This window comes from Pinus tabuliformis, chromosome 7 (assembly GCF_031772625.1).
Source record: "Pinus tabuliformis cultivar Carrire ecotype Pingquan chromosome 7, CPIR1, whole genome shotgun sequence".
NCBI lineage: Eukaryota > Viridiplantae > Streptophyta > Pinopsida > Pinales > Pinaceae > Pinus > Pinus tabuliformis.
Genome location: NC_142293.1, coordinates 932,780,619 through 932,852,707, shown reverse-complemented (window position 1 = coordinate 932,852,707; position 72,089 = coordinate 932,780,619).

Here is a 72,089-nt window from a genome sequence, read left to right as displayed (position 1 = left end):
ATAAGGAGGGAGTGACAAGATATTCTAGATAGTTCCAAGGCATGCTAAATAAGAGTGTATGATAGGGAGTGTTAGAAAGTTTTGGATGTGCTAAGAAGGGAGTGACAAGGTATGATATGTAGTGTCAAGGCTTGATAGAGTGTTATGAAAGCATTTCAAGATGTGCCAAGTGCTAAGGTGTGCCAATGTGTTCCAAGGAGTGTTAAGGAGTGATATGGAAACACAAGGGAGAACTAGGTCATAATGCATGGAAATGAATGAATAAGAGTGTGTGAAAGGGAGTGTCAACGAGCTCCAAATGTGCTAAGGAGGAGTGACAAGATATGTTTAGTAGTGCTACGAAATGCTGGAGTACTAGAATGGCATGCGACTAAGATGTGCCAAAGCCTGCAAGGAAGTGTTAGATGGGAATGCCATGGAAACACAAGGGAGCACTATGTCAAAATGCATGGAAACGAACAAATAAGAGTTTGTGATTGGAAGTGTTAGTGAGTTCCAAGTGTGTTAAGGAGGGAGTGACAAGGTATGCTAGGTCGTGTTAAGGCATGCTAGAGGCTAGGGTGACATGCCAAGATGTCCTAGGTGCTAGGGTGTACCAACACGTGCCAAGGAGTGTTAAGGAGTGCTAGGGAAACACAAGGGAGCACTAGGTCAAAATGCATGGAAATGAATGAATAAGAGTTTGTGACTAGGAGTGTCAACAAGCTCTAAGTGTGCTAAGGAGAGAGTGTCAAGGTATGCTAGGTAGTGCCAAGGAATGCTAGAGTGCTAGGGTGACATGCCAAGATGTGTCAAGTGCTAGGGTGTGCCAATGCGTGCTAGGGAGTGTTAAGGAGTGTTAGGGAAACACAAGGAAGCACTAGGTCAAAATTCATGGAAATGAATGAATAAGAGTGTGTGACAAGGAGTGTCAATGAGTTCTAGGTGTGTTAAGGAGGGAGTGACAAGGTTATATGCTAGGTAGTGACAAGGTATGCTAAACTACCAAGGTGTGTCAAGAAGTGTTAGGGTGTGCTAGGGAGTGTCAAAGCATGCCAAGGAATGTAGGGAATGCTAACACATGCCACATAGTTCTAAGGCATTCTAAGACATGTCAGGTGCTATGGAATGTCAAGATGTAAACTGTGTTGCTTAGTTGTTTTATGGCCATGGTTGGATGTGATGAGCCTTGTCTTGGTAACTTGTTAAGTGGGATGAGTTGAGATTGGACATGAGTAGCCTAAGATGAGTTATATGTAGTTCTTAGGTGAAAAAGGCGTATGTTGAATTTCCATGGCATGTGAGAATTTGTGTTTGGTCTTAGAATCTTTGATGCAAACACACTCAAATGCCACAACACATCTACTTTGAAAAACAAAATCTACACACATAAGGGAATCAACTAGTGCACATGACAATTTTTAACTTTTTCAAACCCTTCTTCATTATATTACAAACTATAATAAAATAGGCTAAAGCTCCCATACCAGGGATCATGGCCCTTTAAAATCACATTGATACAAGGAATACAATTAAGGCTTGGTGTTAGTCCTTTGACAAGCAGTCTACCTTGAACAAGACAACACTTGACCTACTTGATGATGGTGGCCACACAAAACCATTTTAGTCCACATGTCTTGAACACATATGGCAGGTCCTCTTGCCTCTCATTTTGCAACTCCTCAATTTTTCTCTATCAATGGACTCAACTCATTTAGGTTGCTAAACTCGATTCAACAAAATTTTCCCTCTAGATACCTCCTTTTTCCTTCAAGGTCTACAACACTTAGGGTCTTTGATCAACTGTTCACAACTCTGTTTGTGAAAAACTCTTTGGTTTGCCCATTTTTGCCATATTGTTGCTCCAAGATGACAAGTCTAGGGCTATGGAGGTCACCCTTCTTCTCATTGACTCAATCCTCTACAATATAGTGAACTAGGGCTAGTTGGCTAGCCCACTTGACTGCTACTTTAGTCCTTAAAATTTTGCACATCCTTAGGCCCAATACACCTACCCTTCTACTAGTCTTGTTGTCCTTCACAAGTACAGGACTTAGGGCTCTTCTTTGACAGTCACCTAACAACCCTCCAACTGTACTAGGACTTCCATCTATTTTCCCAACCACAATCAATTATTTTACCGATCTAGGGCACACAACACTTCCCTCATTTAGGGGTCTTCAAATCTGCCACCTAATAGTGATTTGAGTCCTCTCAAAATCACTATTCTTGTGTACCAATTTATTTATTGTCCAATCTATGAAAAAATCTAAACTACTCCTCTTATCATACTTCTAACAATTTGTAGATGAATGAACTAGGGTCACAAATCATCCACTAACAATCCATTGACTAATTGTTTATAAGTTGCTTTAGATCCCTATCCAAAACTCTATGGAAAATCCACCAAAATCAACTCCTCTTCATGTCAATACATTCCTCATATGGAACATTTCTTCTGTTCAATCCTCTACCCAGGTTCCACCCTGCTTTGGAGCTGCTATCTCCAGACATACTTCTGTAAACCATCTTCCATATTTGTTGTCTATATTATAGAGATAAACCTTACTCTAAGGGTCACAACCCCTCTTCTTCTACACATATTTGTCACAGCCTTAAGGGCATACCTTATGGACTGAACATGCTAGGAAAATTCCGTAACTAGGGCATTATACTTATATTCTAATTTCTTTAGAAAAAATCCTATCCACACATAGCAAAAAAACTACTCTTTCTTCCATAATAGACTTGACCTAGCTCATATGGATCCATAGATTTTGGGCATTTCTTTTACTGAATCTTGACTTGAACTTTAGATCTCTATGACCCTCAAACTACAATTACCTCAATCAATATTACACATGTGGCTACTTTTGTTCTAGACCTAAATTCTAGTGCAGGCCCTCCTCCATTTGTGTTGGTCTTTATCACAGACCTTGCAACCTACTAACCACCACAAGATAGGGTCTCAACCCTCTCTACTATTTCATAATTTGATGCAACCTTCACACAAAAACACCACTGAAATCACATGCCAAGATTCTCATGAGCTGCCTCCCTTGAGCTTGATCTACTATAAGAGAACCAACAATATGCCATCCTACTTCCTATCTTGAACCCAATAAGATATGCGACATTCTTGTGAACCCTCACATGATGATCTCTCTCTTAGTGGATGATCATGGATTCCCTTTAGAAACCCTTACTCAACCCTCTAACTCATACTACTTTAGGACTACATCTCTCCTAGCCTCTTTGATCAAATCAACTCCTTCTCACTTGATGTTCTTGCCTTCATACTAATGCCTCCTTAAATATATTTTCCTAGATAGACTTCTTAGGAACCCTCTAGAACTTATGATTTTTATCCACTTAGACCTTAGAAAATATTTATTTTTATTTTAGATTTTAAACCCCATCTTAGGTCCAAAACCCCTTCACTTGGGTTATTTTCGCACAAATCATTTTGTGGCCAAACTCACACAAACCCATCTCACTAGGCTTGTGGAGCACCTCCTAAGCTACACAATTCAACAACATAGTCTAGTTGTAGTAATCTTAACTTGTTCAATATTTTGTAGTCAAGCGAGGACTTGGTTGGGTTCCCATGTTGCAAATTAAGTAAGGGTAGTTGTGATGGCACGATAACTAGGGAGGGTCAGGGCATGACAAAGAATTAAAAGTCATGCTAACACACGTAGGATGATATCAATGTGTGTTGAGGAGTGTTAGGGGGTGTCAAGGCATCACAAAGGAGAACTACGTCAAAATGCATGAAAATGAACAAATAAGAGTGTGTGACAGGGAATGTTAGTGAATTCAAGTGTGCCAAGGACGAAGTGTGTTAGGAGAAGTTCATAAAAGGATTTGCAAGAGGTAAGACTATGGTTGTGATAAGGGGCCTGGCAGAGTAATTTTAGACAAAGGGAGACTTTGTGCTAAGCACACCATGGTTTTTCCTTTATCTATTGTTTTTATATGACATGTGGCAAATTTTGGCCAAATGCTCATGTTTTAAACTATTTTATATAATTGCATATTGTACATTCTTGTGTATAATTTTTTGGGCAGCACTTGAATTATATCATGTGTGTCTTTTGCATCTTGTGGTTCTTGCAAACTCTTAGTTAATTCTCTATTGTTTATATGAACTGGACATAGATGTGAATTATTGTCTATGTAAGCTATGTTACTTAGTTGTTTTATGGCCATGTATAGATGTCATCCCTGTCTTGGTAAGTTCTTAAGTGGGACAAGTTGAGCTTGGAAATGAGTGGCCTAGGATGAGTTACAGGAAGTTCTTAGGGGAACAAGGCACAATCTAATTGTACTAGATTCAATTGGTCAAGTTATTGTGGCTGAAGCATGCCAATGTCACATGAACTGTAGTAGTTAAGGACTTGATTGGGTTCCCAAGTCGTGAAAAAACGTAAGGCTAGTTGTGAGGGTGTGAGTGCTAAGGCGTGCTAGGGAATGCTAACATGTGCTAGATAGTGTGAAGGTATGTCAAATATGCTAAGATGTGCCAAGCGTTAAGGCATGCCAAGATGTGCAAGGGTGTCACAATACATGCCAGGGACTGTCAAGGCAACAAAAAAGAGAAACAAGTTAAAAAAAAGGAAATGGACGCACAAGAGGGTTAATAAGTCATCAATTTACCTTTTCCAAGAGGGTCATGTTAGGCACACCAACACCAGGTGCCAATAGGTTCCAAGTGCCAAGATTTAGTGCATTCTAAGTGCCAAATATTCCTTTGTTACTTCTCATCTACTTTCCAATAGTTGATCTCAAATAGCTTTAATATTAAACCATGCCAAAGCATACCAATGCATCTCAATGGATGCTAAACATGCTAGGACTTGCCAAGCACCAACACGTGCCAAGTTCCAATGTGTGTTAGGGAGTGATACACATGTTATGAAGTGGCAGGGCATGTCAAAGAGTGCTGACGTGTGCCAAAGAGTGCTAATGCATGCTGAGGAGTGTTAGGGAGTGATAAGGAATCATAAGGGAGAACTAGGTCAAAATGCATGGGAGTGAATGAATATGAGGGTGTTCTAGGGAGTGTTAATGAGTGCTAGTTGGAATGACAAGGAGGGAGTGACAAGGTATGCTAAGCATTGGTAAGGCATGCTAGGGAATATCAAGGCATGTCAAGAAGTGTCAAAGTGTACTAGGGAGTTCTAGTGTGTGTTAACATGTGCCAAATAGTGCAAAAGCATGCTAATAAATGATAGATGCTAAGTCATGCTAGGATGTGTAGGGTCTCAGGGTATGCCAATATGTGTCAAGGAGTGTCAAGGAAACATAAGGAAGAACCAAGCTAAAATGCAAGGAAATGAACACATAAGAGGGTCAATAATTCAGGAATTTATCTTTTTCAAAAGGGGCATGATAGGCACACTAATAATAGGTTCCAATACATGCCAAGTACCGATGTGTTCCAAGTGCTAATGCATGCCAAAGTGTTGTAGGGCATGCAAGGGGCTACAAGGAATTCCAACACATGCTAGGAGAGTGTTATGCTATGCTAGGGCTTGCCAAAATGTTTTTGGGTGTCCTTGTCATGGAAAGATGTTCTAGGTACAAATATGCTCCAAGACATGCGAGGTGCGAAGGAATGTTAGTGTGTGCCAAAACATGTTAAGATGTGCCAAGAGTGTTGAGGAGTGGTAGGATATCTCATTAATAGAATTGACAGAGATTGATTATGTATTAAATAATATAGTTCCTACACACACTAGTGGAACTTTATCTAAAGGGAATTTGTTAGATAATAAACCTAATAGATATGAATCATGCGTTGCCTCATAGGAATTATATTCTCATTACTTGAGGGAAATGATACACACTATTTACTGCTTAACAAATTGACTGACTCTAACCACTATGGTCTTGGACACATAATGAAAAAGATTCCACAACAATGGTCTTAAATCATTATCTTTTGACAAAAAATATAGTAACATGCACATCGTGTGATCAAAAGCTCATTGGAATGATCAATGACGACGAACATTTTTTGACTGTCATCAAAAGTAACCAAAAAGAGAATTGGCGAGGGTCAATAAAAGATTGTCACTAGAAGATTCACCAAAGAGATAATTAGTGATGAGCCCTTAACAACCCTCACCAAAAGTGTCACTAAAAATGGCTTTGGTGACAAACCTTAAAGGACTATCACCATATGCACATACAACAATGTTTTTTTAAGAATCGTCACCATATGTAACATTGGTAACAAACCTTAAAGGTTCGTCACAGTCATGACCCTCACCAATGACCTTTTTTGTTGTAGTGCGAGTTAGCTCAAAAAACAACCATCATAGATCAAAATCATAAATCACATGTAACCATCATAAACCAGAATCATAGATGACATGTAATCATCGTATACCAGAATCATAAATCACATGTAACCATCATAAACCAGAATCATAGATCACATGTAATCATCATAGACTAGAGTCATAAATCACATCTAACCATCATAAACCAGAATCATAAATCACATGTAATAATCATAGACCAGAATTGTAAATCACATGTAACCATCATAAACTGGAATCATAGATCACATGTAATCATCATGGACCAGAAACATAAATCACATGCATAATAAAACTGAAATAAAATATTGATACCTATCCTTTAATCAATCCTTAGCTTCTACCTTTGTCCTTATTCTGTACACACACTGGATTAGTTGCCCTACTAAAAAAACACCTAGTTCCTTCTCTTCAACCATGTACACATACACATAGTGTACATCCCACACATACAACCACAAAATACATACACAACCATGTAATACATGCACCTACGCTTGACATACAACTCATACACCTACACCCAATGTACAACACAACACATACATACACCTACACATGTTGTACGACACAACACAATACAAATATACAACTACACCTGGTGTACGACACAACACATATACATACATAGAGTACAACACAATGAATACAAATGTCAAAGTTGTTAGAATGGTGTGGAGCCTAAATGACAGCGTCGTGCTCGTCATCCTGAATTTGGTGCAACTCGTTCACTGTATGCTCCCATAAACGCGATTTGTTCGTTTTCCCAAACAGGAAAATTTGGTGCAAGAGCTGAAAGGGATGTTGACTGGGCATCCGTACAACCTAGTCAACAAAAATAATATTCCTTGGAATATTCCTTACAGGTGGCAAATCAGAAGGTGACAAGTGTCAGTATTTCATTGGTCACATGTTTTAGGTTTGGACCAATAAGGAGGTGACACATGGCTAAGATGGAAACCGCCACATGTCTTCCTAACGGTCGATCAAAATTTTATGGGAAAGACAGGTCGGAGGCTAGGCTCGACCCTGCGACCTCCCACACAACAGACCAAAGGGATAACCAATCTGCCTACACATTATTTCTTAACTAACATATCATAGGCGGGTCAATGATTAAGGAATCGGGCATAGAGAAAAGCTAGGGTGCGATGCGATAATCACAATCACACATCACAAGAGGGAAAGGTCATAGAATAGGCCTCGACAGGATCAGGTTGCGATTGCGATATTGCAATCACATATCACACAATGCAAGTTCTATTATATGAATTACCCTAGCTTTGTCGATTGCGATATATCCCAGATGCAATACAGATTATAATGCAGTTAATAGTTCTACCGGGTTCACCGCTTATCGCAATCAAACATCGCTTGTGACCGCATTCACAAACCATAAGACAAACAATTCTCACCAATTGCGATTTGCGATGGAGCTTCTAGAACTATTGCCTTAACCGCCAGACCTAACCACCTTGCATGTGACCACTCGGCCTTAACTGTGAGATAGGAGTGGAAGTTGGTGGGACTGCCAATTTCAGAGGAACTGCCATAATTAACTCCAGATAATGAATTTAATTGGCAGTTAGCCAGATTTGGAGGAGGAAATTGTGGAAAGACTGGCATAAGTCATAACTAAAGCATTTTTCGACCAAATGAGGAGCAGAAAGAGGCTGGGGTACCATTTTTGAGTATTCTGGACTAAATGGAGTAATTTTCAGAAGCATTTGAGCTTTGTAAGCACATATTTTTACACGTTTGAGCATAATAGAGAGGCCCAAGTCATTGGAAGCTAGACCAAGGAGACGTAACCCAGGAGGGGTGAACTCCTTTATCATGTTCCTATAGTAATGTGTTTTTGATGATGTTTTGTACATGTTTATGCTACTATTCAGTCTCTTATTTATATTAAATTTCTCATAAAATTAACATAAAAGAACTCATCATTTCAATTGCAAAAAAATTCATGAATCCCTAAGTACAATGAAAGCAGTTTTTTTCTAATCTGAGGAGGATCTTAGCACATCAATTTAATATTCTAAATCAGATCAATAGTACCACATGCCTGCAACACAAAATGTATGACATGCACACAATACCACATGTACACCAGTACTATATGTACAACATGTACACATTACCATCTTTACACCGCACCGCTTGCACAATATGTTCACATCATCATAGGTACACGGAACCACCTACACAACATGTACATAGTGCCATATGTACATTGTATCACCTGTACAATGTGTGCAAAATACCACATGTGCACAATACCACATGCACGACATGTAAACAAAACCACATGTACACAACGCCACATGCATGACATGCACACAACACCACCTGCACATAACACCAAATGTATAACATGTATGGAACACCACGTGCACACAACACCACATGTATAGTCATGCACACAACACCATATGTACATAGTACCATATGTACAACATGAACACAACACCATATGTACATAGCATTGCATATACAACATGTACATAGCATCATATGCACAAAACACCACATATCCAAAATGCGCACAACACCATTTGCACACAACACTGCATATCCAACATGCACACAGTATGATATGTACACAACACCACATATCGAACATGTACATATCACTATCTATACTGAGCACTGCATATGTAATATACACACAACACGATATATAAAACAAGCATACATCATCACATGTACACAATACTACATATACAACGTATGCACAACAGTAGTATCACACATCCAAAACCACACTATCTCTACCAAGCAACCTTGCTTCTAGTGTCTTGTTCATGCTTGTCTCAACATGCCGCAAACCACACTACTTTCATTTTGCTGATTTATCCCTCGGTATAACCTGTCCATAACATAGACATAATATAATCGCATAATATCAAATCATAACCACATGATACTGACCTCGTAGATTTTTCAGGACTACTCTCCCACTTGATTCCTCATAAACTAGGAACATCTTCATGTCATTCACTTGCGTAAGAAATCATTCCTACACAATGATGATTCATAATTACCCTATTAGACAATGGTATGCATACATACATACATATATATATATATACATATAAACATCAACATAAAACAATCATGATCTTGTTTGAAAAAGACATATATACATGCATATATATAAACATTAGCATAAACATGATCACAACATAATTACCAAATATCATAAGGCCAAGATTAAGAGAACTTTCATTATTCATGCACAACATGCACAATATTGAGAACGCAGTTCCCAACATTTCCAAGGCATATGAAACCTCAAATCCATTTACTTTACTCTTTATGTTATCTTTCTCATGATTGTCCTATCACCGTCCATTTACCTCAATGGACCCAACCAATCTAGCTAGCTATCATACGCTTACCTTCGGCTACCCTTATACATGCACTGAGCTTCATCTAGGCCTTACATCACTTGTTGGGTACCACAAAACTCTTCTTGAACTCCATTAAAATTCCTCTTTCCCAAACCAATTCCCAAGACTCATAACATAAAAGGAAAGAAAAGAAACAAACAAGAAGAAAACCATGAAAATCAATAACAATATGACATTGCAAACAAAGTGGAAAAGCCTTGAACCAGACATAAAAAGGTGCAATCAAGCACAACCAAATCATGAATAACGAAAGCAAAAAAATAGCAACATACACCATGACTCCATCCCCTTGGTTCCCAGTGCCTCCAAGTGACAACTCAACTCGAGCCTTCTTTAAGATTTCATGGAAATCACTTTTTCCATGAAATCGCCTACATCATACTTCGATAAACACATAACTTTCAATGCATAAGTAAACATAACAACATATTAGTTACCTTAGCTTTTCATACTAATGAAAAACATGTTACCTTTCAACTACTCACACATGTCAACTACATGTTCCAAATATCAGGACAACATGTTTACTAATTTGAAATCAACCTTTACCGAGACTAACAATCATGTCATAATCCATAGTCAACTCATAGTCATTAGACATGCTACAAATATCACCTACTTACACTCAAGCACATGTTAGCTATCTCAAGACATATGTGTGAGTAAAACCATCTTAAAACAATATCATTTCTTTATGCAATCTTATAGACACATACTCATATCATGTGATTAATCAAACATTCAACAACATATAGATGACATAATAGACACCAACACTCAAACACCAAATGGACGACAAAATCAAACATTCAAGCACAAAGTATACGACATAAGCACAATCAATCTATTTAGCATGATATAACTTCACAACACATCAGCTCAAACACAAATAAGATCATGATATCTATAATAGTAACTAACTAACATGTTCACATCATAATCTCATAAACAATTGTCATTTATGCATAACAATCACATATGTATGATCAGTCTATATTAGTACGACACACTATCACAAATAAGTTGACTCATACCTGAATGTCATAACCCTAACCATTTGCATAGACCAATCCAGATTAGTATGATATATATAACATCAATATATTAATGTTATAACCCTAATGATCAAGTTAACTAACATATAACAACAATAAGCTAACATATAACATGCTCATCAACAACATATAACATAATCATTGAGCTAAATACAAGTTAACATATAACATATTCATCAATGACATATAACATAATAATCAAGTTAACTAACAACAACAACAATGCATACAACCACAACTTACTATCATTCACGATGTTAGGTTCCTATACCAATAGGTTTCATTTTTCATGATTGACCTGGGAAGTGCCAAATATGTTCATATTTTCATGCTGCAAAGGTTCCATATTTTGTAAAAGAATTAGAGAGAGTTAAAAAATGTAAAGAGGGTATGCCCTAAAAGAAAAATCAAAGGGCAAGAAAGATCAATTGGTCAGAAAAAATGACAAAAATGAACCCCAAAGAAAGACTAGGAAAGTGGCTAGCCAAAATGCTACTGCTAGCTTGGTGGATGGCCCAACGGTTCAATCTGGACTATGCCATGGTTTAAATTTCTTGTTCTAGACTAGAGAATGAATATCTGTCCAAACAGTTCAAGCTTGGCAGATCAGTAGCTAGGTAGAGAAATTGAGGAGCCCAACCGCTTAACCTGGACCCTTGGAAGAGATAAGGGTAGATTTAGATAGGAGGGCAGTCAAAAGAAAAGAGGATAATTAGGGTCTGCAAGTCTAAGTGCACCCATTCAAAAGGAAGAAAAAATGTTAGGTGTATTACGCTGGGTAGGTAGTTTGAGGTTGCAGAAAGCAAGGTTTTGATCACCTGATGTATTGTCAATTACAGCTTGTCTCATCAATGAAAGAAATGCCAAAGCAATTTTTTGATGGCAGAATTATGGAAGCATGTCTAACTCCCTTTCACCCCCCCTCAAAGTTTCTTACTAACACCCCTGAAGGAACTTGGGATCTGCCCAACCAGTCCTGTTATCACTTCATTTTTGTAAAAATACTAAGTCAAGCTTTGACTTTCTTCAATGAAAAGAAGCCACATTTCTTGTGTAAAAATCATTCTATACTCCTTTCATCTTCCTATATCTAAGTTTTCATACTATGGACTTAGCATTCATCCATTCAGTTTCATTCCATATGTTGAAAAGTGTGCAACAAGAAATGCTTGTTGAGAGTGCAACAAGATGATGGAGCTTAGTGAAAAGAGTCGCCTTCACTAAGTGGGCTCGCAGGCTACTTTTGGCGCAAGTCTATTTTTAGACTATGTCTATTTTTAGACATATGGATCATGTCTATGGATGATTGATCAAGTTGGGAAAAATAGATGGACTTCTATTTTTGATGAAAGTGTGAGTGATCATAGTGTGAGTGATTACAGTGTGAGTGATCAAAGTCAAAAATAGAAAAGTCAAATATTATTATCTCACAATAATATTTGGACTATAAACTTAATCTTATTCTCTTGGAGCACTTCAGTTTGAGCTACGGAAGTGGCACATGCAGCTTTCAGAAGGAAATTCATTTTTCTTATGAGTCAGTTGAGTTGTTGCATGCATGACTTCAGTTAGAACTCAAGTGAGTTGAGTTTAGTGGACTGGAGGTACAGTTGATGGAGTTGTGTTCAGTTTAGCTTTGTTAAACTGGTTGTATTTAGTCTAACTGATCAATAGACTAAAGATGAGTTGGGTGAATTAGTTATTAATTAATTCACAAGTTATTAACTCATAATGCAACTATAGAATACATCAGTTAACTCAGTTGCATGTCAGTGCATGTTCAGTTCAGCAGGGACAGGTGTTAGAGGATCAGATTGCTATCAGTTGTGACTATAGCTGTGCATGATGATTTGCACAATCAAAGGATTGAGTATGCCAATGAGTTTGCTCACGTATCTTCATGATATTATAGCTATTGCTCACGTCCAACATAGTGTGGGTGACTATTTTGCAGTGTAAAATCGAGTTTGGGAAGCTATTCTCATTAGTTCTCGAGCAGGTTTGAGCAGTGGAGGCAGGCAAGCAGCGGGAGAGATTTGGAGATCAAATCTGAGCTGTATTGTGTGTAACAGGTGGAGATACTTGTGAGAAGTATTATGCTTTGTATTGTTACATGATTCAATCAATATAATATACAGATAGTGTGGGGTTTTTAGCGAGATGCTTTCCCCGGGATACATACTGTGTTTATGAGTTTGATTGATGCTTCTATGTGTGCCTGTGGATGTTTCTGCTTCTGTAATTTGATGATCAACGTAGAGGAGATTATGTATTATACATGTTCCGCTTAAATTGTATGATCAGGATAATCTCTGTTGAATATGTGTTAAATTATTCAAAATTTCTACATGGTATCGGAGCTAGATGATTTGTAGAAAAAGTTTCTACATGGTATCGGAGCTAGATAATTGTAGAAAAAGTTTCTACATGGTATCGGAGCAGCTTGATTTGTAGAAGAGATTTTTACAGGATATCAAGCGAGGATTGATCATCAGATCTACTATTCAGGAAGTGGTTACATTCTATTTCTTCAGGCAGAGTCTGTAATCGGGCCAGGTAGCCTCTGGATTCATCCTTCTTTTGGAAGGTGAGGTATCCGGTGAATGCCCATACAGTCGATCTCTGTACAAGAAATACTTTGTTCTCACGAATTCTAGATCGGAAGCGATTGAGTTTTGAGCTGGTGGAATTCGAATTTAATTCCAAAGTAAGAGATAAAACTCAGAAACATTCAGTTCGAGAATGGAGATAGTATGCCCCAGTATCTCACGAGGTTCACTCAGTGTCGAGATGAGCTGGGAAGTGTGGGGGTTACTGTTGATGATGAGGATGGTGAGTCTAGGACTCCTTGACCTTCCTAAGAGTTGGCATAGATACCAGGACTCGGTCAATGGAAGGGAGAAACTGCCAAATTGGGAACGACCATGGTCGGATTTGGTGCAGGAGGAGATTAGACGGAGCACCAGAGACAGTTCTTCATCTATGCATGATGAGGAGAACTGTGCCTTAGCGAGTAAGGCGAAGAAGGGGAAGGAGAAGGTTTCTCTTTTCGAATCTTGTTCTTCCAGTGATGGGAAGAAAGTTGACAAGTCAAAGGTGCGATGCTTTCGTTGTCATGAGATTGGTTCATGGGTCAGGAACCTGTATGCTCTTGAGGTTCAAGATGCATGCAAAGCCTTGAGCAGCAAGGCAACTGATGGAGACTTGGTGGTTGAGAGGGAGCGTATATTACCTCTCAACATGCAGAGCCAGAAGAAGTCTCAGACGATTGTGGAGGAGCCACGATTGGTGCAGCAGCTTCAGGAGATTATGGAGGAGCCACAACAGGGGAAGCTGAGAGGAGATCGAGTAGAGACATCTACTCATCCAGAGACCTCCAGTAGGGGGAAACTTCAAGCCAGGTGGGCTGAGGGATCGCATGCAGCCATACCTCCAGGTAGGAGGTGGGGTGATGTGGATTGATTGTCCCAAGGAGGAGGGGCAAGATCCTTGAGGTACCCAACCTCTTGGATGAGACCTTGCTACGGGAGCCCCGATGCGTAGTAGCAGGAACTGACTGATTGGGTAGAGACAGATGCGGATGGAGCGGCAGAGAGAGCGACAGTGCAGGGAATCCCAGGACAGCGCATAGCTAGCAGGCTGTAGCAATGCGAGAGGCACAAGTGTTTTGCACAGTGTTAGGTGGCACAGAGAGGTGTGCAATGGTGCGAGATGCATGGAGATGTTGCAGTAGCGCAGATGTCAGAGAGGGAGCACTTGTCAGCAGCAGGTAGAGCTTCAGCATCAGAGGATGTTTCTATCCCAACAGGGAGGTCAGTTGGGAGGTGCAGTGCGGATGCAATGCTGGGAGATAGAACCAGCAGCAGCACGGATGCAGTCAGAGATCAAAGTGACAGAGGCTAGAGCAGTCAGATACTGAAGAGCACAGAGATGCAGAGTTTCAGTTGACAGAGGCAATAGCAGTCAGAGACTTTGATGACAGAGCAAGTGGACCGGCCAAATGTGTTGCATGGAGAACATTCCAGAGTTACAGGATCGGGTTTGAGAGGAAGCCTTTCTTGTTGAGAGGGAGTGTTGAAAAGTGTGCAACAAGAAATGCTTGTTGAGAGTGCAACAAGATGATGGAGCTTAGTGAAAAGAGTCGCCTTCACTAAGTGGGCCCGCAGGCTACTTTTGGCGCAAGTCTATTTTTAGACTATGTCTATTTTTAGACATATGGATCATGTCTATGGATGATTGATCAAGTTGGGAAAAATAGATGGACTTCTATTTTTGATGAAAGTGTGAGTGATCACAGTGTGAGTGATTACAGTGTGAGTGATCACAGTGTGAGTGATCAAAGTCAAAAATAGAAAAGTCAAATATTATTATCTCACAATAATATTTGGACTATAAACTTAATCTTATTCTCTTGGAGCACTTCAGTTTGAGCTACGGAAGTGGCACATGCAGCTGTCAGAAGGAAATTCGTTTTTCTTATGAGTCAGTTGAGTTGTTGCATGCATGACTTCAGTTAGAACTCAAGTGAGTTGAGTTTAGTGGACTGGAGGTACAGTTGATGGAGTTGTGTTCAGTTTAGCTTTGTTAAACTAGTTGTATTTAGTCTAACTGATCAATAGACTAAAGATGAGTTGGGTGAATTAGTTATTAATTAATTCACAAGTTATTAACTCATAATGCAACTATAGAATACATCAGTTAACTCAGTTGCATGTCAGTGCATGTTCAGTTCAGCAGGGACAGGTGTTAGAGGATCAGATTGCTATCAGTTGTGACTATAGCTGTGCATGATGATTTGCACAATCAAAGGATTGAGTATGCCAATGAGTTTGCTCACGTATCTTCATGATATTATAGCTGTTGCTCACGTCCAACATAGTGTGGGTGACTATTTTGCAGTGTAAAATCGAGTTTGGGAAGCTATTCTCATCAGTTCTCGAGCAGGTTTGAGCAGTGGAGGCAGGCAAGCAGCGGGAGAATTTGGAGATCAAATTTGAGCTGTATTGTGTGTAACAGGTGGAGATACTTGTGAGAAGTATTATGCTTTGTATTGTTACATGATTCAATCAATATAATATACAGATAGTGTGGGGTTTTTAGCGAGATGCTTTCCCCGGGATACATACTGTGTTTATGAGTTTGATTGATGCTTCTATGTGTGCCTGTGGATGTTTCTGCTTCTGTAATTTGATGATCAACGTAGAGGAGATTATGTATTATACATGTTCCGCTTAAATTGTATGATCAGGATAATCTCTGTTGAATATGTGTTAAATTATTCAAAATTTCTACACCATAAACTCATATTAACCCCTAAGTCTATTATATAACTCCCTGAAACTACTTCCCCGTCCCTATTTCTACAAAAGTCATATTAAAAACCCAAAAATAGTAAGTATTCCCACCCCTTGGCACTATAGCCATATAATATAAGTCTTGGGAAATAATAGTCCATTTGGGACTACTATTAGCCCTTCTGAGTCCAAACCTGGGGTTAATTTAAACATTCGGTCAAATTAAACCCCCCCCCTCTCACACATAAACCTTATAGCAATATCCTCCGCGCATACATGTTATTTGGGATTAATTTGATATTCGGTCAAATTAATAACCACCGGCGCATAAACCATATAAAACCCATATAACCCACAAACCCAAAGTTTTTGAACCCCCGCCGCATAAATAAATCAATATAATATAGCGGGCCCCCGTACATTATCATACCTGCAGCTCACAGTTCCGTCCACCGTCGGATTGGGCCCTCCCCATCCGACGACTCTCACCGATTTCGGAGCCGCCCCGACGTCTGACAGTTAGCTTCTGATAGCCTAGCGGTTTCTTCGCCGTAAAAAAGACGCGTGTCTCCACACGATTGTATCGTAGCCCCTCTGACAAATACTGCCCCCGTACAGAAGGCGGTTTGATAAAACCACAAACCGCCTTCTGTCTCTCTGCCCCTGACGTCAGCGCCACGTTGCCTCTTACGTCACTTTTGTGTCGACCCATTGTCGCCCCGTGTCATTGCCACCTCATCCCCGGGCATCCCCACCCTGCCATTGTGTCCTGTGCCATGTCGTCGGCCCAGTCAACTGCCACGTCACCGTGCCGTACCCGGGACCCGCCGATGACGTCATGCTGACATCATAACAAAAAAGCGCCAAAATGCCGCAAAAGCCCAAATTTGTGTTAAAAATCGTGAAAAACGTCGTTTTCGTTTGTTTTTTATGCAAATGAACGGTGCAAGCGATTGCATGCAACTCACGTCCAGTTCGCATTCGACGTGCCCGTCAGCCACCAAGGCCTATTCAACCTGCAACCCGACCTCTTCGGCCTCCGCCTGCAGCTATCCACCACAACAATCTCTCAATATAACAGGTATTTACCCGAAGAAGCACCCCTTACCCTGTTTTTTATAGTTTCTCTGCAAAAATCGCCAATAATCCTAAAAATTCACTTGAAAAACGTCGGAACTCACGAGCTTCTCCTCTCTGCCTCACTGTGTAACCCAATTTATGGCCAAAACCCGGCATCTCTGCCCCCCTGATAAAATTGCCATTTCTATCTCGAATTCCAGCTCCAATTTTCCCGCGGAACCACTAAGGACAGTTTGCTAAAACCCTCTATTTTTCTCCCTTTCCAGTGTACTAATTGCAGAGCCTTGCACAGTCTTCATTTCATTAAGTTTTACTCCTCAAAAACAGCTCTGCACAGAACTTGAAACTGTGAGTTCCTTGCCCAGAAAACCATTATCAGAACTCTGTTTTCTGCTGAAATACAGGCCTAATCCAACTGTAATCATTGTCAAAACATGGAGGCCCCAGTTGCCCTTAACATTGCTCCACTAAATGCACCCCATAGACAGCTAGAATGGCTTCCACTGGCAGATAGAGATTATCAAATTGATGATATGGAAGGAGTGAAGCCTCATCTTCAAGCCTTTTGTGAGATAAGGAATAAATTCAAAAACAAAACTGATCCATTGAGAATATGGGAGTCCAACATGCCCATGTACTACTTGCCTTCAGTAAATGTTTTTCCTGACCTCATCCATCAGTGTTGTTCCAATTATGATCCTTCTCAGAGGGCAGTAATGGGCCCTGCTGGTAAAGTCCTCTTCTACATTACTCCGCAGTCTATCAATGAGATGTTGCAATTCAAACGAACATAGCCATGGGTTCCCCTTTCCATGAAGAATCTGCTAGATCAAGCATCAAAATTCCCCCCTGCAGAGATTGACCAAATTGCTAAATTGTTTATGCCACCAGACTGTTACTCCAGATTCACAATCCCTTATCTCCATGTTGCATTTACTGAGGAGGGAAAAATGCTTATAGATATGATCTCCTACATCCTGGGATTCAGAACAAGTGAGATTGTGGACAACACTGTCTTTGCCTTGATGTCTATCTTCACTCCAGGACAACCCCCTACTGTCCAGTATGATTATGCTACCTTCATTGCTGACAAGATTCATGAGCAATTCATGAGCCTAGAAAGGGAAAGGGTATTTAAATACACCTCATACATCTATCATTTGCTGCTATATTATCAGCCTGAAAGTTTCCCAGTTGTCCTCAAAAAATTGGATGCTAGGGGGGAGAGGAGGTCAGTCATATTTTGGTCATCAGTATTCCATCATATTAGTTACTCCCCATACACATATTGTGAGTTCATTGACCTTTTTGTCTATCCAGCTACCTGCTTGTTGTCAACAGATCCTCCCCCCAGACTCACTGATGAGATGCAGAAGATTCTACAGCTTTCCAAAAGCTACAGCATTGGTGACTGGTATTTCTACCAAAACCACACAATAATCAGGGTCTATGGCTGTGAATTAGCCCCCTACAGACTGCCCAAATATGTCCCCATGAGACTATTTGCCTTAGAATACTTTCGGCAATTTGGTAATGCAGATATGATTCATTTCTTTGGCAAAAGCAAAAAGGCACAGCTAAAAATCAGACATCAATTGGGTCCCTTTATTTTCAATAAGAGGGAAGAAGCATGGAAGGATGCTGACCAGATTCTAAGGGAGAAACTCAAGCTAAAAACAAGCTTTTATTGGGCACCATATGACCCCAATCACTTTATAAGCCTTAGAAGAATCAAATACAGGCTTGCAGCATATGAACACTGCACTATCCCTCAAATTGAGCAATTTGCTAATCAACAAGAGTGGGTAAAGGGCACTCTAGTTGAAGAATTCACTGAAGAAGAAATAACAGAAAAAGCAATCAAGAATCTGGAAAAATCTGTTGACTTGGAATCTTGTGGACAGGTGTTTTTTACAGCTCCTCGGCACCTTGGAGAAGGCACCTCATCTACCACAGCTCCCCAGCAACCTGCCCAAGTAAGCACCTCACCTGCAGCAACAGATAAAGGAAAAGAGGTGCAGCATTCAGAAGAACAAGTGCACAATTTGGGACAACAAGAAACAATGGAAGATCAACCGGTTTCTATATATGAACAGAGTCAAGGGCAAGAACCCTTAACTCAAGCAAAAGTGACTGAAATTCCTGTACTGCAGACACCTCTTAATGAGGAAAGGGAAAAGAAGAGAGATAGGCAGGAAGAGACCCCTCCAGGGACATCTACAGAGCAGCAAGGAGAGAAGAGACAAAGGTTAAATCCTTTTTTAGAGGAAGAAATTCCAGAGGGGCCCACAGAACAACAAATTCCCCCAAGCATGGAGACATCGGCCAGCTCCTTCCAGCAGGAGCAAGAGAGACAACAGGGGGTGGAAGTAACATCCACAAGGCAACAGGGCAGACAAGCCTCTGATATTAAAAAAGCATTCACTGATATCAAGGCTAGGAATGAGCCAGTGAGACTACAACTGTACAACCAGCTAATAAGGATGGCCCCTACCAATCAACAAAGGCTAATGGTAGCCTATGCCATCCAAGAAGGAAGAATGACCCTCGGTCACTTCAGACCTACAACTTAGCAACCCCAATCAGCTACTGATTACATTAGAACTAATCTGGAAGTGTTTGCCAAGGATATCCATCTGATGGACCAGATTGAATTGCACAAGCAGACTGGGGAGATGGTATATTCTACTCTAGCAGATAAGACATTGTTAGCCCACAGATTGCAAAACTCTTTGCACAACACTGCTACCCAACTTGAGTTGGAGAAAGCTTCGTCACAGGCCAAGGACAATAGAATCAAGTCCTTGGAGGAGATTATCATAGAGCTGGGACATGATCCCTCTGATCCCAAGGGTGTACAAGCTTTGATAAAAAAGAAGGATGAAGACATAGCTGCCCTAAGAAGACAAATCAGGCTGTCACCCACATTGCATCCTCAAGCTACAGAGGTGGCACAACAAAAAGAGGAGCAGGATGTGGTAGCTTTGCTTACAACCTTACATAAAAGGTTGGTAGAGACAGAGAGTGCCTTGGAGGCATCATTACAGGGAAGACAGGGAGAGTTGGCCTCTCAGCCAATTCAAACAGCTCATATTCTTACAGCTGCTCCTCCCACGGCCACCACAACAGTCCCTCCCACTGTTACAACATCAGAAGCAGGCGCTTCAAGCTCAGCACCAATTTCAGCCACTACTTCAGCACCTACAGAGCAAGGCACCAGCTTGAAAATGGACAATATGATGAAGGAAATAGAAGCTCTAGAATTGCAAATGGCAGAATTGAAAGAAACCAAGGAAAAGCTGGCTACAATTGAGGGAAAATATGACAAATCAAAGCAGGATGTAGCTGAGAAGACAAGAGAAGTCAAAGCCTTGGAAAAAAGAATAAAGGAGCTGGAGAAAGAGCTTACCTTCGATAAAACTCTAGCAGATATCAAGAAAATTTTGTGGGCCAAAATTGGCCAATCCATTACAGACCAATGGCAATCCATTGAAACCATTCATGAGCAAATGGATTTGATAAACTTGGCTCAGTTTGAAAACCAAAAGGCTAGAGCATCTTTAGGAAATATGCCCGAGCAAGCAAATAGAATGATCCAATTTTTGAATACTCGCACCAAAGGGCAGCTGGCAGCATTAGGAATCAGGAACAGGACTGAAACTATCTTGCTAATAAAAAGGGTGTTAACCCTTAGGAATTTTGTGCAGACATTGGACAGAAAATGCCAAGAAATGCAAACAGAGGTGGATGAGTTCAAGACAAAGATCATGGCATTACATAGCAGAGGGCTACCAAGTTTATTAACCAGTGCTGGAAGACTGCTGTCACATGACCATTATGCCAACAGGGTGAACAATTATGCTGCTAATCAAATCACAGCTTCCTCAAGCGCATCAGAAGAGACAGGGCCTCCATCAGGACAGAGTGTCTTTGATAAATTAGAAAATCTATTCTACATTGCACATGAGATAAACCACCTGTTCGAATTCCAGCCCACTTTTCATAGATACACAGAAGCTGATGAAACACTGATAAAGATACAAAGGCATCAACTACCTACAGAGGATTGGTGGAAAGGGATGATAGAGACATTGCTCAGGTGATTTTGTTTATTAATTCTTTTTGATCAAGCTACAATTCAGCATATACAGATGGCACGATACACCTGTCAAAGGTAAATCAGCATAAAGCAGAATTGAAATGATAACTACAGCTCATCAAAATGCTAAGAAGCCAAGCACACAGGATGAAGACCCAGACAGCAATAGGTAGCGTACCAGCATCAGGGCAACACACGCGAAATAAATGCACAGCAGGTAGCCGACTCATTCAGCCCAGAAAGTCAAAGTTTTCTGACAAAATAGACAACTAGCAAGCCAATATTAACTGCAGTGTTTAATTCTTCATTTACTCCCTCGCAATAGTTGGTGATGTAATTTATTGCTTGAAGACTCATCACCTAGATATTTTGTAGCTTGTTTTTGTATATGTACCTCCCCATAGAACGTATTTGGGGTTGGGTGATAATCCTCATTCTAGACTTGCGTTGTATACTTTGAGAGCTCTATAATCAAAGGCTGCTGGAATGCTTTGGATGTAGAACTGTCCGTTGTGTTATTTAATGGCCAAAGAGTGACTGTGGAATTCCTGTGCTACTACATGGCTCAATAAATGTTTTCTTAACTCTGTTTACAGTTTATATATGTTTACGCCACCATTGTGTTACCATCTAAATAGCAAGAAAGAAGAATAGCTTAGGCTTTGCTTGATTGCACTCTATGCTCAGTTCTTGTTATTTCTATATGTTTTCTTCAGAAATGGTTATGAATATGCATACTTAAATGATCATGTTTACCCTGTTTCTTTCACATATGACTGTTATTTAGGAATTCTTGACTGCTCCTAGACAAACTTTCATTCACCTTCCCTCTCGGTTAGCTAATGAAAGATTCTTAGTTTCCTTTCATCTCTGACCTTCATTCCATCTTTATTCTAGCCTGATATTGTTCTATGTGTAGCTATCCTACTCTGTATTCCTCTTGTGACTACGAAAACGCAACAACAAGCCCTAATCCATGACTCCATGCCCAATGGTTTGAACTTCTCACACTATGCATCCCAACTCTTCTTGAAAACATCATCCTTCCCACCAAATTTAGAACAAAACCCTGCGCTTCATATCTAGCCTAACACAACAAAAACAAAGTTAAATCATAAAGAGAGAGACCTCTCTGGTTGCAGGTAGGCTAGTACCTGCAGCTAAAAGATTGGTTAGTGGTTACCTCGGCCGTATCCCTTAGGAGCCAAGGGACAACCTGAGTGATAACACACGACTATTCGACAGATGTGCATATGATTACACTAATCAACTAGCATTTATCATACATGTAACCATACTAATAATAGAATGAGAAGCATATTAGTAACCCTAATGCTTATAAAAAACACTAACCAACATACCTACATACTCACCTTACAAACCTGTATGATGATCTTCTCTTACCCCAAATTCCATTGTTGCAACTTCATTTTAATGATCTGCATCTCCTGCTCTATCTCAGCCAACACATTAGCATCATAACATACCAATATCATCATGATTACCTAATTTCATATAATGACCTTATGCACACAACCTTCACCATGCAAATGCATGCATAACAACATATAGATACCGACATGCATAACAAGTCCATATACAACCATACACTCATGACGACACATTCCACAACAACACCATCAACCTTCACATGGTGACATCACTACAAACATGATCAACACCATGCAAATCAAAAAAGAACATGGACTACAAGCATAAGGAACACATATGCAACTGACATGAATATGTGACCAACACACCGCCCATCCAGTCCGAGAGGTGAACTTGTATCTGATACCACTCTATGGTATCATATATCACCCAAAAAGAACGAAAACTAGACACCACCCAAAGAGAACAAAACCCACTTCGATACCACTCTGTAGTATCAAATATGACCCAAAGAGAGTGCAACCTTCTTTGATACCACTCTGTAACACCCTCCTCCCACATCTACCCAAGTAATTGGTCAACCAGGGTAAACATGTGATGAGAAGTTATTATGATATGATTTGAATCCCTATGTGTCAATTAAGGAAGTGGAACTAGTGGATCACATGACATAGACCTTCCACATCAGTAATAGAACTCCCATGAGCCATACTAACAACTCAGGTAACCAACCCCTGATAGCAAATGATGTTTTAGTAAATTGAACCCCTAGACACTCCCTTGATATGGACTAGGGTGCATCTAGGAGGTTCTAGATGCTCCCACAACAAGGGAAAGGGAGCATATGGGGACTTTTTTCCCCATTGTTGTGCCTTCGACTCTAGGATTTGTGCTACTTTTTTAGGCCCAAAGTCCAGGTCACTACCCAGAACCCAATGATAGGTTCATAAATGAAATTTCATAGTGGAACAAAGATACGTTTGCAAAAACATCAATAAGGACTAGACTGGATCCCTACTAGCCATGATAGGAATTTCATCAAACATGTCACAAACATGAAAGCTACAGGTCTGAACAACAAAAATGAGCACAGGGGTCTCATACTTATCTGAAAATCGCTAAGAAGCGTTGATGCCTCAACACATTAGCTGTAATTTCATCTATTAGGCCATATATATATTATTCGTTCATTTATAAGTAAAAACATGATATGAGCCAAACATCATGACAATCATAAAACTCATTCATAACCAACATATAAACATCAAAGATGCTAAGCATAGAAAAACCATATAAGACACATAAAAATAAGCATATTTACCCATCAATACCATAGGAAAGAGCTTTTATTGTCACAAGAAAAATGCAACCAAGTCTGGAACTTCCACGTACCACCCAACCATAGGCATGAATGAGCCAAATCTCTCTTTAGCCAGTCACCCCCGTGCCATATTCCAAGCATGAATGTGGGATCTCATGAGACAAATCCATGAAAATTGAACAAGGGCTTCTAGTGGCCAAACCACCTCAACCCTCAACCAATGATTCCACCTCACAGTTGAACATCAATAACCATCACTAGATTGGTATATACCCAAGATATCCAGAGCTATAGAGCGTTTATCTGAACTTTACTTCTAGGACTAGTAACTCAACCCACGGGTGTTGCTGGGCTCCAAAGTGTTTGTCTAACCAAGGCGCCAGGACTAGTAACTCAACCCACAACTGCTGCCAGGCTCCAGAGTGTTTTTCCAACCAAGGCTCCAAGACTAGTAATCCAACCCACCAAGGGCTTCAGAGAATTTGTCCAACCAAGGCTCTAGGGCTAATTACTTAACCCAAGCTATTACAGGGCCATAGAGAATTTGTCCAACCAAGGCTCCAAGACTAGTAACTCAACCCAAGCCGTTACAGGGCTTCCATAGTGTTTTTCCAACCAAGGCTCTAGGAACTAATAACTCAACCCAAGCTAAAGGAAACATGAGAACCAACCAGAAAAATAAATAAATGAACCCACAACACCACGACTATCCTAAAAATGGAAAGGCCACTGTCAATTTAGGAAATCCTCCATGCCAATGATACCAAGAGGTATGTACTTAAACCAATCCTTACCCTGTGCTATTGGGAATTGATTAGGCCTTCGACATGGATGTCGTAATTAACTTGAAGAAGAGAAGGATGACATTTGGGAGGAAGGCACTGCAAGTTATTATACCACTAGATCCTATGGAGGGAGTGCAATGTTATGAACATAAATTATGTAAAAATAAATAAAAATAGATAATAAATAATAATCATAATAATAAATAAAAGTAAATTAACTAATGGTTAGTTAGTTAATAATGAAAAGGCATGTCTTAGAGACATCCCTGTTTATGATAGGGTACTTACCTGGCTATATATACAGGACCCTCATTCTCATTTGTACTCATCCTATGTCAATTCTTTTATTCAATATACAATTACAATTATTGTTCTACGATGCATGTCTTTGTTTACGAAGTATTTTAAATATTTCCACTGCATATATGACTTTTGGTCGTTACAGGCTCCCAATAATGTAAAGAAGTTGCGCACAACGCTGGGCTACACTGGATGCTATAGGAAGTTTATCAAAGCGCATATGAAGATAACTGCACCAATGGAGAAATTACTAAAGAAGGACGTGACTTTCTACTGGGATGAGGAGTGTCAACACAATATGGATGTGTTAAAGGAAAAGATGGTGATTGTGCCGATTTTTGTGTTCCCAGACTGGAAGAAGGAATTTCATGTTCATATGGATGCCTCCTGTATTGCGTTGGGTGTGGTATTGACCCGGCCAGTCGAAGGTGGGATTGATCATCCTATAGCCTTTGCGAGCAGGAAACTATCAAAGGCCGAGAAGAACTACTCAACTACAGAGTGCGAAGGATTGGCGATGGTATTCACACTACATAAGTTTTGATATTACCTATTGGGCATGCACTTTAAGATGTATACATATCAATCTTCTCTCAAGTACCTGGTCAACAAGCCTATGTTGGGGAGGAAGATCTGTAGGTGGTTATTTCTCTTTCAAGAATATTATTTTGAGGTGATTTTGAAGCATGGTAGATTGAATGCGGGAACAGATCATCTATACCGAATTGAGACAGGTGAATAACCCACTAGTTTGGAAGAAGGGTTGCCAGATGTGCAGCTCTTTATTGTACGAGTTATAGATGATCACTTTGCTGACATAATCCAGTTTTTAACCACAGTTACAACCCTAGAGGGATATTCTACACAACAGAAAAAGGAATTGGTGGTTCGCTCAGCTGATTTTTCTGTAATAGCTAGACACTTGTATAAAATGGGCAATGATGAAATACTCTGACGCTATGTTTTGGAGTTTGAACGATTTGGAATCTTCATAGAAGCATATGGAGGAGTGGCCGGAGGACACTATGCAGGAAGAGCAACCACGCAGAAGATTTTGTGTGCAGGATTGTAGTGGCTGATGTTGCATAAGGATTCTAAGGGGGATGGGGAAGTCATTGCGGAGGGAAAAACTACCCTTAAATTTGGAGATCTCATTGCAGGTGTTTGAAAAATAGGTGATTGATTTTGTGGGTCCGATACAACAACCAGGGGGGAATACGGGAGAACGGTCCATTATTACTACGACTAAGTACTTGAAAAGATGGGCGGAAGCACAACCATTCAAAGATTGTAGTGCTGCGACAACTATGAAGTTCCTATTTCAGTATGCCTTGACTCGATTTGGATGTCCTTAGATACTGATGAGCGATAGGGGTACACATTTCTTAAATGAAACAATTGTCATGATGCTTGAAGAATTCCATGTTTATCATGAAAAGAGTAAGCATTCAATAAAATCCTGGAGAACACGTTGACAAAGGTATGCAACGCGCAGAGGAAGGATTGGGATGTACGCATATCAGCGGTCCTATGGGCATAAAGGATGACATGTAAAAAATTAATAGGCCAAACTTCATTCAAGTTGGTTTATGGGATAGAGGTTGTGATGCCCATGGAGTATATTGTGTCGATTTTGTGGATTGAAACATTGATTGATATGGTGGATTGCGAGCCTATGGAGGAGTGCCTTGCATAGTTGCTGGAACTTGAAGAAGACCGGTTTTTAGCAGGATTTCACCAATAGGTGCAAAAGGAGCGCGAGAAGGCTTGGCATGACTGACATATTAAGATTCACACCTTTCCAGTGAATGATTTGGTCCTACTTTATGTTAGAAAATTCACGAAGTTCCCTCGGAAGTTTCAAATGCATTGGCTAGGACCCTATGTAGTCAAGGAAATTACACATGGTGGCGCAATTCAGCTCGTGAAGCTGAATGGGGAATTATTTCCAAGTGGAGTTAATGTAAGTTGCTTGAACTTGTATAAAGGGGACCCTCCCCTTCAGCAATGACTACATGATGGTGAGATAGTCTTAGTACTCCAGGCACCTGCAAGGAAGTACGAGACTATAAAATAAGCTGCCCAAGAAATGGAAAAATGAAGTAAGGGCGTTGCGTGATGGAAACAAGCAGTGCACTAGGAGGAGTTGTGCAAGGAGGGTTGCACCATGGAGGTTGGTGCCGTGGAGCAAAGTTGAAAAATAGTCGTTGGGTGCATTGTAGATGATTGGATGGTGAAATTTCCAATAAGTGGAGCAGGTAGGCTGCATTTAGGGCACAAATATTTGGTAATATGCTACCAAAGATGCATTTATGGTAGATATTTGAAGGAAACAGTCGGATTTGAATTTGAAATCACCTATGAATCCGACATGCTTCCCTACATTAGAACACTTTTCTCTCTAAAAATTGCTTGTGAGCTTTCTTGCCTTAAGTCTATGAACCTATCTGATTGGATATTTTCTTACATCCAGCGTTAGCTAATGTGCCTGAAGCATTCTGTGAGGCTTTGTTGGAGAGAATGACTGCCACTAACCCTGTAGAAGCCGCTATTTCTGAAGCCGCTTCTCCTGAATTCGCACAACAAATGGAAGCAACATCTTCTATACCTATGACACCTAGGTCATCTAGGCCTAAGCCATCTACTGCTAAGAAGAAACAGAAGAAACTGTAGCAAGTTCTAGTGTGCCAATCACCGAGGAAAAACCCCCAAGATATTCGCCAAAAGGGGAAAATGGACAAGTCAAAACAACCGCATGAACCCCTTGATTTGGATGAAGATGAGCTCCGAGGAGGCCTTGAGGAGTTGGACACTGAAGAGGGTGAGCCTATAACTCGGCTCCCAAAGTATATCCCTTTGTGAAAAGGCAAAACAAAGGTACCAAAAGATCCATATACCGCTAAGTTTATAATTTCTACACCCTTGTTGTTGGAGAAGGTGGTATTTGAAGGTTTGCTCTTAGGGTGCATTCCTATGTTAAATATGGAAGATTGGGATTTGGAAGATCATGAGAAATTCCCCAGATGGCTCCAAACAAGTATTTGGAAAAGATTTATTATGAGGAGACCAGAGTCACGTGATTGGAGCCAATGAAATGGGTCGCAGGGGTTGAGGAGGCAGGCTTGCTGAACATGTTGTAGGTGCCACATTTCAGCAGGACGAATATTAATAAGGTTCGAATTAAGAAATTTCTTACCTTGGTACACGATGGGTGTTTCTAGTTGGGAGAACCCATCCCCATTATGGATATGCTAATCCACCACATCACAAGGTTTCCATACCATGGGGTGGATCATTGAGGAGTTTGGAGGAAAGACCAAGGAAAACCAACTCATAGACAAAATGAAGAGTGATTTCAACTTAGTAAAGAAGTCGTGCAGATATTCCATCCACTCTATTACAGATAAGGTGGTGCAGTTTTCCATGTAGATATTGGCTTGCAAGATCATGAGGAATTGTCACGCTGATGAGGTTTCGGCACTGGTAATTTCACTAGCTGTGCAATGTGCTAAGGGGGTGTAGTAAAACTAGGCATAGTACCTCTGCAAGGAGTTTTTGGAAAACTTCCAGAAGGCCCAAGATGACGGAAAGGCATTCCATTATGCCTGGCTATTGTTATTGATTACCTTAGTCACATGGACGCTACCCAAAGATAGCCAATTCCTTCCACAGGAGGTTGACCTACCAGAAGCCGTGAAGTTCACTTCACTATGGGCGATAAAGGACCCTGCGAGGATCTTGGAGATGAAGATGTTTTGGGTATTAGTTGAGATGGATCTCCGCATGGTGATCAACCAGAGGCTGAGGCTATCACCAACTCTATTTGAGAAACTGGAGGCCTATGCAGAGTTCAAGGTGGATTTTCACAATGTGTCTATCCGTGCGAGGAAGGTTCCAAAGAAAACATGATACAAGTTTCCGTACCTGGTGAGCAAGGTAGATGCACAGGATATTGTGGGGAAATGGGTAGGAGAGTGGTTGTAACCATCAGATCTCAGAGCAGGTACCAACGAGGTCGGGGAAAGTTCCTCCGCGTAGGCCACAATAGTGCAGAAGTAGAAGGAAGCTAAGAAAGCTTCACAGTAGAATAAGGAAGTTACTGCCCAAGTAGCTACTGCTAAGGAAACTACTGAGAAAGACTAGGTGGCTAAGGAGACCACTATTGAAGTTGAGGATTTCGCCTCCAAGCACATTTAGGAAAAAGGGGATTCTGATGTTGAAGGAGGTGGGGGCGAGGAGTAGAGAACTCCCTTTAAACTATAGAAGCGAACCAAGGAGATGACTTCTAGACCTCGAAAGAAGACGAAATCTGATAAGCACTCACATGTTGATCTAATGGTCCTCACGGAGGGGGACTTGGATGAAATCCGAGATAAGTTATGCGACACCATGATGGAACTATGGCAACAGTTCGAACAACAGTACTTTCAGACACTGGCAAATGTGCAGAAGGATCTGTGTGACGTGTAGATTCAAACAAGACAATTAGAAGTGAGCATTGGACATGTGAGTGGGATTCAAGCGAGCCTGCAACAAGAGAGTGCGATTGTGATGGAAACAAATCAAACTCTGGATCTCAGAGTCATACCATTACTAGAAGGATCCTAGTGCGCACAGAAAAACGAAGAGAACACCCAGATCACATAGATCAAGGATGTGGGTGTCAACCTCACAGCGCTCCTTATCCAGACCCTCCATGAATTACATTAGGGAGTATCTGATGAGCTCAGGGTTAGGGAGTAGCGTGCGCTATTAGTAATCAGTGAAGTGAAGACCAAAAATGAACAAATCTTCATAGAAAGGTACAGGTGCTGAAATAAAAGGAAGAGCTTGCCATGCGCAGCCAGAACTTGGAGGCAACCATTACACAAGCATGTATTGCACTACCAGAACTCAACATTCCCAAAGACACAAAATCAACAACAAAGATTCAGAAGTCGGCTGCAGTATTTAGGGAATCAAAGGAGGAAATCAGCTGAGTCCGATTTGAGTTACAGATACAGATCTCATAGTTGGGGTTGAAGTTGTAGCTGACCACTCTGCCAGAGGTTCGGGAGCAGTGTAGAGGAGCCATTAAAGAGGGAATGGCCACTTTAGATGCAATAGTTATGGACTTCACAGATCTCTTTGAGTAGGCAATGGAACTATGGATGTCTCTGCAGGAGGACCCAACTTTGCAGAAAATTGGTATAGATATCAGGGAGAAGCAACAACAATTTGACGAACTCAGGGTGACTGTGTGCACTTTGGCGCCATTCTAGCACTTCACTCAATTAACAGAAGGAAAAAAGTTGCAAACATAGATTGAGGAGATGTAAAGAAAACATGCCATCTTGAAGGCTAGGACACAACGATGGACAGAGGAAGCAAGTCAACTCACTATGTCATTTCAAGAAAAATTGAAGACCATCTAGCATACACAAAGGACGATGGGCCTCATAGTGGAAGGCCCTACTACAATGAAGCTGGTAGAGGAAATACAACAGGTCGCGATGTAGGGTATTGTTGATTTGCAGGTACTGAAGGTGGAGTTCTGTGAACTCCAGGTGAAGATTGTTGTGCCAATCAAGTGACTCGAGGGTGATTCACCCAATTTGTGTTAGGGGCCTATTGGGATAGGGTCCCTAGGGTCATTTTGGTCAAGTTTTGGTAAATTTTGTAATATCTTTTTGTAACGAATGTAAAGTCTCTGTGAAATGTGGAAGCGGAGCGCGAAGCTAGTATGAGTCAAAGGGGCTTTAGTCCCTTAGGTGGGTAAGTGATAGAGTGGTTTTGAGACCTACCAATGGTTCGTGGACCATGGTATTGTAAAGAAAATTATCTATATAGATGAGTCATAGTGAGTCTAGGGAAGTAAATTTTTGAAAAGAACCATTGTAAGGGCAAGGTGCTAAGGAAAAAAGGTTTGTTTCCTGTACTTAGGCGAAAGGGGAATTCTCCTGTAGTTGAGTGCGCAATGACCTTGGTAAGTACATAGGCTAAGTGCACAGGGAAGAGAAGTCTGTATTTGAAAGATTATACTTCATAGAGACTGCTTTGAGCCAATTCTGATGCATTTGTGCCTTATTTATTACTTCTGTAAAGTTTATGTATCTTCACTCCGTGTTATGATTTATACGAATTAATTCTTATTTACTATGCAAAACTAGTAGATCTGTAATATTTATGCATGATAAGTATAATTAGGAACCTTCGCGAAGATCTGGGTGCGCGAAGGTAGATCTAAGCCATAAGGACTGCAGGAACCAATCACACATGCCTCTGGATGTAGAAACTTGGTTCTATCATCCCTCAATACTGCTTCAGGTGAGACTGTAGCTTGCGCTACGTAGGTTATTACCGAAAGGGCCAACAATTAGGGTTTTTTTTCTTGACACAAATAATGCTGAACCTAGGTCAGGCCCCATCAAGCCAAAAGAGGGGTCCTCGGTTCTCTCTTGTGCAAGAAATTCCCCTATAAATGGTTTAATCCTCACACCCTCAAGAATTGTTTTAGCGAAATGTTATGAGGTTCTAGGGTCATGGGGTCTATTAGCCCTGAGGTGTAGCGTTGCTATTTTTGAAGGCTAAAGGAAGGAAATGGTCTGTTTTGCTATCGTTGAGAGGTTCCCACACGGTCCATCACCCCACTTTTCTCACTCATCCACTCCCATCCTAACAAAACCCACTTTCACCTTGGCCCTATGTGAATTAACCCATTTTTTCCCCAAACCTTACCTTTATGCCCATATGCACACTTTGCACATTTCTCGAGGACATCCCGTACCTCCGTGTTCCCCCGCCATTGATCTTCCCACCGATCGGACGGTCCGCACTTCACCTGAACGATGTGATATGCTCGATCAATCATCGTCATTAGAGCATTCCCGCTAGATCTAACAGATATCACACATATCTCTTGGGCAACAAGCGAGAGGGATACTTGCCTGATTAAGGTGGTTTCCACTCTCTCCTCTGCTGCTACATGGTGCCCGGTGAATGAAATCAGGCGGGCTCCGACCTTTACTACTTACTTCCTAATTGACTGCCCGATGGAAACCATTTCCACTCAAATGAAACCGCTCCCAGGCATTATCTTTCGAGCACCTCCTCCGCCCGATAACTGTTCGATCTACCCATCCAAGATCTAACGGCTCAAACTTATTCCACTTCCGCCATGACTTCAGAGCTCCGGTGATTTTTCTCCTCCATCCATCTCTCTCGATCCAACGAACTTCATTCATGATCACCTCAGTTCATCCTCCGCTGCCCAACCAGCATCCCGATCGTCGATTCACGCCATCCAATGGCCCATATGCCCCGTACCCCACTTCCCATCAGTCACCCGGGGAGGCAAGTTGTTGGCTCTGTTAGTGTTTGTGACAGTCAGAAAGTTGAACTGAAATAACAGAATACATGGCCAAAAGGGGAAAAATAATAGCACGATGCATCCGAACCAACAGAAATGGTCATGGAACATCGCTGGCATGAGTGAGCCACCTGATAGCATGGAAAAATTACCAGAATTTGATTACCGTGTTTTTTAGAAGTAGATCCCTCTGAGCTCATGTTTGTCTAGTTATGGCATCAAGTAGTTAGAAGCCAAAGGGGATAGATTAAGACATCTCGAGCCCTAGAGAGCCTGAGAGCATTGTAAAAAGCCTATAAATGACTGAAAGTTAGAAGGAACAAAGGTTCAACTATTGGAGACTGTGGATACTCTATTCCTCCCAACGTTTCATCTTCATTCTAGTAATACAAGCTTCTTTTTCTGTTATATGTTCAATTGCCATCTTCTCCTCTATTCTAAGCTTGCACATGAATAGGTTATTCATATTTTCTTCTATGTCTAATGCCAGATAACTGTCATCTTATCTTTGCATTGATAAATTAGAACTGCAGGCTTCATTTACTCTTTGTAGCTAGCCATTCATATGTGTTTATGTATGTATCTGCTGGTATAGTTAGGATTCTCCACCTATTCATTGAATCTAAAACTATTGAGTATTAGTGGTCTAAAGCTTGAGGGTGTTCATGCATGTCTTGAGTGAAAACAGAGTTGAAACAATCATCTGACTTGATCCAAACCCTAATCCATTCCAATAATTCAGTGAACGATATTGAAGATTTATATGTTACTAGGCATCTCTGAGCTACAACCTAGGAGAGTTTCCTGGAGTGATAACATAATTGGCGCCGTTGCCGAGGAGAGGAGACTGAAGCTCAGCTTCCCTGGGGGATGACACAAATCCAGCTTTGATGATAGACAAATTCTGGACGCTATTTGGGTTGTAATCATCTATCTGGTGACTCTACTGAAGGATGGACCTCTTGGCAACTCCACTGCATAGTGCTGGCTTAGTTTGTGAGGCATACTCAGAGAAATCCTTAGAAGCCACAGGCTGAACCAGTGCATAACCCTAAAATAATAATCAAAGAAAGAAAGGCATTGCAGAAAGGAGCATCAGGTTCAGGTAGCTCTAAACAATATTCTATATCTCTTCAAGAAAATCCTGTAATAGAACAAATATAGGTTGAGAGTATAACATCTACTACTAGCAGTGAAGAAAAAATCTCAGAGATTCATAAAGCTCCTTATTCTTTAGGTTCTCCTTTCATTGTAAGCCCAAAGGAAGCCTCTCCTCCTATCCATCATACTCCTTTAGTCCTATCAGTCACTCCTCAACCCTCTGTCATTTAGACTTCCAGTACCCTTATAGCCACCATAACTATGACATCACCTACCAAAATGGAAAGAATCATAGCTGCTAGGTATGGACCTCTAGTACTGCTCACTCCTTTGAATGCCATGCCTACTAGAGAATATCAGAAGTATATGCCTAAGTTCACTGGGACTGAAGGTGTTACAACCGAGGAACATCTTGAATCATTTTATAGCTATGTTGATAAACTGGACATTAGTGAAGATGATGTGTGGATGAGAGTCTTTGTCCAAAGCCTAGATGGAGAGGCTAGAAAATGGTTGAGAGAACTGACCCCAAGGTCTATAGCCAATATTGAGGCTCTAGATGATGCATTCCTAACGCATTGGGGGGATAAGAAGGATCTACTCTACTACCACATCGAGTTTGGGAACTTAAAGAGGGAAAATGGTGAGTTGTTGTCTGATTTTAATAAAAGGTTTAACCGCATGTACAACAAGATACCAGATGAAGTAAAACCTACCACTACCTCTGCTAAAATCACCTATGCCAGTGCTTTTGATTTTGACTTCTGTCTATTATTGAGGGAGCGATGATGTGTTACCTTGGCTGATATGCAGGATGCAACCTTGGAAGTAGAATCAAACATCATGGCTGCAGAGAAGCTCAAGGGGAATGTTGATAGGAGGAGACATAGGGCGAATCTTCATCATCTTTAGATCCCAAGATAGATAAAATGACCAAGATGATAGAGTCATTGGCCTCTGAAATCTCCAAATTAATGGTTGAGCAGCACCCTGGGAAAGGGAGAGTTCCTAATACCTTTGCTCCTAGAAACCAAAATCCATATAGAAGAGCTAATGAGCAGTTGCAGATTTTGCAAAGAAGCAAAGATGCCAATGAAGACCAAAGGGTGAAGACCCCTTTCCAGAATGTAGTCATGAATGAAAAGAAGTATGAAGAAGATGATGAGATCCATTGTCTAGAAGACAAAGGCAATGCTTCATTTTTGACCTTAGCTGCCTATGAAAAGGCATTATTCAATGACCAGATCAACCAAGAGTGGAATGGTGAATCTGTTCTACAAACTGATGATTGGCATAGATATGATTTGAGGTCGAAGATGAATAATGCCAAGGAAACTCCTGTTCAGAGAGCTGTTGTCCCTGTAATACAACAAGATAATAAGAATAAATGACTGGCAGTTGATCCCATCATCCTCAAAGCTCCAGCTCACAAGGCAAGAGGCCTTGACAAGTCTCCTTCTCCTTTTAGTTTTCAATCAGAAATTCAGAAGCTAAGAATACCTATACCTCTGATTGAATTAGTGAAGAATGAGTCCTTCAAGAGATCTATCCTCAAGGCCCTTGAGCCTAATTCCATCCAAGCCTCCATTGACTATGTAAATCTGCAAGATGACAAACCAATTGTTGTTCTCAACCCAATGATTGAAAATTGTGATGACAACTCCCCATCATTCTATGTCTCTTTGACTATTCATGACAAGATCCTTCATAACTGCCTTCTTGACACAGAAGCCAGCCATAATCTAATGCCCAAGGCTGTCATGGATGAGTTGGGTCTTGACATTACCAAGCCTTATCATGACTTGTTTTCTTTTGACTCTAGAAAGGTGAAATGTTTGGGATTAATCAAAGACCTAGCCATCACCTTGTCTCAGCTTCCCATGAAAAGCATGATGATGGATATTGTGGTAGAAGATGTACCCCCCAAGTTTGGCATGTTTCTTTCCAGAGGTTGGATCAAGAGATTAGGTGGAACATTGCAAAATGATCTGTCCTATGCTACTATCCCAGTTTTTGGAGGTGAGAGTAGGAGATTATACAAAGAAGCTCAGTTGGCTTATATCATCAGTGATGAAAATAATCCCACTAATCATCCCATCTATGCTGTCGACATTGATTTTGGAGCCTGCATTCTTCAGATTGAAGAATCCCAGTTGGCCTCCATGCAGCTTAGGAAACCGGTTTGCCAGATCATAGAGGAAGAAGGCCCACATATTTGGGACATGTTCTTTGATGGAGCTTGCTCTAAGGAAGATACAGGGGCAGGTGTAGTTCTTGTGTCCCCCACACGAGAATGCATTCATTTATCTTTCAAGTTTACTTTCAGGTCACAAACAACATAGCAGAGTATGAAGCCTTGATATTTGGATTAAACGCTGCTAAAGAAATCGGCATCAAAGGTCTGAAGTTGTTTGGAGATGTAGACCTTATCATTCAGTAGGTGAACAAAACTTTCCAAGCAAAGAATCTAAGGTTGAAAGCATATAGAGATGAGGTACGGAAGCTCAAGGGTTCTTTTAATAATTTCAGCGTTTCTTACATCCCTGGAATGAAGAACCAGCTTGCTGATTCCCTTGTTGTGTCTACTAGCACGTTTATTCCTCCTTTGCCTCCTAAATTGACTTATGAAGTTCAGGTGAAATATAGACCATCTCTGCCTGACAATGTCAAATACTGGAAAGTTTTTGAAGATGATGATGAAATTAATAGGTTTTTACAAGTCATTGATGAATTTTTTGAAATTCACATTGACCAAGAAAAAGAAACCATTGAAGAATGCAACCAGTCCAAGCTAAAGGACGGGATTGGTCAGGATAGCATCGTTCAACTACCTAGTAACCATATACCCAAAGGATTGGTACCCCTAGAGAAGTTGTTTGATCATAATGATGTACCTTATAAGCCTGTCAAAAAAGAAAATGAGTCTATAGTTTATAGAAATAATGTAGGGAGTCCAACCCATCCAAAATACATAAATCTGTCCACTCACTTGTCTACTAGACAAAGTTCCGAGTATTGCACCATGATGAAACAATTTGCTGATATTTTTGCTTGGGAGTACATTGATCTTAAGACCTATGACACAAACATCATTTAGCATAAGATTCCACTGGAGAAGAACACCATCCCTTTTAAGAAGAAATTAAGACCTATCAGCCCTCTTTTATTGCCTTTGATTGAAAAGGAAATCAAGAAGTTGTTGGATGCCAAGATCATAGTTTCCCTGAGGTATTCAAAGTCGATAACTAACCTTGTGGTAGTGAGAAAGAATGGAGAAATCAGGCTCTGTGTTGACTTCAGGAATATGAACAAATTCTCTAGAAAAGACAACTACCCCCTGCCTAAGATGGAACACTTGCTGCAAAAAGTTTCAGGGGCTAGAGTCATGTCTTTCTTAGACGGATTTTCATGTTACAATCAGATTTTTGTACACCCAGAAGATTAGGAAAAGACCACCTTCACTACTCCTTGGGGCACTTTCATGTACTCCAAGATGCCTTTTGGACTGATGAATGTTGGGGCTACTTTTTAGAGGGCCATGGACATAGCCTTTGTGGGAGAGAAGGAAAAGTTTGTCCTTATTTACCTTGATGACATAACAGTCTTTTCCAGCAGTCACAAGGACCATTAGCAACATTTGAAGAAGGTGTTTCTAAAGTGCAGATGGTTTGGGATTTCTGTGAACCCAAAGAAGTCACAGTTTGCTCTAGAAGAAGGAAAACTTTGGGACATATTGTTTCTGCTGAAGGTGTGAAGATTGATCCAGCAAGAGTTCAAGCAATTCAGACATTGTCCATCCCAAGATCAAAAAGGGACATTCAATCTTTCCTGGGTAAGATTGACTTTGTTAGGAGGTTTATTCCAAACTTTGCAGAGCTAGTGAAGCATATCACTTCCATGCTGAAGAAAGGATTAGAAATAAAATGGACAGATGGCACAAGAAGCTCTTTTGAAGCCATTAAACAAGCTATCGTGGAAGCTCCCACTCTAATCAGTCCAGACTATACCAGGGAGTTTTATATCTTCTCTTTTGCCTCTTATGATACACTTGCAATAGTTCTATTGCAGAAAAATGATGAAGGGGTAGAGCACCCTATGGTATTTTTCAAAAAAACTCTGAGGGAGGCTGAACTAAGGTATGACCTTATTGAAAAACAAGCTTATGCTCTCATAAAATCTTTAAAGGCATTCATAATTTATATTTTGCATTCGAAAGTGGTTGCGTATGTACCTTCAGCCTCAGTAAAAGATGTCCTAACGTAGCCAGATATTGATGGAAAGAGAGCTAAATGGATTGCAAAACTCGTAGAGTTCAACATAGAGGTGAATCCCACCAATCTTGTCAAAGGCCAGGGCTTGGCTAAGATTATGGCTGAGGAAAATTGTAGTTTGCTAGACATAAATTGCATGGATTCAAATTCAGGTGGTGAGTAGACAGAGGAAGCAGCCGAAGAGCAAGAGCAGAATCAGTCTTTGGCTGAAAATCTAGCCACATGTGAATGGTATGCTAGTATAGTTCATTTTTTGCAGAAGCTAGAAGTCCCTCCAGGGCATAGCTCAAGTCAAGCCTGGGCCATTAAACTTAGATCAACCAAATTCTGCATTAATAAAACCTGCTTTATTGGAGAGACCCACCAGGGATCCTCTTGAGATGTCTAGACAAAGGACAATTTGTGGAAGTCATGCACCAGTTCCATTCTAGCATATGTGGAGGGCATCATTATTGGAAAGCCACAGCCCACAAGATCCTAAGAGCTGGGTATTATTGGCCTACTCTGTTCTCTGATGCATTTTATTTTGTGAGGCCTTATGACAAATGTTAGAGGTTTGCAGGAAGACAACAACTAAAATCTCTGCCCTTGAAGCTAGTACATGCCAATGGTCCCTTCCAGCAGTGGGGCTTGGACTTCATAAGTGAGATTAATCCACATTTTAGTGGCCAGCACAAATGGATCTTGGTAGTCACTGATTATTTCACCAAGTGGATTGAGGCTATACCCACTAAGAATGCTAACCATCAGGTTGTCATGAAGTTCTTGAATGAGAATGTTTTGACTAGATTTAGTTTCCCAACCAAACTAATCACTGATAATGCAACAACTTTCAGGGCATAAGAATTGGTGGACATGTGTGAATCCATGGGCATTCAATTAGTGCATTCTGTAATGCCCCACTTAAACCTTATCCTACAAATTTTGTTAATGTTTACATTATCTCAAAATATTGAGAAATATTGGTCTAATATAAAATTCATGATTTCCATTATTCAAATTCCCCACTTACCTTCTCAAATTGAATATTAGGTAGGATATGGTCTCCTTCCATTATTTCATATATATATATATATATATATATATATATATATATATATATATATTCATTTCACATTACCCAATGTACCCTCACATTTACTAAGGAGAAGACATGGTCCTCTCCATGTAATTACATGTCACATTCCCCAATGTACCCTCACATTTACTTGGGAGAAGACATAGTCCTCTCCATCTTATTATCAATATATATATTCATTTCACATTCCCAATGTACCCTCACATTTACTTGGGAGAAGACATAGTCCTCTCCATTTAATTATATATATATATATATATATATATATATATTCACCTCATATTCCCAAATGTACTTTTCAGATTTACTTGGGAGAAGACATGATCCTTTCCCATTAAATTCTCAATTTTATATTCATGTCACATTTCCAAATGTACTCCTACCTTACTTGGGAGAAGAGAAGTCAACTCTAAGGATGGATGAGAAGTTAATGACATTAATGAGAGGTGGTTGAGATGGAGAAGGGAAGGAGGGTATAAAAGGGAAGGGGGAAGGAAGAAAGGGAGAGGTTGGGTCTTGCTTATGATTGTGGGGGTTGGTTGTGATTGTTTGGACTTGTTATGATTTTGGGAGACCTTGGAAACCTATGGAGGTTTCTTGGGTTTGAGAGGAGGAAAGTATTGTTATCTGGTTTTGCACATTCTTCTTGAGGACACACTATATCTGGTTGGACTTGGGCATGGAGGGCTAGGGAACCTGTGGAGGTTTCCTGGGCTAGGAATTTATTTCCTAGTTGGCTGGGAGGTAAATCCGGTTGGGTCGGTGAGAAGAAGCATTCAGCTAGAGCTATAAGACAAAGGTATCATCATCAACCACCGGAATAGGTATTTTTCCATGGACTACTTTTTTTAAGTTGATATCAATGGAATGCTCACCTTAATTTATGTTGCTTATGATAAAATGATAAGATGTTAAATGTTTAAAGCTATGTAAGAAGGTTAGTAAGCTCCTTTTATTACTTTTAAATCAATAGGAAAATAGATCTGTTAGGTATAATATATTGAGGCTCTAATAATAGGAATCAGGTCCTTACACATGGTATCAAAGCTTTGGTTCAAAATCTGGACCCAAATCCCATTAAACCCCAAATACCATAAACCCCAAATACCATTAGAATGAGGGCTTGAACCTCCAACCTTGTAGTTGTTAAGTTGTTGTAGCTGTTAAGCTGTTGTGGTTAACAGCCTTTACCCATCAGCATCACCACCATGGCCTTATTTTCAACACATACAACACCTACCTGCAAATTTGCTGGATTTCCCACTACAGTAACTACACGGCCCAACACCACCACCGATATCAACACCACCCTCACCAACAGCAAGAATTCCTCTCCATCACAAAATCTTCAAAACCATCACTAAAAGAGATCTATTAAGCCCTCCAAAAGCGTTACCACCAAATGGACTCTCCTCCATGATTTTGAGAAAGAACTCACTAGCTGCAAATCCCCATTGTTGTGGCAAAAGCCATTCAATACCCTGGTCGAAGCTTCATATAAAACTGGTGATACTACAGATTGTTGCTGGAGAAGCCTTGGAGTGGGAATGAAGGAGTTGAAGTTAGACATCACATTCCCCACTGGGCAGACCTTCAGATGGAAGAAAACAGGTCCATCAGAGTACATAGGGGCAGTGGGAACTTATTTGTTCACACTCAGACAAGTTGTTACTGATGATGATGATGATGAAGAAGAAGAAGTTGAGTATTTCATTCATAACTCAAGTGGGTTCTCTCAGGAAGCCGAAGCGTCCCTGAGGGATTATTTGAATCTCGGTATTTCATTGACAGACGTGTGGAAGGGCTTTTCAGAAGCAGATTCCAGGTTTGCAGCATTGGCTCCTTACATGGGTGGTGCTCGTTTGCTCAGACAGGATCCTCTCAAGTGCCTTTTTCAGTTTATTTGTTCTTCCAATAATAATATTCGGAGGATCACATAGATGGTGGAGTCTGGATTTGGACCTTGTTTGGGAACTGTTGAGGGAATTGAGTTTCATGCTTTTCCTTCATTGGAAGAGTTGTCTTCGTTCGATGAAGGGCAGCTTCGGAAAGTAGGATTCGGTTACAGGTTTGATTCTATCCTTTCTAGTTATTATTTTTTTTTTCCTCCTTCGGAATTGCATCAAAATAGAGTTCCAGGGGCTCCACTACAAATAGCAAACATCATCCCTTTGAAGGCTGATGCCATAAGAGCGAGGGCAGGTCATAACAAAAGTGGAACCCTGATGGACAGTTCAACAACTTGTCATGGTATAACCTTCGAATGAAGAGTTGGTCCTGTGTCAATCCAGTTAGCCAGAGATCCAACCAACAAGGTACTAGTGAAACCTTTTAAGAAAGGGTTGGTCATGGCTATGTTACCAGAAACCCGACCAGGAGATCTGTTTATTGTTCTATTTCCATTTCCCCGTTGATATTAAATTAGTACATTACTGATACATTTTATATGCATAATATATTCTAGGAGGGGGTGTCGGTTCATGTTTCTTATCCCCCGAAATTCTATAGCCATGTTTCTTATTATGCTCGTTTGGTGTTCTGCTTCTTGTTCTAGTTTTTGGTAACATGGGGTTCTGCATTAACCCACCCAGCCAACCATGCAGTAAGGTCCTCATTATCCCGGTAAAGTTTTGATCAACTCTCGAACTAAAAATATCCTGAGCAACCCTTCTGACACATAGGATTGGTCCTGCCTTGCCAACGAACCAATCCCTTGTTGGGCTCCTCATGGGAACCTTGCCAATACAACAACACCTTGCTGACACACTTTGTCTTCCAGTTCTCGAAATTGATGCTCTGATTACTTGGAAAAATTATCAATTTACATAACCTAAATTGCTTTATCTTGGAAACTTTGCAAAATGGACAAATGACAACTTCTTGCCCAAAATCCTAAACCCAACTGGTAAGCAGGGTCAACATATCAAAACAAAATTGACCTTACAATAAACCGTATGATAACAAAAAAAAATCAAAATTAGTATTGAAGTCAGAGTCATAGTTCAAACTTAAGTCTCAACAGTGCTGCAGATAACAATTCATCATTTCCGGGGTACAGGATTTCCCACATTGTGGTTTGGTGCTCCACCCTGTAACTGCACATATGCCCGTCTTCACACCCCACCCTTCCTGAACCCCAAGATTTTCTGCCCATGGCACTGATGTAGGCTAACTACCAACATTTTGTACCTAGCCCTCCCTCTCAATAATTCAAGTGTCACTTTTTTAATATTTAGCAGCTTTTTTTTTGTGGTCCAGTGGAATGAATTTCAGGTCGTCAAACATCATCACTATAACATTAAGCGACTTCTCATTTTATTGTGGAGAAAGAAGAAACCATGGTAAACTGAGCTCTCTCGATGATTATACTTCAAGGCCTTCAAGCATCATCATTATAACAGTAAACGACTTTTCGTTTTATGTTGGAAAAATAAGGAACTATGGTAAACTGATCTCTCTGGATGATTGATACCCAACTGTCCCATATCCAGATGTAATCTCCCCTCATTTGCATGAGGCCTGTATTCAGTGTGGCATGTGATGTGGACTGAACTTGGGATCGCAATTTGGCAAACACCAAACTTGTTTCATCTGTTCTTGTTATGTTTTGTCTTTTATCATGTTTCTCTCAGAGTGTATCCATGAAAAAGAAGAATTTAGTAAAATCAAAATATGTTTACTGGCAGTTGATTCTGCATTCGTAGAAATGTTTCAGGTAGCCCCTGCCATCTCTAGCTCCATTGCCAGACCTTGCCATCTCACTCACTCGTTCTTTTTTTAGCAGGCCATTACTATGTTGTATCGTGTCGCAGCCTATTGAGTATTTTGTATTATACCACGGTCTCTTATATGCGTGTCGTGGCAGCACTACCACTGGTTTCTTTCTCTCTATATGTTATTTTTAGCATTTTTTTTATGAGATGTGCTTGCAATCCCACATTGGAGTCATATTGACTGTACCCTTCTTCAGTCCCATTGACTTATTTCTGGTCATCAGTTGGACATTAATTAATTTACTTACTTACCTTCAAATTCAGAATAATGTCACTTATCTTTTTTCTTTAATATGTTGATGTCCACAGATGACTAAAGGCAGTCAAAGGCACTAGATATCACAACCATAGCATCATGTAATTTCCTCGGGTATCTTCAATCTAATTAATAAACAAAAGGCATTTGGCAAAGTGTAATACTTGCAAATTGTCATCAATCAATAAAATAGCTTTACCAATAGAAAAGAACTATTTGCTATACAGTTGTCAGTGGTCAGAAAACCTATCCTTCCTTATCGACTATTCTAAGTTTGGAACTGACATAAACCTGTCATCTGCAGAAGAATTTGCTGACATGGAGTACTACAATGCAATCTTGGGTCGAGTCTAATAGTACTTCTTGAAGAGGTTAAAGAAGAGGTGTCTCTTCTCAGTTCCATCACACAAATTTCTACTGCTGTTACTCCTCCCATAAAACTGTACATGCTAATGCTGAGGCCTTGATCGTTGCCTCTTTGGTATATATGCCTCTTTTGGCATATCGTGGCACAGAAGTTTTACTTTCAGCATACATTTTTGTGGTCCAGGATTTGTCCAACTAGTTGATATTTAGGTCAAGCGTGGAGGTGATACCAACATATATTGTGCAAAAATACTGTTTCAATGACCCTGGAGAGCCCTGATGGGGTCATTTTTGCTATGCCTGGAGTTAATGACACCGACTACTCCATGCAAATATTCAATTTTGATGGCAGTGAGCCTGAGGTTAGTTACTGTTTTTAATATCTCTGAAATTTGTCAACAGAGAGTGTTCCCTGGAAAAGAGTAGTTTTCGTTCGATATAAAGAAGGATTGATGGCCCTAAAGTTGATTAATATTTAGATGTATAGATTAGAGGTAGCATAGATTGCTACAGATATTGCTTTAGTGAAATCTATCTGATTTGAAGAGGTCTGGCATGTTTATGCGAGGGTTTCATGTTTTAGTTTTGTTATGCATAACCATAGTATTTGACCGTCAACAACCATGTGGTTAAGATTGTTATTTGTATTCTAGTTCAACTATATTCTTCCCAGAAAGAAGCAACAATCTATTTTAGTGTTGGTTGATGATAAATCTAAATTAAATTTATAATTATTTTAGTTATTGTGCCATCTGCTATCCCACTTTGACTTGTCAGTTCTTTAATTTTATTCCGGACTTTCAAATTTTACCTGCATTGCTGTCCATCCTTAAAGAGTTCTTAATTAACATCTTACATGGTCTCTTCTAAGTAAGGACTTGGATCCTACAAGACAATAATGAGAATTGCATGGTAGCTAGTCACATTAACTCGGTAGCTTCTATCAGCCTATGTCATGAATATCAGCTTTGCTCAACTTCCAAACTTATTCCTTTGGGTGTTTATAGGATTGATTTTATCTTACCAATTATTCATTCATTAAAACTGATGATAATCACGATATCAACAAGCCTGAGAGCTCCTTCTAAAGTCTAATAATGTTCTCAAAACCTACCATGTCCACTATTTATTTACACTCTTCCATACATCAAAGAAGGGGATCATGAATACAAAGGACTTCATGTGATTGCACAACCTTCTATTATCTTTCAAATCCTTATTGTAACACCCTCAATGTCCTGCCTAATAGGAAATTTCAAGGCCTTATTTCTCGAAATATTCATCTTGATATGAGGGTCTCTCAAAGCCTCACCAAAAATAGTCACCCTCATTCGACAACAAATCTCTGGTAAGACATCCAAAACCAAGTGGCCCTGTGAGAAAGTTGAGCCAAGGTGTCCCTCCCACAAAAAAGTTTATGCACATGAACAATTGCATAGCCCACAACATATCATGACTAGTAATTCGTAACACTTCTCTATCACAGCTATACCAAATCAAACAAAACTAGAATATAAGGTAACCTCGACTTTGATTGTAGCTCAAAAAAAAAAAATCTCTTAGCATGGTCAAGCATATTTAGCAGCTACTCAACAGTAATAAGGGGCCATAAATACAAATCACTTTGTGTGATTGCACAAACTTCTAACATACATGTGGGCAGAGTACAATATATTTTACTTAAACTTCATCCTATGAGAAGCTATATTGAAAGTAGAAGGGAATTTAGAAACCAATAATTGAGCATGTGGAATAGAGTTAAGTGACTAGAGGTCTAGATGACTTCACAGGAATTTATGCCTGTTTAAGTGACAGTGTTCTGAACTCAACCAGGAATGAAGGTATAGCTATTCTCAATTTCCAGACTACTCAAGCTTTCAAAATGATTTCATCACAATTGAAGGTCTGACTCTGACAGGAATTCAATTTCGTGACAGCCATATAGCATGCCAAAGGTTCCCTCTCTAATTTAGAACCAAAGTAAAAAGTTTAAACATATGTGGCTGTCAAGGTTTAAACTTTAAACCTCTTGAAAATGTCATGGTATAAACCCTTGTAGTTTTCATGACACCAACTTAGTTTCAAAAAAAAATTTGAAATCTAATTACCATAGCTTTACACTATCAATTAAATATTTTATCCATAACAATATAAGGGAAAATTCACCCTATAAAATCAAGAACAAGACTGAAATGGAACCTGCAATGTCTTCATAATTTTTCGGGTTCTCTTATGGTATTTTTGCTTTAGATTTTGCATTTTAAAGTCACCTTTATGATGCTTTTATGTTAGTACTATGACTTACTTTCATAAGGGAGAAGGTGCTATGATTAATTTCTTAATCAAACTGATTGATTTTCCTAATGTGACAATTTTAATATGAGAATGCTAAAAATACAATTGATCATTTTCCCGCATAAGAGAAATAATTCCTATGCCATACCAGCAAAGAAATTGTTACAATTAGAACTAGAACTCAAAATCTATAGGTGCTCACAAATAAGCACAAAAGCATCTACTAGAAAATGAAGAAGGGACCTTTTGGATCTAAGGAACAGAAAAAGCAAAATCTCAAAAGAAAGAGAATGTAAAAAGCTATTTAGTGTCAACAACAGCTTGCCTAGACAGTTAAAATGGATAACTAATATAACCCCTACCATGGCTCAAGTCCTGCCAATTACAAGCCAGTGCTTGTGCTCATGCTTTGGATGTGCGCTAAAGCACACAACAGTGGTTGGGGCTAAGTACAAGTCCCGAGAGACTTTGTTATAATAGATACACGCTACCACCAGCTGCCTCGCTGAAGAGAAACCAATTTGAATTGGGCCAAGGGATCCGCGTAAAGCTAAATATGGGTGTGTTAGGCTCAATCATGATAAGAGGAAGCTTTCTCATAAAAAAGTACTAGTTAGAAGAAATGAATACTTGGCAAGCATATCACAATAAGGAAAAATTTGTTAGGTCCATGTCTTTTCTCTTTTTTCCCTTGCCCTTTTGCTTATATAGTGGTAGAGATATTGTGCTACCATGTGCTAAATGCCCCATTCATAACCATGCCCCAAAGTTCTCTTTGCTCATTGACTTGTTAAGTGGACACATGATTCAATCATGTTGGTCAATTGCTTTTAGTTGTTTCGTTTTTGGAAAAGCATTGAGCGTTGGGAACTTGTTCACCCCTAGATTTTTGCTTTGGAAAATATTGGTAAAAGAACATTTTTTCATTTCATATAAAGATACTACTCTTTTTAGAAATATTTTCATGAATTGTTCTAATTTTAACATAATTTCAAAGATTAATTGCAGGAAATGCTTAGTTTGAACTTTGGCCACATCGCCCTACCTAAAATGCCTTAGAAACATTGCTCATTGTATAGTACAACTGGTGGCATTTTCCAAGGCATTTCACCAGATTTCCAATGACATTTTGGTGTTTTTATGGAAGTTTCTGAACCCAGCTCATAAGCAATTAGGGGCACGGTATCCAGGGGCACGGTATCCACAGAAAGACATCACCATATTTGTGCCAATGACCCTTTCAAGACAAAATAGAGATATGGATTGAGCTATGAAGTGTTTGTCCTTTTGGTAATTACTAGTAATATTAAATGTTTAAAGTAAATTTTGAAATTCTCCTTTCTTACTTTCTCTATCCTTTTGCTGAAATATTTAACATTGCCATTAATTGATTTAGCATATTTGAGAGTGGTTCCAACCTCATTGGACTTTATATGGAGAAGTATAATTTCATATTCCATTCAGAATTCAACAGATTTAAAAGATTTAAGGACTTTAGGGTTGGCAGGATTGTAGCATTTCCACTGGATTATATCATCCATGGGGGTTTGGGATAGAGATTAGTAAATACCACCAAGCTATGGGATTTTGCACATGTAATTATCTACAAAAGTTAATATAGACATGGCTTTCCCTCTAAAATGTCAAATATGTGTATCATTTTTATTTTCTTGCTTATTTCTTGCAAGATAATGTGTGTATCATGTTTCCCCTGCGTACCATTTTTCTTTCTTTTTTTTCTTGGGTGTGGGGGCGGCATGTTTCCAGGCATTCCTATTTTGGAAACTTGTACATGTTTCCACATTTCATGCAGCTTAGTTTCAAAGAAAAGGTTTAGATTTAATCCTTAGCACTATTTCACAGACCTGTTGCAAAAGAGTGCCTGCCTCTTTACAACAGTAATGGTATTTGAGTACGCCATTTGATTCAATAAATCTTCCTGAATCAATGTTTTTCGTAGCACTTTTCCCACTTATATGGATTTAGGATCTTTTGAATCAAGAAAAGAAACAAAATGTGAAGTCAAGTAAGAGTTCCATTAGGTAATCTCAAGCCTCATCTAGGGGATACAACATGATGAAGATACAATGAAGAATATAGTTTTGTATAAGAAATTCCTTATGTAGGTTTCATACCTAGCCCTAGTGGTGTGAATCCTATATGATGGATTGTACAATCATGCCTTACATTCCACATGTCACGTGCAAGATGTGACCACATTCTTCATAGGATTTTTTTATTTTTATTTTTATTTTTATTTTTTTTCGAAATTTTTTCGAGAAGCATGCCCCAAGGTCAATGTTGCAATGCATAACATAGACTTCCTTTAGCTTAGTTAATAGGTTGTAGAGTTATCTTTCAAAAATTTTCCCAAACTTTCACCTGATCTGACCGCTTTTCCTCAACGTGCACAGCAAGGACCATTAGCATCCATGTATAGCTTTACAATGGAGCCAATAATTCATGCCCAAAATGTGTCCCAATCTAAAGAATTTAGTCAATTCTATTTTACATACGAGGGTGGCTTTTAATTCTGTTGATAGTAGATTATCATTATTCTTATTAAAAATAACGTAAATGTTCCATTCAGATAGTAGGAAATTATTCCATTCGTTTAATTATTTCTCATTTGTTTGGTCATATTGAGAGCTGCAATATATATCATGAAATTGTTTTAGTACTAGTAAGAAATGATTAAATAGATAATAAATTTGACCCTTTTGACATTTAGAGGACATTTCTCTCAATTTACAAAAAAAATATAAAGTATGAAAATCATGTTGGAAATAGTTTATGATGCTTTGAGTCTTTTATTTTCAAGATTAACTAAATGGGTTTGGAATATGAAAAACCATCAAATTGGAAGAGTGGGACTTTTATATTCACTGAGGTTTTAAAGAAATTATATGCATAAAACTTATACTAGCACCTTTTAATGGAACTGATAGTGCACTAATCCGTTGCTTGCCATTATTTTGGTTTTGGTACCACCTTATAGCATATCCGGGTTCAAATGCTATTTTCCATGACAGACAGTTGAATCTATTTCAACTCTAATTGTTATTGAGGGGTTGCACAAGGATGCCCATTTTAACGTAGATAGCCACCTATGTTAAGGTTCTATTTTGCAGTTCCATGTAGTTATTTATGAACATTATATACATTTGGTTGGACACGTGAAAATCAATTGATGGATTTGGTATTAATGATGGAAATGTTGGATGTATAACCAAATGTATGACTTACTTGGTTACAATTTATCTAGTGCATGACTTGTCAGAGTTATTGTTGCATCGTATAGGCTTATATAGATATGATTTATCTAATCGATGACTTAGTGAAATTATGATTTACCTGATGTAAGATTTATTTCCAGTATGAACAACAAAAATTGACACATGGACACTGGGCTTAATAAACATGATGTTTAAGATCATGTATCTATATCTATTTTGTGGTTGTATATATGCATGGATGAGAACTAAACTACAGGTTGGAAAGAACCGTATGATAACCAAGATCTACTATTCCATTGGGAAAGGTTGAGACGACCAATGAGGAAAGGTACGATGTATATTGTTCTATTACATTTGGTATCTACTTGATATGCACTCTTATGACATGAGTAAACTGCAAATGACAGGTGGCAAGATGACCTGACTGGATTATTCGATGACAAGTCCAACCAGCTCTGTAGTGTGGTCCATGCTCTGAAGGAGGGGTTGAGGTGTTTCCCACCGTGTATCCTCTGAAACCTGGAATCGTGGGGAGGACAGCTGAATGCTCCCCCTAGACATGTGATGACGATTGCCAGATGCCTACTGGGGAAAGTTCGGTTGAGGCATTCGACGCTCCCACCATGTCAGTTTTATCAGTGGTCAGTATGGCCTTTGCCACTGATAAGGCAGCAGAGGATGGATAGGGTGGGAACAGAAGTAGGCCAGGGTGGATAGGAAGATATAGATCAATTGGAGACTCTTGGTGGGAAGAAATGTCATTGTCGGACTTATCCGATTTTATTGCTATAACTCTCCCTGGTTGCTATGCTTTCAAACTCCTTGCATCTTTTCATTCTAACTTCAGGACGAAGTTTTCTGAAGGAGGGGTGTATGTAATGCCCTACTTAAATCTTATGCTACAAATTTTGTTAATGTTTACATTATCTAAAAATATTGAGAAATATTGGTCTAATATAAAATTCATGATTTCCATTATTCAAATTCCCTACTTACCTTCTCAAATTGAATATTAGGTAGTATATGGTCTCCTTCCATTATTTCAAAAATATATATATATTCATTTCACATTACCCAATGTACCCTCACATTTACTAAGGAGAAGACATGGTCCTCTCCATGTAATTACATGTCACATTCCCCAATGTACCCTCACATTTACTTGGGAGAAGACATAGTCCTCTCCATCTTATTATCAATATATATATTCATTTCACATTCCCAATGTACCCTCACATTTACTAAGGAGAAGACATGGTCCTCTCCATGTAATTACATCTCACATTCCCCAATGTACCCTCACATTTACTTGGGAGAAGACATAGTCCTCTCCATTTAATTATCAATATATATATATATATATATTCACCTCATATTCCCAAATGTACTTTTCAGATTTACTTGGGGGAAGACATGATCCTTTCCCATTAAATTCTCAATTTTATATTCATGTCACATTTCCAAATGTACTCCTAGCTTACTTGGGAGACGAGAAGTCAACTGTAAGGATGGATGAGAAGTTAATGACATTAATGAGAGGTGGTTGAGATGGAGAAGGGAAGGAGGGTATAAAAGGGAAGGGGGAAGGAAGAAATGGAGAGGTTGGGGTCTTGCTTATGATTGTGGGGGTTGGTTGTGATTGTTTGGACTTGTTATGATTTTGGGAGATCTTGGAAACCTATGGAGGTTTCTTGGGTTTGAGAGGAGGAAAGTACTGTTATTTGGTTTTGCACATTCTTCTTGAGGACACACTATATCTGGTTGGACTTGGGCATGGAGGGCTAGGGAACCTGTGGAGGTTTCCTGGGCTAGGAATTTATTTCCTAGTTGGTTGGGAGGTAAATTCGGTTGGGTCGGTGAGAAGAAGCGTTCAGCTAGAGCTATAAGACAAAGGTATCATCATCAACCACCGGAACAGGTATTTTTCCATGGACTACTTTTGTTAAGTTGATATCAATGGAATGCTCACCTTAATTTATGTTGCTTATGATAAAATGATAAGATGTTAAATTTTTAAAGCTATGTAAGACGGTCAGTAAGCTCCTTTTATTACTTTTAAATCAGCAGGAAAATAGATCTGTTAGTGTATAATAGATTGAGGCTCTAATAATAGGAATCAGGTCCTTACACATTCTACCTCATATTATCCTCAAGGCAATGGCTTGGAAGAGTCGTCTAACAAGAGTCTTGTAAGGATAATCAAAAACCTGTTGGAGGACAACAAAAAGAGCTTGGATTCCAAGTTGAAGTTTCCACTGTGGGCTGACAGGGTTATCAATAAGAAGTCCATAGGAAATTCTCCATTTAAGCTGGTTTATGGTGCTGATGTTGCTTTTCCTATCTAGCTGATTCTCCCTGTGGCCAAATTCTTGCAAGAAGAGCATGATGAAGAGAATGACATGGCAAGGATAATGAGTAACTTGGTTGCATTACAGCAGATCATAGAACAACTCATTGAGAAGTCAAGAATTCATCAGAGGAAGATCAAAGAAACCTTTGATAGAAAAGAAAAGGTGGACAGTTTTCAGGTTGGTGACTGGGTTCTCAAATGGTATGCATTGAAGGGAAAGAAGGGAAACCATGGTAAATTTGATGCCTTATGGACAGGACCGTTTGTCATTGCTCAAGATCAGATGAACAATACTTTCATTCTGCAAAATTTGGAGGGGGAAGGTGTCTTTGATGGCCCAGTCAAAGGGCACTTTTTGAAACTTTACCTCATATGAGGCTTTAAGGCCTTAATATTGTAATAGGTTTTTTAGTTTTTGTTTTTATGCAAATAAACTCCATACCAAATGGAACACTAGGAGATAAGTTTGTTTTGGTTGTTACTATAAAGGCAGTAGTCTGCATTTCTTGAAACCTCACAAGGGGCCTTTCATCCCCAGAAGGAGCCATTGTTAGCCCCGAGGTGCAGCGCTGCTATTTTTGAAGGCTAAAGGAAGGAAATGGTCTATTTTGCTGTCGTGGAGAGGTTCCCACACGGTCCATTACCCCACTTTTCTCACTCATCCACTCCCATTCTTGTTCCCTGACATCCTAACAAAACCCACTTTTACCTTGGCCCAATGCGAATTAACCCATTTTTGCCCCGAACCTTACCTTTCCGCTCATATGCACCCTTTTCACATTTCTCGAGGAAATCTTGCACCTCCATTTTCCCCCACCGTCGATCTTCCCACCGATCGAACAGTTCGCACTTCACCTGATCGACGTGATATGCTTGATCAATCATCACCGTTAGATTATTCCCACAAGATCTAATGGCTATTGTGCATATCGCTCGGGCAACAAGCGAGAGGGATACCCACCCGATAAAGGTGGTTTCCTCTCTCTCCTTTGCTGCTATGTGGTGCCTGATGATTGGAATCAAGCAGGCTCCAAACTTTACCGCTTACCGCCTGATGGAAACCATTTCCGCTCAAATGAAACCGCTCCCAAGCATTATCTTTTGAGAACCTACTCTGCCCAATAGCCATTTGATCTACCCATCCAAGATCTGACGGCTCGAACTCATTCCGCTTCCACCACGACTTCAGGTCTCTGATGATTGATCTCCTCCGTCCATCTCTCCCAATCCAACGACCTTCGTTCATGATCACCTCAGTTCATCCTCCGTCGCCAAACCAACATCCTGATCATCGATTCATGCCATCCAATGGCCCATATGCCTATGTGCCCCACTTCCCATCAGTCACCCGGGGAGGAAAGTTTTTGGCTCTGTCAGTGTTTGTGACAGTTGGACAGTTGAACTGAAATAATGGAATACATGGCCGAAAGGGGAAAAAACAACAACACGATGTAGCCGAACCAATAGAAATGGTCATGGAACATCGCTGGCATGAGCGAGCCACCTGATAGTGTGGCGAAATTACCAGAATCTGATTACCGTGTTTGTTAGAAGCAGAGCCCTCTGAGCTCATGTTTTTCTAGTTATGGCATCAAGTAGTTAGAAGCTAGAGGGGATAGGTTAAGACATCTCGAGCCCTAGAGAGCCCGAGAGCATTATAAAAAGCCTATAAATGACTAAAAGTTAGAAGGAACAAAGGTTCAACTTTTGGAGACTGTGGATACTCTGTTCCTCCCAGTGTCTCATCTTCATTCCAATAATACAAGCTTCTTTTGCTATTATATGTTCAATTTCCATCTTCTCCTCTATTCTAATCTTGCACATGAATAGGTTATTCATGTTTTTTCTGTGTCTAATGCCAGGTAACTGTCATCCTATCTCTGCGTTGATAAATTAGAATTGCAAGCTTCATTTACTCTTTGTAGCTAGCCATTCATATGTGTTTAAGTATGTATCTACTGGTACAGTCAGGATTCTCCACCTATTCATTGAATCTATAAACTATTGAGCATTAGTGGTCTAAATCCTTGTCAAGCTGAGGGTGTTCATGCATGTCTTGAGTGAAAACAAAATTGAAACAATCATCTAACTTGATCCAAACCCCAATCCATTCCAATAGTTCAGAGAACGATATTGAAGATTTATATGTTACTAGGCATCTCTAAGCTACAACCTAGGAGAGTTTCCTGGAGTGATAACAGGGTCTAGGCTTTCAATTTGCATTGCGGAGTCATGTCAATGAATGACCCTAACTCTGATAGTTTATGGATCATTGGTCCCTGGTCCTCGGAGCCCTTTGAAATTGATTTTATAGCAAGTTACAAGATTCTATGGTCTCTAGGATTTTGACTTTTATGGGCCCAACTTTGATTTCCCTTACCTTTTGATCCCGGAGGGAAATTTCAAACTTCTTATATCATTTGAAATCTTCTCCAGAGCATTGTGGGTCTGATATGGTCTTTGAGCTCATTCGATCAACTGAAAATTGCTCCAAACTCTGCTATGCTTTGCACCTCAACCTCTTAGTTATATGAATCTTTAGAAAACAGAAGAGGAGGGTAAAAGTGGCCAAACTTGAAGAAAGAGGTGGCTAAGTTTTTTTATAAATTGTTTGGAATATCAGTAGGTGGAAGAAAAAGCAAGCATTCGACTAGTTTGTTGCAACCTATTCCGATTCCAAAATGGAAGTGGGAGGTCATTTCCATCGACTTCATTATATGTTTTCCTAGGATATCAAGGAAACATGATTCTATCATGGTTGTGGTTATTGTTGTAAAGTCTATTAATTCATCTATTGAGGTAGCTCAGATCTTCGTCAGGGAGATAATGATGTTGTATGGAGTTCCTAAGAAGATTATATCAGATGGAGGTGCCAAGTTCACTTCTAGGTTTTGGAAGGAGTTGTTTGCAGGCTTCGGGATAGAGTTAGAATTTAGTATAACTTTTCATCCACAAACAAATGGACAAACAAAGAGCATTAACAATATTCTTGAGGAAATGTTGAGGATATATGTCATGCATCATTAGAGGAGGTGGGAGGAATATCTTCCACTTGTGAATTTTTATAATAATAATGGGAATCAGGATCCTTGAAGATGAGTATATTTGAGGATCTCTATGGGCAGAGTTGTAATACTCCTATTAGCTGGAGTGATCTAGTGAAAAGGGTATTGATTGGACTAGACATGTTGGCATAGATGGAATAAGAGATGCAATTTATTAAAATGAATTCGAAGGCAACACAAGACATGTAGAAGATTTATGCAGATCAACATAGATCATTCAAGGAGTTTTAGGTTGGGGAGCATGTGTACTTACACATCAAACCCAAGAGGAGCTCCTTGAAGATTAGGTCATATGCCAAGCTGGAAACTTGGTATTGTGGTCCTTTTGGGATCCTTTAGAGGATTGGACAAGTGGCCTATAAACTTGCACTTTTTCCAACAATGAAAGTCCATGATATTTTCCATCTTTCATTGCTTAAGAGATATGTATAAGACATTGATTATGTGATTGATTGGTCTATATTGTAGGTGGAACTAGAGGAAGATTTCCATCTAGAGCCACAATGCATATTGCAGTGAAAAACTGATGCTTTGGAATAGAGAAATAGAGAAGGTTAAGGTGCAGTGGAAGCACTTTGGGCCTGATGAAGCTACATGGGATATGGTTGATCAGATGTGAGCATTATATCCTTCTTTATTTGTTGGTTGAAGCAGATGATTTTTTGATATATATATATACATACATATATTTACAATGACATACATACATACATACATACATGCATATATATATATATATATATATATATATATATATATATATATATATATATATATATATACATATAGATATATATAGATATATATATATATATATATACATATATATATATATATATCTATATATATATATATATATATATATATATATATATATATATATATATATGCATGTATATATATATATATATGCATGTATGTATGTATGTATGTCATTGTAAATATCACATCGAGCCGTGTTATAAAGCTCCAATAAGCAATCTATTTGTCATGTTTGTCATATTTTTAGCATTTGTCATTCTAAATACTACATCCAGCTATGATTAGAAAGCTCCATAAGTAATATGTTTTGTTGGTCATAAGTGTCATAGAAAACTGAGGATGGTGTTCCTAGAAGGGGGAGGGGTTTGTAACATCCTTGGGTTAATTTTCTATGTAACTAAATTAAACCAAGGTCATGGGACACGTATTCCAAGCTGAATGGAGGGGAAAACATTATAGTGGGAATAACTTATGGTTTATTAATGGATATGGAAAATGGAAAAGGAAAAGAGGAAATTGGCAATTTAATATGAGAAATAAAGGAAAATATGAGAAAAGGAAGATGAAGAGACACAAATATGCATATAAGGGAAATTAGAGAGAAAATGAAGGAAAATGAAACAATAGGGAAAAAGGAAAGGAAGATACTAGACATCAATAATAAAAAGGCATCTGAGAAACAATTCACAACTTTTTTTTCAGTTTTAGCTTGGATCACTTTCAGAAATAGAGCTCTAAGGGAAGAGAGAACAAGCACTTGGACACAAGCAAGAAAACAAGCAAAGGAAAAGCAAAGGAAAATAATGAAGCACAAGGAAAAGGTTGGAAAAGCAGCTACAATAGGAGGACATTGCAAGTAACAAATTACATGTGTGATTTCATTGTTGAGCTTTGGATGTATGGTACATGTATGTGGTTATTTGGTTGCTTTTCTATCATTGGCTTGGGATTTTCCTGGATTGATAGTGATTTCAACCTTGCCTTTCCATTTCCTAGATAGCCATGGTGTAGTCGATTCCATTATAACAAACTCCAAGGTAAATGTGCATATAAACCAACATAATAGGAACAAAAATACAATAAACATATTACCCATCAAAATCCATATATACATCAGTACATTTCCACATGAAAATCAAGTGAATGAACTTTTCATTAATAAATGCAATGAACCAACCAGTGATGGGACTACCACGTTCCACCCAACCATAGATTGGTTGAGCCAAGTCTCTCTTCAGCCAATCACCCCCATGCCATATTCCAAGCATGAATGTGAGACTCATAGAACACATAAAAAACACCAATCAATGTGGATGCCACCGGAGTTCTCCACCTATACCGTGAGGAATTTGAGTGCCTCCTAGTCTCTTAGGCTTTACCGTGCATCCACAGTTTGATCCAGGGATCACTAGGCCCTACATCGAGACATATTCTCTAGGCATTACTATGCATTCCATCCTGGAATCACTAGGCCCAACGGAGAGAAAATCCACCTGTTGGCTTTATCGTATATCTCGCCATTCACCGCAAGGATTCCTAGGCCCATTGAGGCACACAATTTGGCTTTACCGCAACCAATAGTCTGGGTCAGGGGTTACTAGGCCAGTGGCTTCGTGCATCCTCAGTCTGGTTTAGGCACCACTACCACCATGTGTTTGTCAATTCGTAGATCCACCCCACTCAGCTTCGAATCCAATCCAGCCATCCCCCACAAAACGCATGAGAGAATCCATCTCATCAAAGCTATTAGGAAATGGAAAGGCTAGGCTAAAAATACTATCACATCTAGCAAAACCCATGCCATGGTAGAAAATAAACACATGAAATTCCATCCATGCCAAATCTAGCAAAGAAAATACACATGCAAGTTGATACCTGCAATGAAGTCTGTTATAGCTTCTTGATCCTGCCTTTCCTTGCTTGATCTTTGCTTCCTCTTGCTTTCTTTGCCTTTCTTGCTCCAATGCCAAAGTGCTCCAAGGAAAATCTAAGTGTCGAAGAGTATGAGAGAGAGAGAGAGAGAATAATGAGAGAGCTCCAAAGCTAAACTGACCAAGTCTTTCCCACTGATCCTCAAAAGCCTTTTTATTAATGAGGCCTCTATTTTGATCATTTTCCATTATTTTCCTTCAATTTCCTCCTCACATGTAACATGTGACCTTTCACCTTCCTTTTCTCCTAATTTCCATTATTTTCATAAATAAATGTCCCAAAAATGCCATTTTTCCTCTTTAATGTGTTAGCCATTGCCTTTTCCAATTTCCTTAGCCATAAACAACCAAATAAACACCCCCTAATATGCCTTGCCCATCATTTAGCTTGGAATACGTGTCCCATCATCCGTGGTATTTATATATTTTTACATGGAATTTTCACTAGGGCTATTACAGAACCCTCCCCCTTAGGGGAACACTATCCTCGATGTTCAATGACACCTATAACCAAAATGGCTGCTGAAAACAAAACATACTACCCATGTAGCTTTATAGCATAACTCGTTACAATATTTACAATGAATGACCCACTCAAAAGAAAACCATGATGAGAGCATGACCAGATAAAAACCATACCACATATTAGAGCTCTGTAACACAACTCATTACGGTATTTACAATGATATACATGAATGTTCATTATAATAGAGAATATCATCATTAGGACATGCAATGAATAACTTGATACTCCATTCCAATATATTTCATAATGGCATGTAAATATCGCTACATACAAGGTAAAACATTTGATATAAACAATATTAATCATAAATATTGCATCCAAATGTTACAAATTAAATGATGATCAATGTACTAACATAAAAAAAAAGGAAAAAACAATTTCTTTGTCATGTACTTGTACTAAATGTCATAAAATATATTACATACCTTAGGAGTTGTGTCACACGTGTTGAAAAACCATTCACCACCTTTAAGTTGATGGGAAGCAATTTAACAGAGAGAAGAGATGTTTCTAAGGCTCCACAAAGAGATTGAGTTTCCCTCTTAAGTACATGTATATCATAAGCACCGTCATACTAGTTATTTCCATTGTTATCACATTTAATTAAGTTTGATTTTTTTTAAATGCTAACAATTATAGTGTCACCAAAATATTTGTAATAAACATGAAATAATGTTGATAATGGGACAATCAATGCTTTTGTGAGTACAACATATTTTTTAGAGGAATATGCTGACAACACCAGTGTCAACATTATCGGGTATTCGTTGGTAACTAGAGTGTCAGTGCCAAACTTGAAATTTGAATTTTCAATTTTTGAAATATGGTGACATGTTCCACATTAGCAATGAAATAATAATTTCCCGGCCATGCCACAATAAATCAGAAGGTGAAAGGTACGTATTGAAAAGAAGGTTTTCCACTATCGAAGAGGCATGATTTGGTTTTGTAATTATTGAAGGGTTAAAACATTATTTCACATGTCAATCAATTATTCTACCTAAAACATCATCATTTTTTCCTGCATAGTAATTTCACCATTTCATTTGTAAGTTTTGTTAACTTTATCGCTAGAAATTTGTTCGGTTCAAGCTACTTGATGGAGATACAAGATCGAATCCTAGTCTCTCATTTTGCGTAATCTCAAAACTGTAAAGATAATGGGGAAAAGCAGGAAGCTAAACAGAAGTGAATAAAAAGGTCCTGACCTTTTGGAGATTTATCTTGATCTTCAATAGCATTTTCGATAGGCTCGTTAAGAGGAATTTTTTTGATGATGCACTGATTTCCATGACGAGGTTTCTTGAGCATTTTCCCAGGGTTTTTATGGTTAGTATGTGGCGGTTGGAGGAATTTAATTCAAGGAAAACAGAGGTAGACAAGAAGAAAATCCCCATGGAAACTAGACAGAGTAAGAGGCAGAGGATGGATAAGGTGGACATTTTACTAGAAGCAACCAATACCCACAGTTGAGAGGCTAGTAACTATTTTTTTCAATTTTAATCTTTCACTATGAGAGTGAATTTTTTATCAAGCAACTGCCAGAATACAAGCACAGAAAGTGCAAGAGATCGCTGGTATTTTCATTATCAGTGCATTTTGCAGAAACTACTGATGTTTTCATTATGAATGCATTTTGTAGAGAAGCACTGAAATTATCATTGTTTAGAAGAACAAATTGAACGAAAACCCTCAGAGTCTGCCGTGAGAGAAATCATTAGTTTCGACAGCTAAAGGGTTGACAACGACGTTAACAGTGATTTGCAGCAAGGATAACTGAGAAGGTAGGGGATACAATAAAAACCCATTTTTGAAGGACGACAATGCCTGACCTACAATGAGGGAAGCAAAAACATGATACATTTTCTCAGCCCCATTTTCAGCATAATTTTCAGTGAGTTGTTTGGTTTGAAAAAGTTGATATGTTTAAAGATATTTTAAGATGCATGTACCTAGGAGATATACTGCTATAATTGGATTATTGTATTTAATTTTGAGCTACAAACCTATTTTAGTTATTGTATTATCTATATAAGAAAAGACTGTAGAAGAAGAAAGGGTTGGAGTTTATTTGAAATATAGTTTCACTTGCGTATTATTGAGAAGGTATTAATGAAAAATAATCTTCATGAAAAGTTTCTTGTGTTATGATTCTGTGTCTGTCTTTCTTCATTTTATATTTCCGCATGTCTAAAATACTGAGGGTTTAAAATTAAAATTCATATGTTATGCTCCTTTTTCTTTATTCTTGGGCATTTTAAGAAATGTTGTTCACTTAACCGTTGCACTAATTTCCTTCATTTTCTTCCAAATTCCTTAAATTGTCAAAGGAGTTATCACTAACTTTCTTTTGTGTTTTTCTCATTGAAACTAAAATTATATAAAGCCTGATTGGGTCAAACTCCATGCCCAATGGTAGGATTTTCACATAGTCCGACCAAGCTCAATCATCCTTAGATAAATCTAGCCATAGAGCTCAATTGCAAACCTTCTACTACAATGATCTTGAGTTTTGAGTTTAGGTAGATATCCCTCTCCAACTTGAAGGGCCAACTTTCAACCTCAAAGAGGTTCGAAGTTACCTTAGAGTTTTTCTCGCAGCCAGGGTTTTCTCTAAGAGATAACAATTGTCATCATCCATTCTAACATTATTAAATGTATCTTGGATCAATCCATTTGTCCCATCTTCTTCAACTATGTTATCAGAATCATTATCTTCTTCCATAGGATCTCTAAATTGATCCTTAATATTTATTTCATGTTCTTGAACAGGTGATTTTACTACAACCAACTTTTCCTTGTCGAGCAATGCCATAGGGGCCCATACTATACAATTGCAATCAATAAAGTAATATTTTTTTTTTTCTCCATAAAACTACTCTAGGGTATTATATTATATACATGAATAAATTACAAGCAGAGAAACAAGTTTTCCATGGCCAACTATGGCTCTGTGGTAAGCAGCTGAGAATTTCATACTCTAAGCATTGGCTGCCCCAAAACTACCTCAAAAAACAGAGTTTAACTTTGACAGTGCCCACGCAGGGGCCGAGACTGAAGCAGAACAACCCACGCAGGGGTGACATTGAGGATTAGCGAACTCCCAGACACAACTGAAAAAACTAGTAACAAACAGAGCATGACCTGTATAAAGATTACTAGACCCACGCTCAAGACTCGAACCAGACAGAGAATTATAGGACATGACCATATGACCGAGACCCAAAATCATCAAAATGAACCTGGCATGGGAATGACTAGAGAAATTAGTCTGCTGGTTCCGTTTCTTCCGGCTCCATCTCCACAATCGGGTATCCCCAGCCCACCAGCTCCTCTTCCGAGTCCTCTCCAGCTTTAGACGTCGACGCATCCTGTGCTTTTGCTTGAATTGGCTCCTTTCCCTTTGCTTCCCCCAGTTGTTCCCCTGCCTTATTCTCCAGATTTGCAGAAGTAGGAACTCTGCTGTCATCGTGTTCCTCTTCTGCATCTCTAATAAAGAGAATTGAAATGTGGACATTGAGATTGCCCAGCCTGAAGATGGTTGAGCCATAAGCCGGAAGCACCAGCGGCCTTGGCAATTGCTCAGGCGGGGCATCAGAGTCCAGGAACGAGAATGCCTGCAGATGGGGAATTCCGGCCTTGCGGAAACAATATTGACAACAACAATGGTGATGCGCCTCTGTAGCTGCAGGAGGGCGACCTGGTGCTCCACGACCCATTCCTCTTCGGCATGGTTGCCTCTCTCTGGTTCTGGCCATGAGGATGTAGAAAACCGGAGTTTCCGCGTCCCCAAGCCAATTCCTAAACTCCAAAATCGCCAGAGGCCAGAGAGTGTTCCCACACTTAGCTTGCTGAGAATGTCGCTCCCCATACCAGTCCGCCTCCTTAAGTTCCATGGCTTGCTCTTGAACCCCGAGCGCCATGAATGCTCCTTACAGTCACCGTCTACTCGCATTAATGCGAATGAACTCAGGCGCGAAGGCTTCAACATTAAATTCTCCAACCTGCCAGACCTCCTCCCGCGTTCGGTTGACTCGTGGCAGCTAGCGTTGGCCATGTGGCCTCCTCGTGCTAGCTGTACCCTCCTTCTTTTCGGATTAGACACCCGCATCCGGGGAATCAATAAAGTAATATTAGTATATATAGGAAATATTTAAATGATACAAAAGTTTACAAATATAATATAAGAAAAAAAAGACAACAGAGACAAAGACAAAGATAACTTAGATGAGAGTGAGAAACAGACACAACAAATCTGCAATGATCATGGTTGTGAAATTTATCAAGATATTTAAGAATGTGTTGAAAAAATCTAGGAAAGATGTTACTTTTCTTGACATATAGGAAGATATACACTTTCTAAGATATATAGTCACAACCATAATACAAAACATATTGATCTTATTTTGCATTCATCATTATAATGTCATATTCTTTCTTGATTTCACTTGGAGACTAGAAGTTTTAAGAGAATGGAAAAAAACCAATGTTCTTTTAAATCTCTTTTCTTTAAACATTTATTTAGGTCTATAATTTAACTCTCTTTTCTTTAAACATTTATTTAGGTCTATAATATTAAATATTAAGTAAACACCCTAGAGACTTAATTCCTAAATCTCTTACTTGCAAAATCATAATACTTAACCAATATTAAACATAACCCATTGAATTATAAACAAACCAAATAATAAAAGTTCAAACATACAATATTAATTATTTTCCAAATATTGAAAATATCTTGATTATTTTAAGACAAATTCAAACAACCTTACAAAAATGGTAAAATAATTTTAATAATTATCCACTTTCAATATATTTGTTTTCCGTATATTTTATAAATTCCATTCAAATTCAAGATATCAAATATCCGTGGATATAAATGTACATCTACTTCCATACTATAGATAGTTAAAATAGACAATGCTTTTAATTATCACGCATTACTTCACTTTGATTTTAGAGACAAAATTAGTTTTATATGAACAAAATAATTTCTAAGTTATTTTTTTATTAAAAATGTAATTTTATAACAAGAAAATTAAATTTACAGGGGGAAAAAATTATTATTATTTTATATAATAAAAATATTTATAAACTTAAACTTTTTAATATATATATATATATATATATATATATATATATATATATATATATATATATTATTTTTCATAAAAAATGGTTTTTTTTTTGGTAGGTAAGCACCCACGAGGATTTGAACTAGTGACCTATTGCAAGGAGTGCCTTAACAATGCACCCATTCACCATCAATCCAAAGCCCCATGGGCATAAAAAATGGTTTTTTTATTAATTATCATCTTATCTAAATAAAATAGACTCCTTTTGTCTTCATCCAATCATCTTTCTTTATAATAGTTTTTTATTTGATTAATTTTTTAATGATATTTATATATTTATATTTTGTCTTATAAAATTTTATTACAATATATTATATAATTATTTTCTTCTTTCCTATAAAATTGTATTCACTATGTCCATCTTTTAAATGTGCATAATATACTTTAAAAACTTATTAATAATGCTCCCTAAAAACCCATTAACCTCTAAATCCTCTAGGTCCTAATTAACACCCTAAACATACATTAACCCCCTAACACCTTAACCCCATTCCCATAATCCCTTAAACCCCTAACCCCTAAGCCCTTAACCCCTAACTCCTAAACTATTATACAATAACTCCTTATCCCTAAGTCCTTAAACTAATTAACCTCCCACTCGACGTAACCCCTTAATCGACCCTTTACATCAAGATAACAACATAGGTCAAATATCTCCCAAAATAATTGATATAACATTTATAATACAAAGACAATACAATTTTCAATACAAAGAATTATAATCTAAAATACAATATCCATATAAAAATTTACAAAAGTAATCTGTAATACAAAGACATATAATGAATAACTTATTAATGGATGATATTCATGTCTGCCTTCAGTGTGTCCATAGTCTCTACAATGCATTTTAGTTGTTTCTATTAGAAGTCTCCTTATCTTCAAACCATTGCATCTTTTACAAGGGCGATAATGTTTTCCATCCTTCAAAGCCCCCGATGCTAATCCCATATCTCCTTGGCCTCATTGAGTAATTTTATGTGACATTTTTCCTCACCAAACTTTCAGTGATGAATTTCTTCAAAAATCAACCTCAAATAAGGCTACGACCTTTCAAAACCGTCAAGGTATATAAGGAACTATGTCAAAGTTATATTATATTCGGGCCTCTACATAAGATATATATATATTTCGTAAAGTGGTTCATTATTAGACGTTGTCCACTAGAAAAATAGCATTAATGGTGGAATTCATCGGATATTCAACGTTATTAAACTAATGTTGAGTATTTGATGTTGATAAAATAACTTCGAATATTTGATGCTAAAAGAGATTACGCCAGATATCCGACAATTCTTGGGATTAAAAAAACAAAAAACAAAAAAATACATTTAAATTTTGACAAATTTTCTGATTTTATCCCTTTCGTCAGATTCCGTTGTCAAATTTTATGCCCATGTGTATTAGTGACTGCAACTCATGCCATATCTATTTGACAGTCTCACACGAGATTACTTTCTTAATGTTTGACTTGGATAAACCTCTCAAAATTTCCTCCTTAGCTTGATCATCAACCTCATTATTTGTTAATCCATTCTCCATAGATAACCATACATCAAAATGAAGAGCTTGCAAGTAGATTCTCAATCTTACCTTCCAAGTTGTATAATTTGAGCCATTCAAAAATGGAAGTCCACCTAAGGTGATCCATTCTTGGTTCTCCATTCTAGTTGTTAAACTGATCCTAGAGGAACTTGGTTTCTCTAATACCAATTGTTAGAAACAATGGAAACCAAGACACTACTGAGAGGTGGGTGAATTAGTAGTGTGACAAAATTATACAAATATTGACAAATTACACTTTCAATTACTTTAGAAATAACTCATGAATAAAAACCACAAAGCAATCATGTAAAACATGAAATTATAACCTATTGTCACTGCAATAAACACCCTCCAAAATTTGGTCTACACTTGAATTTTGGAGCCCACTATGGATCTTGCGATCGTTCATTCCATAGTCACTTTATGTTCAATCAACAAGTGTCAAAGGCACATTCTCCAACATGCTGAATCCGCAACAAGTTCATGAGCGTGCTCTTTTATGCAAGATTTTTCAGTCATGACACAAGTCGATTAAGACAATGTCTATACGATGTTCAACCTATGTCAATATTCAGTGCGCACTTTCATTGACAATCTCTCACTTTTGGGCACGATTGTTCTTCTATTTTGATTAGGTTTCCCAATTGTCGCTCTTATGCACCTTCGCTTTCATAAGTGTTGCTTTCATGTTTATGATTTTCTTTTAATAAGTGTCATTTTCATGCAGTCTTCGTTATGGCATGTGTCACTTTTAATGATGTTTGCATTTTGCAAGTTCCATTTGCACTTTCCTCTTACTATTACAACTTTCATCTTTTGGCATGGCAAACATTGAACATCGCACAAATGTAGTTTTGGTTTGATTCAAGGGGTAACCTTGGTGCTAATGAGTCATTCTTATCATGTAGACATGTATCACACTCATTTCCCAAGTTTCAAGCACTGTCGCACAAGTGTCATCACCATCGTTGTAAAATATACCTTTAGTGTCACACGGGGAAAGTTGTCATAATGTCATCCCATTTGGGGTATTATGTTTTTCATGTGTTATGGGTGATCGATGTTCTCTTGTGATCATACTCAAGTCCTATTACTTTTCACTTTGTCCTCACTAATCCCACACTTAGCCAAATCTGGAAAAGTTCCCACCCGAGCAAAATGGCCTCACTCAACCTTCCTGAACTGCACATTGCATAGTCTTAGTTCTCAATCTTTAGCCTTGCCTCTTGGAACTACACAATGCATAGTCCCTACCTTCTAGAATTGTGCATTACGCAATCCCTACCTTTAGTTAGTCTCCTCTGTGCATTGTACAGTCTCAAGAATCAAGCCTTGACCTTGAGCCCTTGAACTATGCAACTGTACAATCCTTTGGCCTTTGTCCCTCTAGAACTATACATTGCGAAACCTTAAGGTTCAAGCCTAACCCAATAAGCCCCTCAATTACGCAATTATATTTATGTGGCCTCCCTAAACTACACATTGTGCAATCTCAAGGCTCATTCCTAGCCCTTGACCTCTTGAGCTGCACAACTACACAATCCCTTGGCTTTTATCCCTCTAGAACTATGCATTGGGAAACATCAAGCCTCAAACCCTTAGCCTGACACCTTGAGCACCTTAATTTCACACATGACTAGCCCTAACATGCCTAAAATACATATTGCATAGTATTAAGGCTCAGTTCTGTCCCCTGACCTCCTGACTGCACAACTGCTCAATCCGTAAGACTATCTCCCAGTCTATCAACTAGTTCCAACTCAGTTGGTGGTTATCATGAAGCATGTTAGACTAGGGGTTTATCAGAATGATGTCATCTTGTAATGAATGGATTTTAGTTGCAGGTATCACGTCATGTTATGAGAGGATTATGATGAAGGATATGCAGAAGGAGACCCTGCTAGAAGATACCTTTGTAGCTGCAAAGACAAGTTGATCAATCAAGAAAGAAAAAGGGACACTATATTGGGATAGTAGTTGGAAATCAAGATCCCATTGAAGACTCCCTACCTTCAAGCCTTATGGAGGAGGAGGAAGAAGAACATGTTCCATATTTCAATAAGACACAAAGAAATAAACAACAAGAGTAGCTTGGCATTGCCATATCATCATGCAACCTATGTCATTAGTATACAGACATTTTCTATCACGAGTCGTCATTTTCCATATCAATTTTGGATTATGTAAATTCAATATTAGAGAAATGTAATGTAAAGTGGAAGTCTAAGAGACATGTATAGAATGTGAAAAGTCATGTAGGAGTCGAGAGGTCATAGGGAAGTCAAACAATCATGAGGGCAGTGCAAGAGTAATAAGAGAGGTGAATTATCACCCCATTTGTTATATATACACCCTCGTAGCACATGCAAAGGAATTTTCAGCTTGGCTCCTCCTACCAAGCATTAAAGAGGAAAAAAAAACATTTTGGAGGAGCAAGTGGTTGCTCTAATGCTCCACTATTATGACTTGTAGTGTTCAATGTATTGATGTATCTTGGAATTTTTTCATAATTTAGAAGCTCATTGAACCAATACTCTTTCATGCGTATGTCGTAAATATTATAATATTATTATTTGAATGTTTGTGATGTATGCTTTTTTCATCTGTACTAAGGAAATTGAACTATTTCGGTGGCTTTGGTAGTTATCTTTTTGAAGGTGTGTTATATGTGATTTAAGAATATCTTCTTCTATGTGAACTATTTTTATAGATATCTAATGATTCATTTATATGTACATGCTCGTTTGTATTATCTAGATTACTATTGTTACTTGTATTTAAAAGGCTCACTTTTCTCTCCCCTTTTGGTAAAAGAACCTTGATACATTCCACAATTGAACATTCCACAAGGCACACTCACTTGCAGATATGAAATCACTTGTTCCTTGCTCTCTTGTGCTAAACATTATAGATAAGGAATATCTCTAAGAAGATACAACAATCCGGCCTTATTTATGGAATGGCTCACATTCCAAATAGTGCGAAGTTTGATTGGGACTTTTCATTGGGAGCCTCCCTTGGTTGACTAATTTTCAACACCCTCAACAAATGGCGCTAGAAGGAAGGAAAAATGACAAGTTGTGCCCATTGAGTATGTTTTTAACCTCTTCTCTTAAATGGAACATCCATAAATCATAACCCCATAATGTTTCTCTAATATATCCCGTGGTAAACTTTTCATCTCCACAAAACAACTTGATGACTTGTTGCAATTTAAGTTTGGTAGTGAGGGTGATACACCATTACCCAACATGCATCTATTTTTCTTAAGTTCTGTGAATACTATGAAATTATCTGTGAAAATGTGGCTTGTATCATTTTGTGCCTCAAACTTGAAGTTCGAGTTAACTGATGGTGTCATACCCTACCACCCACTTCCATTTATTCTTTTGAACACCTCATCAAGGAGATTCATTTAGCATTTGATAGGTATGATTACTGGAATTTTATTAAAAGAATCAATAAATTAAGAATGAAATATAATGAATCAGTTGAGGAGTTTTCTAATCAATTCCTTCACCTTTGTTATGAATTTTTGGAAGAATACCCGGATTGGGATTTCTTGAAACAAAAGTTTAAGCATTTGGTTCATATCTCTTTGCATGGTGAATCTGAACCTCTTGATGTTTTTGCTTCCCCAAATCTTGTGAATCATGATACATCTCTATTTTCATAGGAGGAACCAATTATTCCTTTGTTTCCTTTCCTTATTTCTTTTCCAGTACCAATCACGGTGCCTCTATGTGTTAGTGCTAAAGTTGGAAAATATGCAAATCAAATTGTTGATCTATCTCTTCAACCTTTATCCACTTCTCATGATCTAGATATGATGGAGGAAACCTTGGAATGGTTCGCAGAGCCTAGGGTGATGGCTAATCCTTTCATTCCTCAAGATGACTTAACACTCTTAACCTCAATCTTGAATCTGGTTCCATTGAAATGGTTACTTCCTTAAGGGACACCTATTATCCCTTATCATATACATGCCATGACTATTTGTACCATGATTCACTTGATCAATTTGCTCCACCAAATAGTTCTTCACACTCTTGTGACTTTCAAGTTGATGGTTGAAATTACGACCAGCTACAAGGAAGTCATGTTCCACAGGTAAAGAAGCAGAAAAGTGAAGATAATTTTGATCTCTCTTCCCTCTTTCAAAGTCCCCCATGTCAAGATGATGCTCTTCCATTCTTGGATGATATTCAAATCTAGTAATTGGTAGGAAATTGGATGAATTTGATTTTCTTAGTCAATATATAGTCATGGGAAACAATCATTCTGATGATAATGACTTTGTTGATGTATGTGATGATGAATGCTGAGGTACATCAACTGATATTTCAATTTCTCAAGAATATTTTAATTTGAAATATTTAGATCTAGAATCTGATTCGATCAAAGAAGATGTTCCTATAAAAAATTCCTCTTCATCTCACTATCCCTTGTGCTCTATTGTTTACGATCCATCTACTTGTGATGAAGATACTCCATGCTCTTCAAGTTCTTCATCCGATGAGTTAACTTCTCAATTGACACAAGGTGGTGAGGTTATCTATGATGAAAAGGAAATAATCAAATTGTTGAGTATTCTTTCCATCCCTCATGATCTCTTGTTATGCATGATAAAAACTCTTCAAATTAGCTTTCTCATGAAATTTCTCCAATTTAGACATCTCTAGATTCACGATCAGAAGAATATTTCGACTTGAGTAATTTGGTTGTTGAAATTGTAAAATCCAATCAAATAAGTGACAAAGATGACTGCCATCCAGTTAGTAGTGGTCCCATTAAAATCAGTGGAAGAAGCTATCCTCACACCATGCATGATTTGATTCAATCTTCAGAATGCAATTTTACAATCCTTGAAAGTTATGTTACTTGTCAGGAAGTCGAGGAACTTCAACTTCCATTGATGGTTATGTCAAGATCTCGCGACTCTAGTAAGATCCCCGAAGTAAGTTGATCTGGTTTTTCTCGCAAAATTCTTTACTTCGCATGGTTTCACTGGATATAAATTCCTTGAAAGATGTGTGGTATTTTAGATTTAGTCTTGCTAACTTTCAAGATTCAGTTTCTGATTGGATTCAAGATTCTATTTCAGTTGATTCATGTCCATGCAAAGCTCTTGTACTTAACTCAGGTTTGGAGTGTGTATCTCTTATATAAGCATAGAATTGTGAAGTTTATCATTTCAATGACTATCATTTTCCAAAGGAATCATGTATATTAGATGCATTTTAGAATAGTCAACTCTTGATCTTTCTTGTGAATGTTATATGATTAAATTTGTTTCTTCGTCGCACCTGAAATCCTCTTGAGTGCTGGTGAATGCATGAGTTATTGTGAGAATCAAATTCTTCTTTATTCATTGCATCCTAACTAGTTTCATGTGTTTTCTATACTAGCATTCCTTTTCACTTCTTTTAACAATTATGATGCTAGTGCAATGTGTAACTAGTTATAAGGAAATGGTTTGTTATATTTATCATGCGAGGGAGATGATTCTTCTGTTTAAGGAATTTGAAAAACTATTCATACTAACCTATTTTTGTTGTCTTCTAATCAATAATATGATGCCACAAATGGTCCATCTGATCATAACATTAACTTCCATTCGTTTTATCATGTTTCCACTAGCATATCCGGTGATAGTTGTTTCACATTGATTAATATTTATGCTTTATCTCACTATTCAGATACTTCTCAAGTAGTTGAGGCACTTCATCCTTCACTGATGGTTATGTCAGGTCCTCATTATCTTGACGAGACTTCTGACACAAGATTCATTTTCCCTCACAAGATTCTCATTTTGATCCCATGCTTTTAATTCAAAATTCATATTTTCAAATATTTCAGGGTTCTCTAGAGGACTATTTCAAATTTCATGATCCAATCACTAAGTGGTTGGAGCAATATTACCTAGAAAGCTCCTTTTCAAATAACAAGTTTCAATTTTTTCTCATGCTTGCTAAGGAGGATAATACAAATTAAGATACATTTTCAAGAATCCTCTGAGGCTTGTATAGTTATGGTTTTCAACGAAAAGGTAGGAGTGTGAGCTCGTTAGAAGCAATGGCTATGACATATCTTTCTGCTGATAGGCAAGACCATCTATTTGTTATGCAATTTATTCAAGAACTTATCTTTTTTATTGCACATTGTTTTATATATGTTTTAATCACTTGTATCTTTGTGTATGTAGGCTAGGGGTAGTTATGGTGGTTACATTGGAAATTTCATTACACTTTACACTAACACTCTAGCTACTTAGGTTAGGAGTAGGTCTAGATGCATATTATTCTTCCCTTGCACACTCATCTTGCACTCACTCCCTATACTCCTTCTTGTGTTTTCTTACTTTTGTCTTGCATCTTGTTTTATATTAGACTCCATTTGCTTTGTCCTTTTTATTTATTTTTCTTGTTGTGTCTTGTCTCTTCTTCATTTTTTTAATAAGAATTCGCATGAAGGATGTTCCCTTTGGCTCGAAAGACAATGTGGAAAAATAGAAGAGGGTCTTGTGACACTGCAACATTTGGCTAACATTTAGTCCTTCTTCTTCATCTTGGTTCATACCTTTTGGTCGATGATGTTTTGATGGAAAATATGATCGTTTCATAAGGAGAGATTTGTTCGAAACCATAATAGTCACATCCATTTTAGGAGTCTCATTTCTATGCTCGTTCTTTATGTTTCAGTGTTTTCTGTGTTGATCCAATCAAGTAGAGAAGGGAAAGGGGAAATATAAATGAGAAAACCAATATCATAGGTTTTATATATGATTCTTTGAAGGAACAACCTCTTCCACTCTCAATAATTAGGATCCATCTTCCACCCGATGAAATGAATAAGTGTCGATGCACAACCTTATATAAAATAAATAAATAAATCGTGAAAGAAGAGAAAGACTTCCTGTGCATGGAGGTGAAGCAAGAAACTCCGTAGGGACACTGTTTAGGCTTGGTGGGAGTGAAGCAATGTTTGTGTTACTAAATTAACTCTTCCAGGGAACTGTCTAGGCCTACTGGTAGTAGAGTAATACTAGAGATGAAAAACTATACTCTGAAAATATAAAGCTCACAAATAACATTATTCTTCTCCTGATTCAAAATATCGTGATATGGTTTGCTTTATGATTGTTTTCATTTGAGAAAGATATGAAGGGGACTATATCTATAACCAAGTTAAGTGGGAAAGCCATAGTAATATGTACAATGAATCAATAATTCCTGAACAACTAGGCCCAACATAAAATATTAGACCAAGGCAGAGAACCTAGAGTTCTACTAGTGTGTCACCAAGTGTTGTCGCTGCAACAAACACCCTCCAAAATTTGGTCCACACTTGAATTTTGGAGCCTATAATGGATCTTGTGATTGTTAGTTCCATAGTCACTTTATTTTTGATCGATAAGTGCCAAAGGCACCTTCTCACACATTCTTAGTTCACAACAAGTTCATGAATGTGCTATTTTATGCAAGCTTGAATAGGTATGACACAAGTCCGTCAAGATATTTCCTCTATGGTGTTCAAATTGTGTTGATAGTCAATGCACACTTTCATCAATAATCTCTCACTTTTGGTCGCGATTGTTCTTCTATTTCGATGAATTTTCCCAATTGTCACTCTTGCGCACCTTCACTCTCGTAAGTGTTGCTTTCATGTTTACAACTGTCGCTTTTACTTTTTTTCACTGTAATAAGTTTCATTTTCATGATGTCTTCTTTCTGACATGTGTCACTAGTAATTTTGTTTCCATTTTACAAGTGGTGTTTGCACATTCCGCTTACTATTGCAAATGCTGTGTTTTGGCACGACAGGCATCACACATCGCACAAATGTAGTTTTGGTTTGCTTTAAGGGGTAATATTGATGCTAATGAGTCATTCTTAACATGTAGAAATGTATCACACTCATTCCAAAATTTTCAAGCACTCTTGCAAAAGTGTCATAACTATTGTCACAAAGTGTACCTTTAGTGTTGCACTTGGGGAAATTTGT